Below are 72089 nucleotides of genomic sequence, written 5' to 3'. Positions count from 1 at the left end.
TTAATAGGAAATGCACCTTTTTTCAATCTAGGTGTACTGCTAGGTCCTTCAATATTAGCTCCTTTCTAACATATACCATATTGTTTATCTATTAAAGAGGAAGTAAACTCTGCCCATCAAAAGTTTCTTCTTAATAAAGACAGTACAGTAAGGCTTTAGAAACTATTCTGCATTAATGTTAAACCCTTTCATATGTCTCTTACTTGTTTTTTAGTGTTTTGTAAAATCTTCCTGTTTGTGAGAAGCCAGCGCCATGACAGCAAATGTATTCTGACTCTACTTCCGCTCTTTCTTCTTGTCCCGGCTGTAATCTCGAACATGCTCAGTAATCACTTAGTCAAGCCTCGTTTTAGTGGCAGTTACTGTGGCAACCGTGTCGGCTCTCAGCTCCTGTTTGCTGTACTGTGCGGCTGACATTTACACCCCCTGTGACGTTGCGAGTCACATGGGGTGTTTCAGGAACTTGTGAAAGGGAAATATTGCGGTATCTCAGTCCAGTGCCGTAGAGGGGAAATGTCAGAACCACGGCATATAATGAAAGGACTGATGACACGATAAACAGAGGAATATCTGCGCATGCGCCGGTGACGTCAGGAAAAGAAAAAGGACAGATTACAAGAGAAAGGAGAAGGTTAGAATGATTTTACACAATGTGATTAGTAAAGTGCTTATCAGAGATTTATATGATGGAAAGTCATCATGGAGAGTTTACAACCTCTTTAACTTGTCCATGTGGTCTCAGGGCTACTGAGCTCCATGCTACAAAGTCTGAGTAGCAAGCAGGCACAGAAGCTTTCTCCTGAATCACTGCAGCAGCGGTAGGTTAGGACCTGGGACCTGAAGCACTCACCAGGGCTTGAGGGCAGCAGCCCTGAGTGCACAGCATTAGCACAGAAAAGCCTGTAGAGGAAGTGAGCTGTGCAGAAAACTTCCTCTACTGGCTTCAGTGTTCAATGACAGGTTGGAGAGGAGAGGGCTGTCAGAGGTTCCAGAACACCGTCCCGGCAAGTTCCGGCTGAAAAAAAGCCCTGGGTGTATGTAACTTTGTATTTTTAGAAAATATATGGCATTGGATGTAATTATGTTTTTCTACTACTAAATGGCAATCACAGTTCATCCTGGGCTCCATGGCATATATGTCAAATCAATTAGCCTGTATGTGGGAAGAAAAGTTGGTTGAAAACTTACCTAATGGATATTTAGGAACTCTTGACACCTAAACTTACAACTCTACTTGAAAAATGCACTACCTTGGACTCCCCACCAGACTTCATGTCTGAAGCCCTTATTGTGTTAGTACCCAAACCCAGTAAGGATCCTGAGGATTGCACCTTGTATAGGCTAATTTCTCTGATCAATGTGGATGGCAAGTTACTGGCTAAAAATCTTGGCGCTCCGACTCTCAACATTGATCAAGGACCTCATAAATGGATCAGACTGGCTCCATGCTGGGGAAGGACACTGACATCAATATCCATCGCCTTTTTCTCAATCTCTTGGCTGTTCATGACAATGCTGGCACTAGGGTGGTGGCCTCGTTAGACATGAAAAAGGCCTTAGACTCTGTCGAGTGGCCTTTTCTTTGGAGCGTATTGAGCAGGTTTGGATTTGGTCCCAGATTTTTCCAATGGTTGGGAATGCTGTAAAAAAACTCCTAAGGCGTGAGTCCCCACCAAAGATTGGCCATCCTTGTGTGGGACTCGCGGCTTGTTGGGGGTTGGCGGATTGGCCCCTTGGAGGAGAAGATTTTGCTTTATGCAGATGACACACTGCTCTATTTGAGTGATGTGAACTCTGCCTTGCGGGCCACTCTGGCAATCTTTGACAAGTTTGGGTATTTTTCTGGTGTTAAGATAAACTGGAGCAAATCTGTCTTTTTCCATTAGAAATGAGGGCCAACAACTCGGCAGCTTCTACTCCCCTACTGTGGGTTGAAGTATTTAAGTATCTTGGCATTAGAGTGTCCAGGGATTTGAATAGTTCTTCCATTTTAATATCCACCATGTGCTGTTGCAGCTGAGGGAGAGATGTACCTCTTGGACTAACTTACCCCTAAATATCTTGGGTCGCATTAACATATTTAAAATTAGTCTCCCTAAATTCCTCTATGTATTGTGTAACAGTCCCATATGGTTAAAAAGCTCCTTTTTTTTAGAGAAATTGACTTTTTTAGAGAATTGTGTAAGTTCCTTTCTATGGGCCGGTGTTGCTAGGCATCTGGCAAGGTCTCCTCTCAGCTCCCTGTTCGTTGTAGTGAGTTGGCCTTCCCTAACTATCAAGCTTACTACTGGGATGCTGTACTCGTTGAGGTTGGAGGCCTTTGGCTGGAACTCTGGCATCATTTCCACTTTTATGGATTCAAGGAGAGCGAGCACCAATAAAGTCTATGAAAGAATATGGGCCAGGTTTGTGGAATTCACATCGTCTGATAAGGTCAAACAGGCACCCTGTAAATCAGGAAGTTCTGATTTTTCTTCAGTCAGGTCTAGATCTGGCTTTGTCAGTCAGCTCCCTTAGAGTTCAAGTGTCAGCTTTATTGGCTTTCACAGAAGTCTCATGGGCAAGTCATTCTCTTGTCTGACAATTCTTCAAGGATGCAGCTAGGCTTTAGCCTCAGAGAAAGCCAAGATTTCCTAAATGGGACCTTCCTCTTGTCCTCAATTTGCTTCCAGAATCCGAAGCTGAAGTCAAGTCTATTTCTGTTAAGGATGCCTTCATCAAGTCCACCTTTCTCATCACATCGGCCAAAAGAGTCTCGGATATCAGAGCCCTTCACAAACTAGAGCTATAAAGAGCCTTTTCTAACATTCTTCCAAAACCGAGTAGTGTTGATACCCATGCTCGACTCAAATCCCAAGGTCACATCAGTCTTTCAGGCCTCTTTCAGATGCTCGGACCGTCTATTCATCCTTTTTTGCTGGGAGAAACAAGGGAAAGCGTGCCTGATCTAAGACGATTGTGGCTTGGATTGTTTAGGCAATCCAGCAGGCTTATAGGGCAAAGGGCTTGATTCCCCCTGAGGCGGGGACATCGCATTCAACTAGGAGCATTTCTACTTTCTGGGCAGCTTCTTGACATGTGACTCCAGATGTTATCTGCAGGGTGGCCTCATGGTCTTCCATCAACACGTTCATGGCTCAGTATTGTGTGAAGCCTTTTTCCTTATCCTCTGTCAATTTTGGTTGATAAGTCCTGTCAGGTGACAGTGAAAATTAAAGCCTTTTTGTCCAGCAGTCCCACCAGTATGGTGTATGGCTAGTTATTTCCCATACGTATGCTGCCATGGAGTCTATTAGGAAAACCAAAAAACTCCTATCAAATACTTACCATAATTTTCCTTTCCTGATGGACTCCATGGCAGCAGGAGTTCCCATCCACTGTCAAGAGTTGGCTAGCTATGAAACATGGCCTCTGGCCAGGGTCCTATAGGATTGGAGAGGAGTCAGGTTAAACCCATATGAATGCTTACATGAAGTCCATCAGGTAAGGAAAATTATGGTAAGTATTTGTTGGAAATTTTCTATTTTAATTTGCGTACAGTGTTGCATGATGACGCGAGTGCCAGTTAAAGATGCACTGTGCTAAAAAAAATGGCCCGGTCAGCAAGGGGGTAAAAAACTTCCGGAGCTCAGGTATTAATACATTCATTTCCTATGATAGTCATCTCCAGCTAGTGGCCATATTGTGCTATTTTTACTGATTGAAGTTTTTCAGGAAGAATACCACATTATGGTCATTAGATGGAACTGATGTTCATAGGAAATTACTGTATTAAGCAAAATACAACCAGAATTCATCAAGATTCGGAGGGGTAGACAAGCTCATGGGGGTAGCAAATACATAAAGGAGCACCACGTCCCTAACTGGATGTCAAAGAAAAAAGATGGTTTTGGGCGTATGGTGGGACTTTTAATGTAGGGGTGCTTGGTATATATATGGTCAAAAGTAGAAAAGATAATATGTAAAAGAGAAATTTTTATTTATTGAACACACTTGAAAAAACATAAAATTGCATACTGTACTGACAGGATACAAAGGACAATATTTGAAATATTGCAGGTTAAAAACAATTGCAGTAGACATATGTAATTGGCATATATGACAGGTTTACAAAAGTTTTACAATTCCTACATGGGGTAGATGGACATATACCCAACACTCATCCAAAAGGAGGTGTACTATGCAGGATAGCGATGAGGCCCACAATGTCAACCCAACATGTTTCTCGGCCTTTAAGCCGCTTCCTCAGGGGTAATTTTTTTGGGGGGTATCGCTTTGTAAATACAACACTAAGGATAAGAAGAAAAAAACAGATAATGAGTGTCTATACTGGAAAAACACCATACATGACACATTATATAGAAATTTCCACAGCTTTATATGTATTATACAATATGCTTGATATTAGAATGTCTATAAATTCACACCTGTCTGGTACACCAACAATGGTCCAATTTCGGGAACACAAGGTAGGGGGAGAGACCCCCCGGGGGCGAACACGGGAGCTCAGACCAGAGAACCACAAGATAGTACTGCAATAGGGGAGATAGCTCTATCTGTAAATTAGAAAGCAAATACACCAAATATCAATATCGGCAAAGATATATGTATAAAAGGTGCATACACCCTTAGTTGGTGGTGCATCCGAGATGGGGTCAAAAAACATTGCAAACCTCAAGGATAAACCCTGAATGCATAACCTCAAATATATGAAATATATAGGTGTATTCTTACCCAGGTAATTAAGGACAGAGGGAATGGGCAGGGAACGGGTGTGGTGGATGTGTTAGATCAAAAGACCATATAGCATCCAATGTCCAAAGCCAGATCCTTTACACCAAGCCTAAGGGAGTATGAATGAGCGGTTAAAAAAGGTTCCCAAATATGGCTGGTTGTTTCATAGTAAAATGGATAGAAGATGTTTACCTGCGATAATGCGACTCTCAGCGTCCCGTCCCCGCAGACTGCACGGAGGGAACGCCGAGAAAGCATTATATGTAGTGGTTGAAGAGCTCCACCCAAGATGACGAACAAGCGCTACGTCTTGCCGTACATCCGGGCTGGCGTCGGAGATGCGCCTCGCAAACTGCGCAGGCGCAACAGCCGGGCCACCTCCCGCCAACTAGACGGCCGTCTCGTGCGTCGCAACCAAGCGTCGTCATAGAGCACGGCCGGAAGTGACGGTGTAAGTCCGGACATAGCATCCCCAACTCTGACAGGAGATAGGGGATGTATCCAACGACACGTGTCCGCCATAGGGGGAGGCACCCGAAGCGTTCCTTCCAAAAGGAGGAATAAATCCGTACATTGTTGTAAAAAGGAGGCTTGTACCAGAAGGGTGTGAACTAAAAGAAAAAAAGAAAAACCAACATAAATCAATATTAATCGGTAACCATATATATTGTTTCATCTACATAAATATATGGGAGAAAACAAGGAAAAGGAAAAAACAAACATATGCACCAGAGTATATAGCAAAAAATATATACATAAACAATTCTTATTTAAACATGAGAATTAAACTCATGCAAAGGGTCTGGGTGTTGCCATAGCAGCATTGGCTAAAGAATCCAACTCCCAGAGTTTAATTCAATATAAACATTATTCTAAATATATATTGGAGGCAAAGATCTATAATGAAGGGGCAGGGTGCAAATAAAGGCATGAAACACATAAAAACATAAAAGACACTGACTATGGGGAAGAAAAAAGAGAAAGGGATGGGCAAAAATAAGGAGGAAGGAGGAAAAGGGGGAAAATGGAAAGGAAGGGGAAGGAGGGAGGAAAAGGAATAAAGTAAAAAAATAATAATAGAAAATTGGGAAAACTACAGAAGAATGGAAAAAGAGACAAAGAAGTGTGACAATAAAACCAGCTGACAACATACCATCACAAAAAGGATTTATATGAGTGGGCTTCATTTAGTCCGGGAGGGATTGTGGCATTAAGTTTTTCTATCCACAAAGCCTCCCTTTGTAAGATGCGTTGGTCCCAATTTCCACCTCTAGGGTCTCGGGGTACAATCTCCAGGACCCTAAAGGAGACACATGAGTTGTTGTATCTGTGATGTAGCCCGATATGGCGGGTTACTGGGGTGAGAATTTTTCCCCCACTGGAATAATACACATGTTCACCTATTCTCTGTCCAAGCTGTCTAAAGGTTTTACCAACGTAAAACGCTGAACATTGGCATTGCATTAAGTAGATCACTCCACTCGTGGAACAGTCCGCATACCTACGAAGTATGTGGTTGTCCCCGTTTGGCAAATAAGTGACGGAAGCCTCTGCTATCCAAGGACACCGAGCACAGTTGCCACATTGGTATGTACCAAATGTTCTCTTGGGTTCAGGGGGATTGCAAGTATAGTGGCTCTTAGTGAGTAAATCCCGAATCGAAGTGGCTCTTTTAAAGACCAATTCCGGGACCTTTTTGACATATTTCGACAGTGTAGCTTCCTCACTGAGGAGATGCCAATGTCTTTGGATAAGGGCTCTCAATTGTTGATGATTTTCTGAGTACTGAGTGATTAGTTTTACAGTTAGATTAGTATCCGTCTTTTTTCTCTTTGGTAAAATGTCGTCTCTGTCCAGTGCCTTGGCTCTATTAAAGGCCTTTCTCAGAATCGTCCGAGAATAGCCTCGTTCCAATAATCTAATTTGTAATTGTTTAGCCTCCCGAAAAAAGTCTCTATCTAACGAGCAATTTCTACGTATGCGCAAGTATTGCGCATACGGAATGCTGTTTTTCAGAGATACCGGATGAGCGCTCGATGCGTGTAACAGCATATTACCGGCGGTCGGTTTCCGGTAGAGACATGTGGTTATATAACCATTAGTATCCTTTCTAATTTCCAAATCCAAGAACACGATGTGTTCGGGGTGGAAGTTGTAGGTAAATTTAAGATTGAATGAGTTAGTATTGAACGAGGATAACATATCCTCAAGTTCGAGCTTAGAGCCTGTCCATATAAGGAGTAAATCATCAATATAGCGGAACCAGTGTGTTACGTATTTGAGCTTGGAGGCAAGGGAGTCGTCAGAGAAGATATATTGCTCCCACCTTCCTAGGAACAAGTTCGCATAGGAAGGTGCGCAGCAGGTTCCCATGGCGACTCCCTGCCTCTGAAGATAGGTGGTATCCATGAAAGTAAAGAAATTATGTGTAAGGATGAACCTTAATAGGGCCACAATAAAGTTATTGTGTGCCCGTGTATGTTCATCTTGGTCCCGCAAAAAAGATTCAACCGACCGGATGCCCTCCTCGTGTGGTATGCTTGAGTACAAAGCCTCAATGTCAACCGCCACGAGGAGGGCATCCGGGGGTATTTGGATCCCCTCGATGTGTCTTAGTAGGTCAGGGGTGTCCTGTATAAATGAGGGCAGAGACTGGACAAAGGGGCGCAAAAAGAAATCGACGTACTTGCTAGCGTTTTCCGATATAGAACCTATACCCGAGACAATGGGTCTCCCCGGAGGTTTCTTGGAATTTTTATGGACTTTGGGTAAAGTATACAGTGTAGGGATACGAGGGTGTTTGATCATTATGAAATCATATATGTCTTTATCAATGGTGCCCAACCAAAGAGCTTCAAGGCATAGGTTCCTCAGTTCTTCCTGAAACTGGGTGGTAAGGTCAGGATGAATAGGGGTATACCATTGCCGGTTATTCAAAACATCTCTACACATCGTTTGGTATTGATTATGCGACATTACGACTATGTTGCCCCCCTTGTCGGAGGGCTTTATCACATAGCGAGAGTTGTTTTGAAGTGATTTGAGTGCTTGTTTCTGAGAAGGTGTTAGGTTATTCTCGATTGGTTGCCACTGCGTGCGTTTTAAATCTCTTATAGTTTGACAGACGAATGCCCATATATGTGGGCTGGTAGTCAGATCTGGGAATCGTTGCGATTTCGGCTTGAATGTTTTTCGTGGAGGGTCGGTCAAGGTCTCAGGTTCAACCAAAGGAGGAAGAGATTCGGGACCCAAAGGGTCCACAGATCCCTCCTCGTATAGGAGCATGAGATCCCTTAGAGCTCGAAATTCCTCCATAGTATAATGCTTGAGACGTTCAGTAAGTTCGATCTGTAATTTTTTCTGTTGGCGATTTTGATCAAACATAAATTTGTATGTCAGGTTACGGGCAAATAAATACACGTCTTCGATTGTATCATAGACGTCCAATTGCTGTGCTGGACAGAAACCCAGTCCTAATTGTAACACCTGTGTTTGTTCAAAAGTGAGGGGAGTGTCGGTGAGATTGATAATGTTCAATGTGTTAGGATAATCTTCTAGGGAGGTGTGGCTATGGTGGGATTTTGACTGACAAATCCTGTTAGTTTTGTTTGTTTTTTGATTTTTGGGATCGCACCTAATTGTGGATCTAAAAAAGTCCCATCCTCGTTGGACGGGGGGTGCTGAAGTGATAATGTGGAGGGAGACTGGGTGAGAATTTGGTGAAGTGCAGGGGTAAGATCACTGGTCTGAGTAGATTTGAGTGAAGGACGTCTTTTGCCAGTGGGATTATTAGGTGATCCCCCAGCATTTCGTGTGCGTTTTTGAGGTCGAGTACGCGGCCCCGACGGTTTGGTGTTAGGATGTGATAGGGTAGAGGGGGGATTGGATCTGTTGAAATCCAAATCTCCATCCGATTGGTGATATTGATCTAGATTATTGAATTTATTAGGTTGGGTAGAATTGTTTGCTATCCATCTGTATGCATAACCGCCCATAAACGCAAGCTTATCGCGGTTAAACTTAGCCTGTTTTTTGAAAAAAATTTCCTGATTCATACTTTCTAATTTTGTTTTGATGTCCAGCCATTTGGCCGGAAATTCTGAGTGTTCTGTGACATGTTTGTATTGGAGATTAAGATCATTGATCTCATCATTCAGTAACTTCATGTCAGATTTATACTGAATTATCAAAAGGTTCATAAGATTTTTAGTGCAAGCATCCAGAGCTGACTCCCAGCTTTTTTTGAAAGTGTCTGTCGGATTTTTAAGGGTAGGGAATGTATGAAGACGTAGGCCCTGCGGATTTAAGTCTTCATTAACATATTTTTGTAGAAAATCAATGTGCCAGAAAAGGTGGGATTTCCTTTTCAATAGGCCAAAGATCTTCTGGGAATATATTTTTAGTTCCTCGATGTCTTTGTGATTCGACGTGTAAGTCGACTGGATTTTGGACATAAATCCTGTCCACGCTTCACCCGAAAGATCCATGCCAACAATATAGAATAAAATAGGAGATAAATATAGTAGAAACAAATATGAAAAAAAGGGAAAAAGTATAAATAAGGTGGAGCTGTCAATGAAAACAAGAAAAACGCCCCTGGTGTGTTATCCACCTATTAATAGATTCGGAGGGGTAGACAAGCTCATGGGGGTAGCAAATACATAAAGGAGCACCACGTCCCTAACTGGATGTCAAAGAAAAAAGATGGTTTTGGGCGTATGGTGGGACTTTTAATGTAGGGGTGCTTGGTATATATATGGTCAAAAGTAGAAAAGATAATATGTAAAAGAGAAATTTTTATTTATTGAACACACTTGAAAAAACATAAAATTGCATACTGTACTGACAGGATACAAAGGACAATATTTGAAATATTGCAGGTTAAAAACAATTGCAGTAGACATATGTAATTGGCATATATGACAGGTTTACAAAAGTTTTACAATTCCTACATGGGGTAGATGGACATATACCCAACACTCATCCAAAAGGAGGTGTACTATGCAGGATAGCGATGAGGCCCACAATGTCAACCCAACATGTTTCTCGGCCTTTAAGCCGCTTCCTCAGGGGTAATTTTTTAGGGGGTATCGCTTTGTAAATACAACACTAAGGATAAGAAGAAAAAAACAGATAATGAGTGTCTATACTGGAAAAACACCATACATGACACATTATATAGAAATTTCCACAGCTGTATATGTATTATACAATATGCTTGATATTAGAATGTCTATAAATTCACACCTGTCTGGTACACCAACAATGGTCCAATTTCGGGAACACAAGGTAGGGGGAGAGACCCCCCGGGGGCGAACACGGGAGCTCAGACCAGAGAACCACAAGATAGTACTGCAATAGGGGAGATAGCTCTATCTGTAAATTAGAAAGCAAATACACCAAATATCAATATCGGCAAAGATATATGTATAAAAGGTGCATACACCCTTAGTTGGTGGTGCATCCGAGATGGGGTCAAAAAACATTGCAAACCTCAAGGATAAACACTGAATGCATAACCTCAAATATATGAAATATATAGGTGTATTCTTACCCAGGTAATTAAGGACAGAGGGAATGGGCAGGGAACGGGTGTGGTGGATGTGTTAGATCAAAAGACCATATAGCATCCAATGTCCAAAGCCAGATCCTTTACACCAAGCCTAAGGGAGTATGAATGAGCGGTTAAAAAAGGTTCCCAAATATGGCTGGTTGTTTCATAGTAAAATGGATAGAAGATGTTTACCTGCGATAATGCGACTCTCAGCGTCCCGTCCCCGCAGACTGCACGGAGGGAACGCCGAGAAAGCATTATATGTAGTGGTTGAAGAGCTCCACCCAAGATGACGAACAAGCGCTACGTCTTGCCGTACATCCGGGCTGGCGTCGGAGATGCGCCTCGCAAACTGCGCAGGCGCAACAGCCGGGCCACCTCCCGCCAACTAGACGGCCGTCTCGTGCGTCGCAACCAAGCGTCGTCATAGAGCACGGCCGGAAGTGACGGTGTAAGTCCGGACATAGCATCCCCAACTCTGACAGGAGATAGGGGATGTATCCAACGACACGTGTCCGCCGTAGGGGGAGGCACCCGAAGCGTTCCTTCCAAAAGGAGGAATAAATCCGTACATTGTTGTAAAAAGGAGGCTTGTACCAGAAGGGTGTGAACTAAAAGAAAAAAAGAAAAACCAACATAAATCAATATTAATCGGTAACCATATATATTGTTTCATCTACATAAATATATGGGAGAAAACAAGGAAAAGGAAAAAACAAACATATGCACCAGAGTATATAGCAAAAAATATATACATAAACAATTCTTGTTTAAACATGAGAATTAAACTCATGCAAAGGGTCTGGGTGTTGCCATAGCAGCATTGGCTAAAGAATCCAACTCCCAGAGTTTAATTCAATATAAACATTATTCTAAATATATATTGGAGGCAAAGATCTATAATGAAGGGGCAGGGTGCAAATAAAGGCATGAAACACATAAAAACATAAAAGACACTGACTATGGGGAAGAAAAAAGAGAAAGGGATGGGCAAAAATAAGGAGGAAGGAGGAAAAGGGGGAGAATGGAAAGGAAGGGGAAGGAGGGAGGAAAAGGAATAAAGTAAAAAAATAATAATAGAAAATTGGGAAAACTACAGAAGAATGGAAAAAGAGACAAAGAAGTGTGACAATAAAACCAGCTGACAACATACCATCACAAAAAGGATTTATATGAGTGGGCTTCATTTAGTCCGGGAGGGATTGTGGCATTAAGTTTTTCTATCCACAAAGCCTCCCTTTGTAAGATGCGTTGGTCCCAATTTCCACCTCTAGGGTCTCGGGGTACAATCTCCAGGACCCTAAAGGAGACACATGAGTTGTTGTATCTGTGATGTAGCCCGATATGGCGGGTTACTGGGGTGAGAATTTTTCCCCCACTGGAATAATACACATGTTAACCTATTCTCTGTCCAAGCTGTCTAAAGGTTTTACCAACGTAAAACGCTGAACATTGGCATTGCATTAAGTAGATCACTCCACTCGTGGAACAGTCCGCATACCTACGAAGTATGTGGTTGTCCCCGTTTGGCAAATAAGTGACGGAAGCCTCTGCTATCCAAGGACACCGAGCACAGTTGCCACATTGGTATGTACCAAATGTTCTCTTGGGTTCAGGGGGATTGCAAGTATAGTGGCTCTTAGTGAGTAAATCCCGAATCGAAGTGGCTCGTTTAAAGACCAATTCCGGGACCTTTTTGACATATTTCGACAGTGTAGCTTCCTCACTGAGGAGATGCCAATGTCTTTGGATAAGGGCTCTCAATTGTTGATGATTTTCTGAGTACTGAGTGATTAGTTTTACAGTTAGATTAGTATCCGTCTTTTTTCTCTTTGGTAAAATGTCGTCTCTGTCCAGTGCCTTGGCTCTATTAAAGGCCTTTCTCAGAATCGTCCGAGAATAGCCTCGTTCCAATAATCTAATTTGTAATTGTTTAGTCTCTCCCCCTACCTTGTGTTCCCGAAATTGGACCATTGTTGGTGTACCAGACAGGTGTGAATTTATAGACATTCTAATATCAAGCATATTGTATAATACATATAAAGCTGTGGAAATTTCTATATAATGTGTCATGTATGGTGTTTTTCCAGTATAGACACTCATTATCTGTTTTTTTCTTCTTATCCTTAGTGTTGTATTTACAAAGCGATACCCCCCAAAAAAATTACCCCTGAGGAAGCGGCTTAAAGGCCGAGAAACATGTTGGGTTGACATTGTGGGCCTCATCGCTATCCTGCATAGTACACCTCCTTTTGGATGAGTGTTGGGTATATGTCCATCTACCCCATGTAGGAATTGTAAAACTTTTGTAAACCTGTCATATATGCCAATTACATATGTCTACTGCAATTGTTTTTAACCTGCAATATTTCAAATATTGTCCTTTGTATCCTGTCAGTACAGTATGCAATTTTATGTTTTTTCAAGTGTGTTCAATAAATAAAAATTTCTCTTTTACATATTATCTTTTCTACTTTTGACCATATATATACCAAGCACCCCTACATTAAAAGTCCCACCATACGCCCAAAACCATCTTTTTTCTTTGACAGAATTCATCAAGGTTGGATGAATACAGGAACTGAAAAACCAACAGATTTACTGGCAGGATCAACAGGTAATAAAACATGTCATAACAGACTAAGTCAGTATTGTTATCTAAATAGGGGTGGGACAGCGGCATTTATATGTGGAGGGGGGGGGTTGGTGTGGGGTGTGCAGAGGTAGGCAGAGAAGGAATTACAGTTTGGGGTGCACAGGTGAGCAAGGAGGGGATATACGGAGGTAAGGAAGATGGGTGCAAAGATGAGCAGAGGAGGCATGTAGAGTTAAGGTGGGAGGGAGTTTGAAGTGGAGAGAATAGGGGAGGTACAGGGTGCAAGGTGATTTGGTATGCAAAGATGTACTGACAGGGTGGATGAAGATGTACGTTGCTTGTAAGGCAGCCCATTCATTTCAAAGGGCTGCTCTAAGTGCTAGAAATGTGGAAATAAATCTATGACCTTTTTCAAAATCACATCGAACCACACAGTGCCACTGCACCATGAATTTTGGTGCATGTGAAAATGTGCAAGTCAGCAGATGCATAAGCTTGTCATTAACACTAAATGGCACTGCTGTGTATCACTATCTGCTTAAGATCAGCACGTTTCTGTGGTGTCAGAAAAGCAAATTTGCATACAATCCTGACACACACACAAATGTGAATGTAGGCGAAATGTCTCTGTTACATTGGTGGTCAGTGTAAATGCTATCATTACATGGGGTTTGGTGAAGAATCCTTTAATTCACACTAGTGGTTAGCGTGAATGACCCCCTTACATCGGTGGTCAATTTTAATGCTTACTGTATATTACATTTGTGGCCAGTGTAAATTCCCTTTACATTGGTAGACAATGTAAAAAGTCCTCTTTGTATTGGTAGTCTGTAAAAATCCTAACTTGCATTTGTGGTCAGTGTAAAATCCTCCCTTACATTGGTGGTCCATGTAGAAGCCCCCTTCAAATTGGTGGTCAGTGTAAATTACTCATTACATTTGTGGTGAGTTTAAATCTCCTCTTACATTGGTGGTCAGTGTAGAAACCCTCTTTTATTAGTTGTTGGTGTAAAATCCCCCATTACATTGGTTGTCAGTGTAAATTTTTCATTACATTGGTGGTCAGTGCAAATTCCCCTAACATTACTGATTGATGTAAAAATGTCACCTTACATTGGTGGTCAGTACAAATCTCCTTGGCATTGTATATTCCCCCTTACTGGTGGTTGTTGTAAATGCTCCTATTACATTGGTGTTAGTGTAAAAATGCCTCTTTATATTGCTGGGTGGCGTAAAATCCCCCATTACATGGTGGTCAGTGAAAATCCCCCCTTCACATCTGTGGTCAGTGTAAATTCCCCATTGCATTGGTGATCAGTGAAGAATCCCCCACTACAAACTTGACCACCATTTTCCAGCTTTGCTCCACATGATTCAGAATTTGCCACAGTGTAATGTCTCCTATTTTTTTCCCCCAGTATCGGCAATCATGTGTTGTAGAACTTTGCAGAAAGGTCAGTTGTCAAATTATGTTTTCTAAATATTTTATGCCAAATGTGTTTGCAGATCAGTTCATGTTTATCGCTGTATTCTGTGCAAGAACTGTTGGATTGCTGCACTTTAAATAGATTGTACTGAGTAAGGCTATGTATACACATGAATATTTTTCTTGTTCAGCCCAGAATGAGAGAAATCTATTAAATGTGTGGATGGGGGAATCTCCTCCAGTGGCTATTGTATTTAGACAGCTGTAGCAGCCGTGGCTGTCTGAATACTCAAACAGTGACTGCATAATGTTTGGATAATACTGTACATCTGATAGGCTGCAGTCACTGTTCAGCTGATAATTTTCCACCTGGCTCTTTCAATTTTGAAGCTGGCTTTTGTTGAGTTGGGTAGTGCTGACAGGGTCACCCATGGCTTAAATTTTGGCTGATTAGGAGGAGCCGTGTATGGCCTGCTTAAAGGTTTTAGGTAGATAAACAAATACATAAATAATTGTTACTGATGAACGGTGCCTTCTTGGCTATGTTTCTGTCTGTTTGATAGTACTAGCACTCATCCCACCCCCCAAGCACTGCCATTGATCCCATCAACTCCCAGCACTGCCACTAATCACACCCTCCCTCCCAGCACTGCCACTGATCCCAGGAGTCCTAGGATCCCTAGGAGTTTTCTGTTTATTGGCGGGTCCCCTTACCTCCCCAGTCCATGGTGTGCAGGCAGTGAGGAGATGATGTGAATTAGTGAAACGTAACAATGTGCTGTAACCTCTAGCAACCAATTAGTGAGCTGTGATGGTGTGATGAAACCTCTAGCAACCAATTAGAAAGTGTTAATGATGCACAGTAACCTAAAGTAGCCAATCAGTGAGCGGTATTGATGTGCTGTAACCTTTAGCAAACAATTAGTGAGCAGTAATAATGTGTAGTAACCTCTAGCAACCAATCAGTGAGCAATGATGATGTGCAGTAACCTCTAGCAACCAATCAGCAAGCAGAAATCATGTGCTGTAACCTCTAGCAACCATAGAGTGAGCAGTAATGATGTGCAGTAACCTCTAGCAACCACGCAGTGAGCAGTAATATTGTGCAGTAACCTCTAGAAACTATGCAGTGAGCTGTAATAATGTTCAGTAACCTCTAGCAACCAATGAATGAGCAGCAATGAAATGCAGTAATCTCTAGCAATCAATCAGCAAGCAGAAATCATGTGCTGTAACCTCTAGCAATTAAGTGAGTGGTAATTACATGCTGTAACCTCTGGCAACGAATCACAATTACTGCCTATCCTGCTGCAGTAAACTGATTTTAAGTCTAACTGCTATTTATTGTATGTCTCAGAGCAGGTAGAGAGTGAAGTGGCATGGGGGGGGGGGGGGAGAAAATGTTTGCCCAGGGTCCTATTAGTATTAAAGACGGCCCTGCTTGTATTTAGTAATGCTTGTACTGCATTTTTTAAAGGTTCTGCATGCAATGATACTTTCAAAACTTATAGAGTAAGGTAATACAAACAGCAATAAGGATGTGCAAACTCCAATACTATTACAGTATATACAAAACATATTTACACTAAAAAAGAATTACTGATAAAAATCAGATGCTAACTAAAATACTAACTCTTGGGTAGTGTGTTAAAATTATTATTAACTCTTGGGTAGGGTATAGTTAAAAAGTAAACAACTACAAGAACTTTGGGTGTGCCAAGAAAAGAGTTTTCAAGACAGTTGTTTGTCACACCTTCTCTATAAGGGTTATATATATATATATATATAACTTGGAGTCCACAGTCAAGACAGTTGCAGAAAACAAGATGCTGGTCCTACTGCTGCTGGCTCTTGGGATAAGTTGGACTTGGGAAGCAGTTGCGGTATGTACAATGCTAAAGGGGGCTTATAATGTTTTTGGGTCAATTCAGTTTTTTTTTTTATTACAAACTTTTATTGGAATAAAAATAATTAGTAATACAAAAATACAAAGAACGTAAAGTATGATAAAAAGTTGACAAGGTTTGAAAAATAGAGTAAAACACTTCAAATAATAAGAAAAACATTATATGTACAATGTAATGTAAAAGAAAAAAAAAGCAATCTTTGTTATGGTCATATTTGTTATATCATTAGGTTATAACGAACGTATCAATTTGTTTTAGATATGCATATCAATTGTACTATATAAAACGACAATAAAAAAAAAAAAAAAAGGAGGAATTAATGGGTAAGGAGAATGCTTCATTAGACAAAGAGAACAAAACTAGGGTGTAATATATAAATGTATTGGCATGTAGTCTATGCTTTTGGTAATTTTTTGTGAATAAACCATGGATTCCATTTAAGATCAAAATGTTTTTTAGTATTATTCGTCTTGTGAAAAATATTTTCCATGAGTCTTATTTGTTCAATTGTTGATAAAATCTGTGAGAATGGTATAGAATTTTTCTTCCAATGGAAAGCAATAGTCCAAAGTGTAGCAACACATATAGTGTATAGTGTAGAAACAAATATAGAATCAATTGCATAAAGGGAGCCCTTTATTTCTGATATATTATAAAATAAAAGGCAATTGAGATGTGAAAGTGTAATGTCTGTAATGTGTAATTTATTAATAAGAGTGAATACCTCCTTCCATGTAGGAGAAAGCTTGTTGCAGCTCCAAAATATATGTAAGAGAGTACTCGGGGATGCACAACCTCTAAAGCAGTTTGGAGAGGCATCTGGAAAGAATATGTTTAATTAGGCTGGTGTATAATACCACCTAGTGAATAGTTTTACAGCTGTCTCTCTGATGAGACTTAGTGCTCCTTCTCAGTTTGGTCCACATTGTAGACCATTCAGAAGTGGATAATTGGGTATTTAAAGTGGAGTTCCGGCCACAAAAACATTTTTTCAATGAACATTCCCCCGGGACAGTCAGGGCTAGTACATTCCACAATGGCTAACCTCTGATCTGTCCCGGTTTGCACTTACCTGCAAGAAGAAATACTCACTTATAAAATTTCTTCTACAGCGTTGCCATCTCTGTTGTGGGCAGCTGAAGCCAGCGCGATCCTCTTCTGCGTCCTCTTCCGTGTCTTCTTCTCCCAGAATGCGCCTGCACCGGCCCCTCTCGTCACTTCCGGAAGTGACGAGCAGGGCCGGTGCCGTTGCATTGATTCCTGGGAGCAATGACGTGCAGCTCCCAGGAATCATTGCAAACCGGAAGTGACGGCGCGGGCCGCAGCCACAGAGGGAGGAAGTGGAAAATAGGTGAGTATTTCTTTCTACAATTACAAGGTAAGTAAAAAAAAAAAATAATCCTAATTATCAAATTCCTTTTCAGGTGAAGAAGAGCAAGCGTATGGCCACAAAATCGATTCGGTCGATTTTGTGGCCGGAACTCCGCTTTAATTCTGTTTCCCATTTTTGCATATAGGAAAGCTTATCAACATGAAGAAAGGTATTCAAGTCAACATATACAAGTGAGATAAGACCCTTTCCTCTGGGATTTTTAAAGCAAATGTGTACAAATGGGGGCATCTTAGAACTAGAGGGTTTAGGGTATTGTTTCTCATAGAAAGTTTTTATGTGGTCAAAATTTTGTTGCTCGGAAATTGGAGTGTTATGAGATGACTGTAGGGAGTTAAAAGTGATAAACTGTGTACCATTATAAAAATCTGAAAGTTTGGTGAAACTGTTGTCAATCCACCACTGAAAAGTGTTTGGATACAGATAGGTGAGATTAAATATTTGGTCACCTAAAAAGGACGAACCAGGGGAAGGGTGTGAAATGAGCTGCCAATCTTATTTACATTTGTTCCATAGTTTTATAGAATTAGAAACAATGGTGTTGCGGTATGCGATAGAGCAGATGGGTTTAGCATTGGACCATAATAGACCTGGGATGTAGAAAGGGTGAACTGAATTATTTTCAAATTGTAACCAGGGAATAGAGGGGTTAGGAATATTCCATTGGGCTAACTTGGTGAGTCTGCTGGTAAGGTAGTATAGCCAAATTTGGGGTACCCCTAGTCCACCTGATTGATGTGACTGATACATAATCATTTTAGACATGCTAGGAGTTTTATTATTCCATATAAATGTATTTATCTTAGTTTGGATTTTTGTAATGAAAGTTTTAGAGAGTATGATAGGGAGAGATCTGAATAGGTATAAAAGTTTTGGTAAAATGTTCATTTTTATAGCAGAGATTTTACTAAGGAATGATAAGTTGTATGTTGCTTCAATGTTTAGTGTATTGCAGATTTTGGTAATTCATGGAGGATAGTTTTCTTGAAAAAAGTGAGTTATATTTGTTAGAGAGATGAATACCTAAGTATAGGATTGTATTGTCTGACCAGATGAATGAAAAATTACTTTTGAGGGTATTCTGTTCTAAGGAAGAGAAATTTATGGGAAGGGCCACTGATTTGGAAATATTAATCTTAAGGCCTGAGGCATTGGCAAATTTATAAAGAATTCCTAGTAAGCTGGGGATGGAAATCAAGGGGTTTGTAATAAAAAGTAGTGCATCATCAGCGTATAAACAAGCTTTAAAACTAGATTGACCCTTCGTGTATCCTTTGATATAGGGATATTGCATAATGGCAATAGAGAGAGGTTCTAGGGCTAGGGCGAATAAAAGGGGAGAGAGGGGACAACCCTGTCTATTGCCCCTTCCGAGAGGAAAAAAAATCTGAATTACAGCCAGAGATTTTAATTTGGGTTTTAGGATTATTGTAAAGGGCTCTAAATCCATATAGAAATTCATCTTTAAAACCATTTCTAGCTAGAATTGTTTCTAAATAGTGCCATGAAGCGCTACCGAAGGCTTTGTGAATGTCTAATCCTAACGGTAACACCTTATGGTTGGATTTTTCTGCATCTTGGATAATGTTGGTTGCCAATCTAATATTGTCGGTTATTTGTTGGTTGGGGGATGAAACCATATTGATTGGGGGAACTAAGCTTTGGATGATATTGGATCCCCAGCTAAGATCTTTTTGAAGAAGAGGCTAAGCCTCGAAACGCATAAGCCTTTACAGATTCAGAGGACGTACACCCTTGGATCTCGATGCTGAGGACTGCGTACCTTTTTTTTATATGCTTTTATCAAGAACTCGTTTGTAAATATTTTAAACTTTCTTTTTAATAAACCTTCTAAAGGATAATGCACTAGGCCGGTGCGCCCTTGTGTTTGCTTGCAATTTTCACATGGGTCGACCACCTGGGATTCGAGGTCGAAATTTGAGTATCTAGAGGAGCCTGATAACCAGTCTAGACCCACTCTGAGGAGGCATGACCAGTTGTACAACCGGATATCCGGGAGATTTGCACCACCCTCATGCTTGGGTAAAAATAATTTATGGAGGGAGAAATGAGGTCGGCGTTTGCGCCATAAAAAGGAAGTAAGAGATTTGTATAGGGTGCTGGTGTCTTTGTGTTTCAGGAGAAAAGGAATAGTCTCTAGGAGGTATAGAAGTTTTGGGAAGCTGACAATTTTGAACAAATGGCATCTGCCTAGTAGGGATAGGGGGAGATTTGACCAATTTTCTCGTTGGTAATTTTGGAGAGAATGGGGAGGGGGGGGGAATTAAGGTGGTTTTCACCACTGAAAAGGGAGAAAGAGCTGTCCAGGGGGAGTGAAAGAGAGGACTTCTTTAGGGTGTGAAGTGGAATGGGCAGTATTTGTGTTGAGTTTATATATATGTGAGGGTTTGATAGACTGACTGAGTTTTCTAGTAAACACAGTGGAGGATGTATTACTATATAGTAAAAATTTTGCCTTGGAGAATCTTAATGCCTTTTCAGCGTTAGTAGAGAGAATATCATTCAACTCGGTCCTTTTTTGGTCAATAATGAGTTTAGTGTTTTGGTTATGTAAATTGTGTGGGTTTTTATATAGAGTAATTCTTTTGTTAGGGTTTGAATTTTTTTATTACGTTCCCTATTTTTGGAAGCAGCTATTTCTATAAATTTGCCTCTCATATAGACTTTGTGTGTTACCTAAGTGTTGGAGATCGAAGTGTCTTGAATAGTATTTAAAATAAAAAAATAATCTAGGGCTTTAGAGAGTTCTTGTACTATTATAGGGTCTGAGAGTATAGATTAGTTTAGTCTCCAAGAATAAGGGGTAGGGAAAAGGCCTATGACTTTGGTTACAAAGGACACAATGTGGTGGTCTGACCAGACACAATTATAAATACCTGAGGATCAAGAATTTGTCAAAATAATCTAGGAGAAAAAAATATAATCTAACCTTGCAAAAGTATTATGAGGGTTGGAATAGAAGGTGTATTCTTTAGCTCCAACATTCAGGGCTCTCCATGTATCCGTTTAGTTTAGTAAGTCTTGTAGTTTTTTAGAGAGGAATTTAGGGAAAGTTTTAGATAGAGAGGATGGGTTGCTTCTATCCAATGATGGATGAGCCACCGTATTGAAGTCTCCTCCTAGTATGATACATATGAGGGGAGTAGAATTTATCAAGAGTGTCAAAGAATGTGTGGAAAAATTATGAGAAGGACTCATTTGGGGCATAGATGTTTGCTATTGTAAGTTCACGCCCCAAAACACAGCCTTTAAGAATTAGGAATCTACTTTCTTTGTCTTTATATATATTCTAAATCTCAAATGGGAAGGAGTTGTGTATAAAAATGGCAACCCCTCTACATTTGGAGGAAAAAAAGTGTGTAATATGATTGATAAAATGCTTTGTGAAAAAATGTGGGGTGATTTGAGTCTGCAAAATGAGTTTCTTGAATTAACACAATTTTGGCACCCAAGCATTTATATTGATGGAAAGCCTTTTTCCTTTTGTTTGGAGAGTTGAAGCCCTGAACATTATGTGAGATACACCTTATACTTATTTGTAAATATGTAAAATATTATCAGGTTGAATAGGAATCATGTACAAATAAGTTGAAACGGTCAAATTTTTGTAAAGTTTTAGTATATATCGATCAATGTTATGCATAGTACCATACTGAAGTTTAAATTGACACCCATAAAACGTATCACCAAAAGGTGAGAAAAGAGAATCGTATAGGAATAAAAGCTGGGGATCAACCAATTATCGTCAAGGCTGATATATCGAGGGCTGATATGCACTTTCCCCAATATATCGGTATCAGCCCCGGAACTGGCCGATATATCGCCGATATTTATGTGACATCATTCTGCCTTCTTAGGCCGCCTCCCTCCCTTTGGACAGCCTCATCTGGAGTCGGGACTAATCTCGCAGGAGTGTATCACAGCCATACACCCACCCACAGCAGCCCGGTGCCAGCCAACCACCCACAGGCACTGTACCAGTGAGCCAGCCAGCCACCCACAGGTCCTGTACCAGCCAGCCACCCACAGGCCCTGTACCAGCCAGCCACAGGCACTGTACCAGCCAGCCAGCCACCCACAGGTCCTGTACCAGCCATGCCACCCACAGCCCCTGTGCCAGCCACCCACCCACCACAGGGTGCTATACATCCATCCACCCACCACAGGGTGCCAGACAGCCAGCCACCCACAGGCCCTGTACCAGCCAGCCTACCACCCGCAGGCCCTGTACCAGCCAGCCACAGGCCCTGTACCAGCAAGCCACCCACAGGCCCTGTACCAGCCAGCCATCCACAGCCCCTGTGCCAGCCACCCACCCTCCACAGGGTGCCAGCCACCCACCCACCACAGGGTGCCAGCAAGCCAGCCATTAAACATTCAACAAAAATTTACATTTTCAGTACCAGATTTGTGACAAAAAATGTCTTTATTTTTCAAAACCTTAAATGTACAAAATATCGGCCCATATCAGCCAATACCGATATGCGATGGCCAAAATATCGGTATCGGCAACGAAAAACTGATATTGGTCGATCCCTATTAAAAACCAAAAAAAAGAAACAAAAAATAAAATAAAAATAAAAACTCTGGATCAGAATACCAAGTGGTATCTGAATACAAACTTATTTCAACGAGAATAAATTTTCTCATAAACAGCTCACTTAACGAACTCCACCTGAGGAGTGGGAAAAAAAATGAAAATAAAAAGAGGTAAATCAAAATGGTCTATCCTTTAGCCTGAATCTAGAATCCATCAAGTGAACTGAGTGGGGTCGCACTGCACCAGCACAGGAAGAAACAGCAGACCTTATATAATGTAAACTTTTAGGTATGTCAACTGCAAGAAAGGAATTTCACAATTAAGGTGTTACTAAAGGAATTTCCCCTTTAAAGCCAACTTTGGATATATGGAGTTTTGTCAGAAAAGGGGCAAAGAGAGGTTACATCATAAATAATGTATCAATGCTATTAGGGATGCCAAGGAAAAAAAAAAAATTAGGGTAACCCTTTCCTTTGGGAAGTAATATTTCTTCAGAAGATTTTTGAGTACTGTCCAGACAACCTAATAAATAGTATAAGTGTATAAGTCACCTATCTCTTCTCTTCTTCTCTCTCTTCCGGTGGCGGCTGGTGCTCAAAATTTTTGGGGGGGGCGCAAACAGAAAAATGTAATAGGCATTGCTTCGCGGCAAAAAACGCGGTAAAAAATTGCGTGACTTTGAGGTCACACAAGTGTGAAAGAGGATCTCATTAATCAAGCTACAAAAATATGTAGCAGAAAAATTGGCCTAAAATGTTAAAAAAAAATTTGATTTTTACATTTTTTTGGGGGGGAATGTCATATAGCAAAAAGTGAAAAATATTGTTTTTTTTCAAAATTGTTGCTCTTTTTTTGTTTATAGCGCAAAAATAAAAAATCACACAGGTGATTAAATACCACTAAAAGAAAGCGATATTTGTGGGAAAAAAAGGAAGTACATTTAATTTGGGTACAGTGTTGCACAACCACGCAATTGTCTGTTAAAGTACCGTAGTGCTGAATCGCAAAATAGGGCCTGGTCAGAAACGGGGCAAATCCTTCCGGGCTTAAGGTGGTTAAAGTGTATTTAAACACTAACAATACATTTCTCTTATTTGCTCCTCTAAAAATACAATTAAAAGCATTTTATTTTGTTGGGCAAAAAAAAAAAAAAACAATTTAATAAACTGTTCATGCAGCCAGGAATCTTGTGAGCTGATAACTTTATGAGCTTTCTGGACTGTTATCAGTTAGCATTGTTTCCTGTTATCCCCATGAACTACAAAACACCTCCCCCTGTTATGAAGAAGAGAAGGAGGCCTTACCTCAACTCACAAATTTTAATCAAACAATTTTCTTTTGTAAATGAGGTCCTATTAATTGGATGCATTAAAAATCTATGTGATTTTACCTTTTACATTCTCTTTGAAATGCCTCCAAAAAGTAAAAGAAGAAGTCTGATTTATAAGGTGTTTGTTTTGTTACCCAAAACAAAAAAAGTAGAACTCCTTAAATCAGACTTCCTCTTTTACTTTTTGCAGGCATTTAAAGAGAACGTAAAAGGTAAAAATCACATACATTTTAAAAGCATCCAGTTAATAGGACCTCATTTACAAAAGAAAATTGTTTCATTAAAATCTGTGAGTGGAGGTAAGGCCTGGGGGTGGAATAAAACTTTGGTGCTCAGTTAGACAGTGAAAAACATAACAGGGGGAGGTGTTTCGTAGTTCATGGGGATTACAATGCACAGTCCAGAAATCTCATAGTCGTGTAATGGCCCATACTGGAAGGACTGAGCAGGATTGGTAACAAACTCCTGCTCAACCCTTCCAGTATGGGCCATTACATGATCCATTCCATCCCTTCCCTGGCAAGCTGGTGATGGGGAGATGCCAAGTTCCACTCACCTTTTGTTTGCGTTTGCAGAACTGGATTGACTGGGCTGAGGGCTCCCTCCAATGCTCTCTTGCTGTCTTGGCTGGCTGGCTGCCCTGGCTGGTAGGGCTGTCCTGTCCAATCGATGTGTGCGATCCATCCTCACAGCGCCGTTCTGTGTAGCGCCATAGCAGTCTAGCTAGCAGCAGTCAGAGTCAAAGATGATGAGAGAGAGAGAGAGACTATCACTGAGACAAAGACGTCTGGGCTCTGGGCAGTGCTGGGGCAAGGTCATCCAGTGCCCAGGGCGAACATGGCAAGCTGTGCCCCCTCCTGTAGATAGGGCTAATAATGGTGTAAGGTTTTTTATGCATATAATTTTGGGGACATCCACTGAAACTAACATATCCAACTTTTGAAGTTGAAATGAGGAAGATTTCAGCAAGAAAGTGGCATGTGGCGTGCATAGTGCGCTGCAGCGATTAATGGGTGTGGTTTAATTATGATGGCTGGGAAGGTGCAAGCTGACACCCCCTGGGTGCCTCAACAGCCATACCCTTTAGCTGCAGAGGGAGTGCCTGGGGATGTACACATGCTGTAGGTGTGATGGCTTGCTTCACTGCTGCAGCATAAATGGTACTCCTTGTTGAACTTTACCCATTGAAGTGAATGGTGCCCCACAACGGTGTTCAATGCACATGATCGCAGCATACTTGTGCAGGGTTGGAGGGGTTAAATCGGACAGTAAGGAGGCGACACAAGGGCTCCTTACCATCTGTCAAATGCTCTCTGAAGAGCAATCTGAATGCTGATTACTTTTCAGAGACCAAAACATGTGTGAACAAGCCCTTAAATATTCTGTTATTTATTTTTACATTTTTTCAGATAGAATTTTTTTTTTAAACTGCCTTGTTGGGGGGCTTTGATGAAATATCAGGGCTCTAAACAGACCCTAGATCTTTTATGTTTGATGTATTTTGGGTGCATGTGAAAATGCATGTGTTAGCAGATGTGTGGGGTGCCATTACGGAATAGAAAGGGTGTCAGTCAAAGGTTGGGTGGAATGGCCAGAGCTGATAGCAGAAGCTGCAGGACTGCAATGTAGATTTATGGAGGGGACAGCTGATAGAAGGTGAAGAGTTAATGTGAACATCAATCATTGATTACTTATGATTATGCAGACTGCTGGAAGTGAGATGAGAGGACAAAGTGAAGGTGACCAAATAGGAAGACTGAAGTGACCTGACCGGGAGGGAGAATGAGCCGACAGGGGGGAGGGAAGCTTGAAAGCAGAGGCGAGAAAGGGTGCAGGAGAGATAAGGCAGAGTTGAAGTTGCTGGAACGGAGGAGCGGGGGAATTGATTCCTTGTGCAGTAACAGGAGGGAGCAGCATGACACAGTCACTCCTGTTAGCAGCAGAAGCTCCCAGTGCACCCCCCTACTCAACACAGATTTGGACACTGCTCAGGGGAAAGGCTCAGTCAGAGAGAGTGACACCTGCCCAAGCCCCGCCCCTACAACATCGGACGTCCTGATTGGTCCAGGCTGGACCAATCACAGGACGCAATCATGAGGACACTCTAAAAGGCTGCCAATCAATGCAAAAGAGAGGAGGCACATAATGCCAAAGTCCCCACCCCTCCTATAGCCAGCAATGTGTCTGGCGCCCCGCTGGCATCTTAACCGCTTGCCGACCGCCGCAAGTAGATTTACTGCGGCGGTCAGCCCCGGCCAGGCAGAGTGACGTTAATTAACGTCACTAGCCTGGGAGGGTCTGGGGAGCGTGCGCGCGCCCGCGGAGGTGCGCTCCAGCTCCCGCGCGGTCACGGACCCCCCCGCGCGTGTGACTGGCGATCGTCGGGGGAGAGGGAGAAAGTCAGGCGGCTTGTGTAAACAAGCCACCTGTCATTCTCCTCGGTGTAAAAACACTGATCACACGGATCTACTATGCAGAACCGTTGATCAGTGTCCTTACACCTCAAGCCACAGCCAATCACAGTAGAAAGCACGCCCCTAGGGACACACACAGCCCCTCCCTCCCAAATAAAGTTAACCCCTTCACTACCAGTGTATTTTTACAGTAACAGTGCATATGTATAGCACTGATTACTGTAGAAATGTCACTGGTAACCCCAAAAGTGTCAAAAATGTCAGTCAAGGATCCGATCTGTCCGCCGCAATGTCGCAGTACCGCAAAAAAAATCGCAGATCGCCGCCATTACGCGTTAAAAAAAAACAACAAAAATGACAAAAATCTTTCCCTTTGTTAGTAAACGCAATAACTTTTGCGCAAACCAATAAAAATACACTTTTTGCGATTTTTTTTTTTACCAAACATAGGTAGGATAAAACAAATTGGCCGAAAATGTTAAAACATTTTGATTTTTACATTTTTTTTGGGGGGAATTTCATATAAAAAAATGTGAAAAATATTGTTATTTTTGCAAAATTTACGCTCTTTTTTTGTTTATAGCGCAAAAAGTAAAAAGCGCACAGGTGATCAAATACCACCAAAAGAAAGCTCTGTTTGTGGGAAAAAAAGGACGTCAAATTCATTTAGGTACAGCGTCGCACGACCGCGCAATTGTCCGTTAAAGTCACGCAGTGCCGAATCGCAAAATACCCCCTGGTCGTTTAGCAGCCAAATCCTCCGGGGCTTAAGTGGTTAAAGGTACACTTTTTTTTTTTGTTATGCTGAATTTTACTGTGACTAGCCTTGGGGGGGGGCGCCCCTTTTCCCCTTGCGCCCCTGCGCCCCCTATTGACATTTTCTCTCCTTCTCCCTTCCTCTGGTTGTTTGTGAGTCTCCACATTAAGGTTAGAATAAAAAAAAAAATTACCACTAGGGGTCAGTGTTGCAAAGGAAAACTTCAAAGATTATAGATTTTGACTGGCAGTATATAAAAGTGTGAAATATCTGAAAAATTAGTATAATGTGGTATGAAGGGGATTTATCCGACTTCATTGTGAATCCTGCGACGATGCCTACATGAGGCAGGTGTTTGCCAAAGAGGTGAAAGCCTTGGATTAGACGGAGGCCGGGGATGCCGATTCGGGGTTCAAGAGTCCAAGCTTGACTAAAATATCTTGACCTTCTAAGATGTTGGTAGCCATGTATGTGGAGCCATTGTGTGGAACAATCAATCTAAAGGTGAATCCCCAGCGATATCACATTCGGGCAGAATGTAGGGCTGATATAATCACCTTCATATTACGTCATCTTTCTAACGTTGCTTGAGATATATCGGGAAAGATCTGCAGTCTGTGACCGTCAAGTAATATATTTGGAGTATTTCTAACAGCTCTTAGTATTTCCTCTTTGATAAGGAAATCCTTCATCCAGAGAACAATGTCCCTGGGAGGTTTGTCAGCAGGTGGTTTTGGCCTAAGTGCTCTGTGAATGCGGTCGCAGATGAATGAGAAGTCATCCTGCTCCGGTAGTAGCAATTTGAATAAGCCATTTGCTGAGGGTATCAGATCTGTATATGATTTCCGGAATCCCTCTGAGTCTCAACTTATTTCTCCTATTTCTATTATCCAAGTCTTCAACTTGTGATTGAAGTAGGGAGACTGTAGAGCTTAAAGCCTCATGTTCTCTGCTGAGCTCATTGTATGCAAGGGTTAATTCATCATGTTTAGTTTCTAGCTTGTCTGTTTTACCGCCCAAAGCTGAGATCTCCTGAGAGAGAGTATTCTCCAGCTCTTGGAATTTAGAAGGTAATCTAGCATTCGTGGCCTCCAAGCTACTCTCCAGGTCAGATTTTGTGAGTGGGGCATTGTACTCACTGTTAGTAGGAGCAGTGAAGGGGTGGAAGGATGTAAAGTTGCTGAAGATTTCTTTGGAAGTACAGGGGGGCTGCCGGCACCATCTTGAGCCATGCTGTACTTCTCCCATGTCCTCAGAAGATAGTCTGTCAGCGAGCCTCTAGGAGAATTATTGGGTTTCTTCTTAGTTGCAGACATACACTGTGTTGGTAAGCCTTCAAGGGGGTATATAATGTACCGTTCAGAGTGGTGTTTATTGCCCCCAGGCTTATATTTTGCCATGTGCTGGGTGGAGCTCTGTAATTAAGCCGCCATCCCATCCCGCACCGTGCAGGAGCCCCCTAATTTTTTTTTTTTTTAACGAATGAATTATATCAGATAAAATCCACATAAACATTTAATGACAAAGGATTACCAGAGCAGAAATTTAGCTAAAGACGCAAAAATTCTATTTGAACGTCAGATTGCATACGATAGTAGGGCAAACCCCAAAAAATCCTTCAAATATATTAATAGTAAAAAGGCCAGGTCTGAGCATGCAGGCCCCTTACAACATAATCTAATATTTCTACAGAATAAAGGTGGATAAAGCACATGACCAGATGGCATGCACCCAATGATCCTAAAATCCTGAGCTCTGTTATTTAAAAGCTATTGTTTCTCATTTTAGGGGCTCTTTAACCCCTTCAATACAGGGCACTTTTACCCCCTTCCTGCCTAGGCCAATTTTCAGCTTTTAGCGCTGTTGCATTTTGAATGACAATTGCGCGGTCATGCAACACTGTACCTAAACCAAATTTATGTAATTTCCCCCCCACAAATAGAGCTTTCCTTTGGTGGCATTTGATCACCGCAATGTTTTTTCTTTTTTGCTAAACAAATAAAAAAAAGACCGCAAAGTTTGAAAGAAAAAAAAAGTTTTTTTGTTTATGTTATACAATTTTGTAAATAAATATGTTTTTTCCTGCACTGATGAGCACTGATGAGGCTGCACTGACAGGCACTGATGAGGAGGCACTGATGAGGAGGCACTGATGGGGTGGCACTGATGGGGTGGCACCGATATGCGGCACTGATAGGCGGCACTGATAGGTAGCACTGATATGCACTGATAGGCAGCACTGCTGGGCACTGATAGGTGGCATTGATGGGCACTGATGGGCACTGATAGGCGGCACTGATGGGCACTAATGGGCACTGATAGGCGGCACTGGTGGGCACTGACGGGCGGCACTGATAGGCGGCACTGGTGGGCAATAATGGGCACTGGTGAGCAGCACTGATAGATGGCAATGATGGGCACTGGTTGGGCAGCACTGATGGGGAGGGCACTGATGGGAAGCACTGATGGGGGGGGCACTGGTGGGCTCCCTGAGCCCTGATTGCCATCCCTGGTGGCCATAGTGGGCATCCCTGGGGTCATGGGTGGGCATCCCTGGGGTCATGGGTGGGCATCCCTGGTGGTTCTAGTGGCACCCCCCCCCCCCCCAACGGCTCTTCCTGTGTACAATGTGACCAGCCGTGATTGGACACAGCTGGTAACATAGTAAAGAGCCTACGACAGTAGGCTCTTTACCAAGATCAGAGATGCGGTGTGTCAGTGTGACACGCTGCATCACCGATCGCCGCTCTGCGTGCCGCCCCATATGACGTCCGGTCAGGATAATGCAACCACTTTCCCGCCGTCAATCGCCTATAGGCCGGGCGGGAAGTGGTTAATGACTGGCATAGTACCACTGGATTTGCGTAAAGCCAATGTAGTGCCTATATTTAAAACGGATCAAAGTCTTTACCAAGCAACTATAGACCTGTTAGTTTAACATCCATAGTTGGGAAGATACTGGAGAGTTTATTAAAAGATCATGTATCTGGGTTCTTGCTGGAAAAAAAAATATTTTAAGCAACAGACAGCATGGATTCATGAAAGACAGAAGTTGTCAGACAAATCTGATTTCTTTTTATGTGGAGGTAAGTAAAACCTTGGACAGAGGGGTGGCTGTGGGTGTGGTATACTTGATTTTTGCAAAAGTGTTTGACACATTTCCCTACACTTTCTCTGAATGTGGTCTAAGGTTATCAGTGGTGTACCCCAAGGTTCAGTGTTGGGATCCTTACTTTATAGTATGTTTTTATGACTTAGGGTCTGGGAATAAAAGTACCATTTCATTGTTTGCAGATGACACCAAGTTATGCAGTGGAATAACCTCTTTACAGGATGTCTCCAACTTACAAGCTGACCTCAATGCATTGTTTAATTGGGCAACTATGTGGCAAATGAGGTTTAATGTTTATAAATGTAAAGTTATGCACTTTGGGCAAAGAATATGCATGCATCATACATACTAGGGGGAGTAGAACTGGGGGAATCAATGGTGGAGAAGGATCTGGGGGTTTTGGTAGATCATAAGCATAATAATAGCATGCAATGCCAAGTTGCAGTTTCCAAAGTGAGCAAAATCCTTTCTTGTATTAGGAGAGGCATGGACTGCAGAGAGAGAGAGATATAATTTTGCCCCTGTACAGATCATTAGTAAGACCTCATCTGGAATATGCAGTTCAGTTTTGGGCACTAGTTCCAGAAGGGATATTGGGGAACTTAGATAGTGCAGAAGGGCAACCAAACTGATAAGAGGCATGGAGGAGCCCAGCTATTAGGAAAGATTAGAGGAACTGAATTTATTCTCTCTTGAGAAGAGGAGATTAAGGGAGGATATGATCAACATGTACAAATATATAAGCAGTCCATATAGTGAATTTGGTGTAGAGTTATTCATGGTAAGAACATCACAGAGGACAAGGGGGATAAATTCCTTTATGTCTAGAGGAAAAGAGATTTAATCTCCAAAGACAGAAAGGTTTCTTTACAGTAAGAGCAGTGAAAATGTGGAATAGACTCCCTCAAGAGCTGGTTCTGGCTTGCTCAGTAGATTGTTTAAAAATGGTCTGGATTCTTTCCAATATGTACATAATATAACTGGATACTAATATTTATAGGTAGTTGATCCAGGGCATATCCAATTGCCTCTCGGGGGATCAGAAAGACATTTTTTCCCCTTCTGGAGCAAATTGGATCATGCTTTGCTGTTTTTTTTTTCAATATAAAGCTTTATTGAGAATAAAAAAACAAACATAGGCTTCAAAACATGGTATAAACTGAAGCAAAATGAAAACAGGAATATGCATAACATAGTCTTGCGTAGTTACATCAAGTAATCAAAAGAGTCAAAAGGGCCACACTGTAGTGTAACTGAATTTCACATTATGACTAAGGGTTTAAGCATAGTCCAGGTGTTGCGGTTCTAAGCTCGCAACTACGGCTAGAGGGCCGTCAAAATTAAAAATATTGAGAGAAAGGTGAAGTAAGGTAAAGTGAAAGATTGAACAAGAGGAAGGAGGTGGGAAGGACGGGGAGGTGTGGGGGGGGGGGGGGGGGAGACCACTGAGAACTGTCAGTATATTGTCACTTTGGGATCTTCTGTCAGCTCTAAAAAAAAAAAATTTTTGTAAGAAGAATGAAATGTTAACCAGTTTAGTGAGAGATAAGATTTTTATACGTATTGGATAAGGTAAATTCTGTCCAGGGGCACCACGTTTTGTGAAAGAAAGTATCGTTTTCTTTCTTAATTGCTAAGATCTCTTCCATTTCGTAATTTTTTTTTATTCTATCCAGCCACTCTTTAATAGAGGGGTTTGACTTTGAGTTCCAGTGTATGGGTATAACCACTTTGGCTGCGTTAAGCATGTGTCTAGAGAGGGCTTGTTTATAACTCTTATATGACAGATTGTGTAAATGTAGGAGACAACAAGCAGCATCCATGGTCAAAGTAGTGTTGGTAATGAATCTTATAAGGTGAATCACCTTATTCCAGAATTTTTGTATTAAAGGGCAAGACCACCATAAATGCAAGAATGTTCCTCTATCTTTTAGGCACCTCCAACACCTATCGGAGACCCGCGGTGACCAAGATTTAAGTTGTACTGGGGTAATATACCACTGCGTCAAAATTTTAAACGAGGTCTCCTGAACTTTTGTGCTCAGTGAGCATTTGTGTGTGAAAAAACAAGCCTTCTCCCACATCCTGTCAGATATGGTGCAGTTTAGGTCTTTTTCCCAGATTGATTTATGTTTGTCAGGTATGGTGTTCAAGGTCTGAGATAGCCATTTATATGCCATCGACGTAGTTTTGGAGCATGGTATTTGGTTGACGCAGATCTCTTCTAGGGGAGTCGGAGGTGAGTTTAATTGGAATTTGTCTTTAGAGTTTCTGATGAAATCATGCAATTGTATATAATTCCAATGAGAAATGTTGTAACCTTTAGGTTTTAGTTTGTTAAGTTCGTCCAGAGATAAAAATCTAGAGCAGTTTAAGCAGTCTTTGACACGTAATTGAACCCCTATCTGTGTTGAGTCCGCGGCCTGCATCCTGAAATCCAGACCAGGGACAAAGTCAGGGTTGTTGGAAATGGAGGTCATAGTCCCGTATCTAGTTATTAGGTGGTGACCCGGTGCAATTCGATTGAAAATATTAAGTGTGGTGGAGATTAGTGGATGTTAATTTCTATCGGGTAGTTACAAGGGTTAGACCAGATTAGATTGTGGGCATGGAATCTCGAACAGCCTTTTTCTAGCTCCACCCAATCTTTTTGTTGCGAGCGGCAATGCCAATCTATGACTCTAGTAATGTGAGTCGCTTGGTAGTACCTGTAAAAATTCGGTAGACCTATACTTCCTTGAGGTTTTGGTCTCTTCATTGCCCATAAAAAGTGCCTTTTGATAGTACTTAATTTTCAAAAAAAGCTGTTCGGTACTTTGATCGGGAGCGCGTGAAAAAGATATAATAATCGTGGAAGAATTACCATTTTTAGGATCGCGGCCCTTCCGAACCAAGAAAAGTTCTTGGAGTTCCAGTTCCTAAGATCCTTATTTATAGTTGATAGTAGTGGTGTGAAGTTGGTTTCATATATCGTCTCAATTTTAGAAGTAAGATGTATACCTAAATACTTCAGTGACCTCGATTCCCATTTATATGGACAATTTTCTCGTGTGAGTGATCTAATATTGTCTGGTAGTGAGACATCTAAGGCTTCAGATTTAGAATGATTTACCTTAAAATTGGATAGGAATCTAAATTTTTGAAATTGGAGATTTAGGTTAGGTATAGAGATGTGGGGCTGAGTAATATAGAATAGTAGATCATCTGCATAAGCAGAGATCTTAAATTCCCTTTCTTTAACCATAAAACCATGAATAGCTGGATTGGCATTTATGTGTCTGATCAATGGTTCCAAGGCCAAAATGAATAAGATCGGTGACAAGGGGCAGCCCTGTCTCGTCCCGTTTTTGAGATGAAGGGGAGTAGAAAATGTATTATTTACCTTGACCTTGGCGGTTGGGTTCGTGTATAGAGCCCCGATCCAACCCATCATGTTGTCGCCGAGGCCTAGATGTCGACAGGTGGCAAGGAGATAATCCCATGCCACTCTGTCAAAAGCCTTTTCGGCATCAGTGGATAGGATCATTCCCTGTAAGTTGTTACTTTTAGCTTCATGCAGTAAGTTGAGAGATTTAATAATATTGTCGCGAGCCTCCCGACCTGGCATAAAGCCTACTTGTTCGGGTCCTATTATATGATGCAGGAGAGGTCTAAGTCTGTTTGCTAATACCTTGGCCATAAGCTTAACATCAAGGTTGAGCAAAGAGATAGGCCTATAATTGGCGCACAGCGTCGGATCTTTATCCTTTTTTGGGATGACCGTTATATGAGCTGATAAGAATTCGGTAGAAGGCTTAGTCTTTTTAGAAAGGGCGTTCAAAGCCTCAGTCAGGGGAATGGCCAATATCTGATGTAATGTTTTATAGTATTGGGATGTTAGACCATCCGGGCCCGGGCTTTTACCACATTTTAGGGAAGAGATTGCTTGTTGAATCTCCTCAAGAGATATGTCTTCCTCCATTTTAGCAATGTCTGACTTTGAAAGACGTGGAAGTCCACTGTCTTCCAAGTACTGAGAAATTAGTGTATCTCTCGGCCCAGATAAGCCGGAGGGACGAGTTTGTGGCGGGAGATTGTATAAGCTTTCGTAAAAAGAACGGAAAGATTCCGCAATGAATCTCGGGTCATGGATCCTGTTATTTTGCTTATCTCTCATGAAGGGAATGTGTGAAGCTGCTTGAAGGTCTTTAAGGGCACGAGCGAGGAATTTACTACTTTTGTCACCGTGTTCGTAGTAGATTGCTCTGTTGAAATAAATTGATCTCTTTGTTTTATTATTGAGTAAGTCTGTCAGGGTTTTCCTAGTTTCAGATAGTTCTTCAAATAGAGAGTGGGCCAGTGAGATTTTATGTTGTGCTTCTAGTTTAGAGATTTTGGAGACCAAATCGCCCACCAACTCCTCTTTTTCTTTGTTTTTTTCTCGCGCCAAATTTGATAAACTCTCCCCTTACGACACTCTTGTGTGCTATTTTTTTTTTTTTTTGCCTTCCTGTGGATCAACTGTGGGTAAAGGATTGTGTATACAGGATTATATGTTTTTTTTTCCCTTGTTTGAACTAGATGGACTTGTGTCTTTTTTCAACCAGACTAACTTTGTAACTATGTAACAATGTAAAGAGATAGCACAAAAGTCGTATTTTAACCTTTCCAGCTGATTCGCTTGTTTGAAACTTTAAACTGAATAACTTGTTTGATGACAACTTCATGGTTACAAGAAATTGTACAGTAGTTAGAAGAAAATATTATATATATATATATATATATATATATATATATATATATATATTTATTTAACTTTAGCATCTGTTTTTTTTTCTTTTTTATTCTTTTCATGTTTTTAGCAAAGAAGAAGAAAACACGGGTAGAGGGTTTACACATGTGGGACCGATGTACATCCAATGTATAATGACTCATTGCTTTACACATCACAATTTGGTTCCAGAAAACATTTTGTTTAACATGGATAAAGCACTATAATCGCTCTAGACTAGGGAAGCCCCTTTGCCTCCCCTTCGGCGGGAAGTAGAGGAAATGCAAAATTCAAAATCCTGACCCACAACCAAAAAAGAGTGACTAAAAATCAGATAACCCAATAAGCAAACCAGGTTGAAGCAGGGATTTAGAATGGGACCCCAGTTTGACTCAAGAAAACATGTCCTAGTCCCAATTTCTAGAAAATTGAGAACTTTAGGTCTGCTTTAAAAGGGAAATGCTTGCACATTTATGAAAATACCCCTTAATTAATTTAGGTATTCCTATTTTTTTAATTCAAAGAATGTTCTCTAACAGTCCAAGAAGCAGGTAGGAGGTAAGGCAGTAGCACAGCTGTGAAATGCAGACATTTTTACCATTGTTGCTTAATTCTTTTTCTGATTCCCTAGGATCTTCCGGTGGCTGGGCAGCTGGATAATGCAGGCATCTGTTACTGCTCTGTCAATGTTTCAGACACCATCTTCCCAGCAGATAGAATGGAAATCCTTGAAAAGTCCAACTATAACCTAAGTCTCAGCTTACAACAGGAGATCACAAAGGTACGTATATGTATAGTATATATATATATATATATATATATATATATATATATAGATATATATATTTGCTTGAACTTACACAGCACTTTTGCATACTATAATTTCACATCAGTCCCTGCCCTTCAGAAGCTTACAATCTAAATTCTATATTTGGAAACATAAATCTTGTTTTATTAAACTATATATCAGCCTTTCTCAACCTTTTTACCCTAGAGGAACACTTAAAACAATTTTCAGGTCCCTGAGAACCTTTGCTAAAATTTATTTCTACAGCTTGCAGTATTTTACTGATCAATATTGGTAAGTCAGGCCTAATAATAAAAAACAAATAATGACTAAATCCTACCTAGTGTATGTGTATTGTTGAATCATTTTTTCACACTAAAATGCTCTAAATTAAAATGTAACTTTCAGTAATATAAAGCTTCCATGAAACCATGTTTGAGAATGGCTGTTTTGTACTGTTTGGCACCTTGGAAGTTCCATTCTGGTATTTAGTTTCTAAGTCATAGGTGTAGCACCCTCAAAGGTAGGTGCTAGTGAGAGAGTATAGTTTTTGGCTCTGTCTGCCTATCAGAGGAGCAGCAGGCAAATCTATATTGCTCTCTACTAAGAAAGAGGATACTAGGAAGAGTTTCTGGAAGATAAACTAGTTCATGAAGTCATCTGGAAAAGAGACATAAAACTAAATTCACCTCAGTGGCAAGGTGGACCAACAGCTTGGCTGTACCAAGAGATAGAAGTCCTCAAATCTTGTGCATAGTTAATTCAGAGCATCTCACTATTCCCTTCTCCCATCCCTAATTCATCAATTAACACAAAAACAACTACATACCCCTAGACTGTTTATTGAATGAGCCAAGAAGGAAAGTGGGAGACTGTTAATGTCAAGGTTGCTAATGGTAACCCAGGGGGACCCGTAAGTGTGAGATCCAGCAGTCCTCAAGGGGGCAGTGGCAGTTGGGAAATGACCTTTTCTTTATTACCCATACTTCATTACATAGGGCAGAAGGGTCACTTTAGCATACTTTGTCACTTTTTTTCCGAATTAGCATTAAAATAGAACTATAGGCAAAACCTCTTTTTAAATTTTGGATAGCGTAAGGGAGGGTTATATCCCGTCAGTTTTTTGTGAGGTTAATGTTGCCGTCTGTGTCATACTGGGGAGATTTACCTTCACTTCCTGCTCCATAGCCAAAACAGGAAGTAAAAGGAAATTCCTGTAAATGTTGGGATTCTCTTGGGGCCCCCCATGTCACCAGAGCTAGGGTCCCCATTGGAAGATTTCCCCTCTATTACTGTTTAGGGGACAACCCAAAATGTAGGAATTTCTTTTACTTTCACTTTCAATGATAATGGTAAACAGGACAAATAGGGAAGGTCATGTTAGTAAAAAAAAACATGACAGGTGTTCTAATTCCTCTCCACTGTGTCCAAATATAAAAAAAAATGCCTTTAGTTATATTTTAAAGAGAAAGAAGTAATACACAAAATAGTGACAGGACTCAATCCTCATCTCCTCCTCCTGATTCAGATACCAGACTCACATAAGGATCACAGAGCAATCACATAATTAACATTTCACCCAGGATCACAGTTACATCTGATCTGATAAAATGTATTAAATTCATATAGATACATACATGATTAATTTATAATTTAGGAGCCAAGTGTCACATTAAGCACAATGGCAACATTTTGTGGCATTTGGATTTTCAGCATTAGCTAACTTTGGTTAATTTGTAGATTGGTAAGGATAAGTTTGCTCATATTCTTGTACCGTAAGAGCAAAAAAAATATTTCCAGTTAACAAGAGTACTTTTTTTGGCATAGTAACATAAAGTGCAATTAAACCCTCCCATAAATGTATCCTTGTCTACAAAACAGTAGTCACCAGTAGGCATGTGGATTTTTTTCCCCCCAATACTTATCCCTTTGTCCTCTTTGTGACTTCTGCTTTGTGGTCCTGCGCTATAAACAAAGTACACATCTCCCTGTGATGATGTGGACATCTCATGATGCCTTGCTGTTCCTGTAGATTCTAAACTGTACATGATGGCATCTTTTGCATTGGCACTTCAGCTTTGAGTCCAAAGGAAGCACAAATCCTGGGGTAACGACATTGCTGTTGCTTATGGTCACCGTAGGACCAGAATACAAGATACTGGCAGGATCACTAGGTAAATAAAAATGAGGATCATAAAAAATAAGGACCAAAGAATGGTGCCACTGAAACGAGAGGAAGCTAAGCTACTAATTAATTTTGTTTTTATTTCAATGTTTCAATACGAGTGTAACTAAAAAACATTTTTTTTTTACATTTTGGATAGAGTGGAGAGGGATTAGAACACTTGTCAGTTTTTATGTCTATCTGTGCCCCCCGTTAGGGAGGTTTACCCTCCCGTTTGTCCTGTTTACCAGTGTAGCACCCTGGTCCTAAACTAGGACTACTATGTATATTTAGTTTCTGGCTGGGCTGTAGACAGCTCAGATTGATTGTACATTTTATATCTGGTCTTTCCCTAAGCTCAATAAAGTTGTGCATTTCTCACTGCCGCTAGTAGGTGCTACTGGTACCACAGACCAGTATGAGATAGTACAACTAGGTTGACTTATGAATATTTATTTTTCTTTCAGCCAGCCCAACATGGTGTTCTTGAACACTGGTGCATTCTGGGATAGGATATATATTTGGGTGGGGCACGTGCTGCTGAAGTGAGCTCTGCAAGTAGGCCCAGTAGCCTGTTTGGGGCCTACTAGCCCTGAGATGGTCCTTAGGCTGTCTTGCCCGGAGTGGAAGGAGCCAATCCAAATAGAGAAGATCAAGGGGAGGACCCTTGCTGGAGAGAGCCAAGATGAATGCTGGTCTCTCAGGAGGGCCTGGTGACTCGTTTGGAGGACACACCTACATCTAATATGTGCTTACAGCATTGCCGTGTTGGGTTAAAGGTTCTGACATTGTGAAGCTGAATCTTGTTCTACATCTGAAAATGTGTTTGCAGTATCTCCGGGTCTGCTTAATGGTTCAGGTACTGTGAAGCTGTACTTTTGCTGGATCCAATGAGTCCATGCTACTGGTATCCGAGACCCCTAACTCTCTCTCATACTACCTTCTTTCGAGTTCCACATTAAAGCTTTGAAAAGATCAAAAAAATGACTGGTGCCCAATTTCTGTTCAAAACTCCCCATTATAGCTATTGACTCAGTCCTGGGGTAAATGCTAGCGGCCACCTCCTCTGGAGGTCAGGGGGGAGCTACATTTTTGGTGCCTGCTACATTTTTGCCGCCCAACATGGGGCCTGGTGGAATGTATTTGCCATTGCCCTAGCAACCAACTGCAACTAAGTAATTTCGCCATAGCACCATGGGGATTGTGAACTGTGACATCAAGTAAAGCCCTAGAGACTGTTTCCAAAATGCTACACCATTATCATCTAAAGTGGAAGTAAAAGAAAATCCCAAATTTTGGGTTGACTACAAAACAATAATAGTAGGGAAACCTTATAAAGGGGACACTTGTTCTGGTGACACTGTGGGATTCCCTCACTTTGGAGGGGTATTCTCTAATTTCATGTTTTGAGTATGGGACAGGAAGTGAAGAGAATTCTCCATTATGGGACACAGATCCCCCCAAAAAACCTGGCAAGGGTTATAACTCTCATCCCAAATGAAAAAAAATGCCTTTAGTTACCCTTTAACCACTTGCTGCACAATCAGGTACATGTACTGGCTGCAGCTGTCAGCCATAACACTGTTATTATTTTTTTAGAGCCAGTGTAGCTCTGCAATGTAAAAGCAATCCTAGCAGCCAATTACCTGCTGGATTGCTTTTACAGGTGGTAGAATTTTTAAAGTGTGGCCTATGGAGATTTGGAAGTATTGTAGTTTGTGTCCATTCCACGAGACTGCGCAATTTTAAATGTGAAATGTTAGGTATCAAATTCAATTATGTGTAATGTGTAATTTTTTTTTTTTTTTTAAATGTGTTTGAAATGACCACCATTTTTTCTTTAGGGCCTCTGCTAATATATATATATATATATATATATATATATATATATATAATGTTTGGGGGTTCTAAGAACTTTCTAGCAAAAAATACTAGTTTATACATGTATACAAAAAGTGTCAGAATAGGTCTGGTCTTCAAGTGGTTAAGGAACTTTTATGGGAAGAAATATCTTTAATAGTTAAAAGAGTAATACGAACGAGTATATGTGAAAAATAATTGCATATGAGGTCCCACCACTGTCTACCACTGTCTACCACTGTCTACCTACTGCAGCCATTTCGAGAGGGTCTCTTGCTTACCTTTGGATTCTCATTTCATTTACTTTACACTACAGAGGGTACAAAAAGAAAAGTGAGATTCTATCACTTGGCTATATAATAGTGGCAGCTGAGCCAACTGGAGAAACTCTGGTAAATCTTGAAGCCACTTACCAAATATAAGAATTTGGTGTTAATTAAGCTCAATAATGTGTTTATGTGCAACATAACAGGACGTAGTTCAGAATTAATACCACACTTTGGTTTCTCTTCCATAATTCATCCTGCATTGGCCAGCTTCAATCCTACCAAAGAAAAATAGATGTGCACATTGAAATGATGAGGAACTTGACAAGAAGAGTGCAAATCATGGAAATGGGAGGAATAGCCTACACTGAACTGGATTTTGAACTTATAAAGGCAGAGATCACACAAATGGAGGCCATAGTGGTGGAGCTCCGAACTTCACTTAATGGGTCTAATGAGAAAGTTGAAGCACTCTATGCTGAGGTAGGTGATATTTGCTCTATACCCAGTTTAATGAGCCCCTGATGTAAAAGTGTTCAGTTCAAATGTCATATATTTACTTCAATCGTGTTGGCAACGCCTTATAGTACTTTATAGAGACTTGTGGCTACTATAATGGATCTACAGTATATTTCTGAGCACCAATTAAAAGTTGGACAGCAATTTATAACATATCCAAAATAATTTGATACATTGCAGATATAGTGGCTGCATTTTTCAGTTTTCTGACAAATTTTCTCAGTTGTTGATTATGTGCAGTATGACGTGACTTCCTGTGAGATGAAAAAAAAGCACATGAACCTTACCTTGATTGTGAAACTTCAAGTCTCATAATTCCACCATGAAATGGAGATGAACTAAGAATGACATGTTGGGAGTCCAATGTGAATGACACCCCTATTTTTTACCTCTTCCATGGTTGGTGCAGAAAACGGAACTACTACTACATAATACATGCAGGGAACTCAAAGGAATAATTGATGCTTTCAACAGGTCAGATGGAGGAACAACCCATACACTATGGTTGCCAATATTTAAAACAAAAAATTCCAGGGACACCTTTTTTGCTGAGTATCTAGCAAGGCACTGTAGGCAGATAATGTACTTTAGTTAGGAGCTGGGTATTAATTTAACATTTTCATGGTTCTACAAAATAATTTTGTCAGCCTATTGCTAAATTATGGCAACCCAACAGCTCTTCCAGAGAATACGTTTTGGCATTAAAATATTTTAAAAAACATTTTAGGCATTCACAATTCTGCAGAGTAATGTGACACCTGCTGTGTCTGCTGATGGGTTGAAGATTTTTGTAGGTGTCTTGTGTAATAAAACTAGTTAGAAGGCATTACACTGTGGCAAATTGCCCTTGCAGTCCTCAGTTGCCTGTGCACTCCAGTTTGCTGCAAGGTCCTCTGAAGCACCATTTTTTTCCAATGGCTGACACAGGTTTACTTCTACTCAGTTCAAGAGCTGGCTCAGACTTACCATGCATGTACAGTAACCCTCAGCAAACCTGATGCTGTGATCCTGGGACACAGTCTGAAACAGAGCTGTTGACTAAAAACTAAGACTGTCTCGGAAAATCAAGGACAGCTGGTATGTACTGGATGCTTATAGTCACCACATTACCACCCCCACCCTTTGCAGCCTTATAGTTACCACATCTGTCCCTCCCCCACCCTCCCTCAGCAGCCATTTAGTAACCACATCACCCTCTGCACCCTTATAGTTATCACATGAACCCTCTTAGTCACCCCATCATACATCATCATCACACCCTCAGTGGCCATACTGTGATCACCTCCCGCCCTCAGAAGCCACATAGTCACCACAGCCCCCCACACTCTTAGCAGTCATATAGCCACCACCCCCCCCTCCCCTCCTTATGAACATTATAGTTACCACACTTGGCTTATAGACAACTTATAGACATCATAGACATCATATCACCACTAGGGATGATCGAACTTTTGAAAAGTTCGGTTCGACCAGAACACCCGAATTTCCCGAAAGTTCAGTTCGGATTCCAGAACCCGATTGAAATCAATGGGACCCGAACTTCGGGAATCAAAAAACACAATTTTGAAGCCCTAAAACCTAATAAATGCCCCTAAAAAGTGCCTAGGGTTCTGGGTCATGCCCCAGGGACTATGAATCAGGCAAAAAAAAGTTCTTAAAAATTTTCGTTTTTGATAGAGAGCCAATTATTGAAAAAAAAAAAAAAAAAAAAGAAGATATTTCTTTGGATTTAGTGTCGGGGGGGGGTCTAAAAAGTGTACCTGTGAAGTGTCAGCTCTGTAGCATGTCCAGAACCAGAATTATAGCAACTGTGCAATGTGAAAATCGCCTGCAAGACGCACACTGCTATGCGACCCAAAGTTGTCGCTAAATAAAGCAGATGTGTGTGACACAGAGTAGCAAAGACTTTTGCAGTGGACTTAATGCTCACAACAAGAACAGCCGTTAACTTGTCACTGAGGCTTTATCAATTGTGCGATGTGAAAATCACCTGCAAGATGCACACTGCGTCCCAAAGTTGCAGGTCTTGCAGGTGATTTTCACATTGCACAGTTGATAAAGCCTCAGTGACAAGTTAACGCTTGTTCTTGTTGTAAGCGTTAAGTCCACTGCAAAAGGCTTTGCTACTCTGTGTCACACATATCTGCTTTATTTAGCGACAACTTGGGTCGCATAGCAGTGTGCGTCTTATAAAGCAGATGTGTGTGACGCAGAGTAGCAAAGCCTTTTGCAGTGGACTTAATGCTTACAACAAGAACAGGCGTTAACTTGTCACTGAGGCTTTATCAACTGTGCGATGTGAAAATCACCTGCAAGACGCACACTGCTATGCGACCCAAAGTTGTCGCTAAATAAAGCAGATGTGTGTGACGCAGAGTAGCAAAGCCTTTTGCAGTGGACTTAATGCTTACAACAAGAACAGGCGTTAACTTGTCACTGAGGCTTTATCAACTGTGCAATGTGAAAATCGCCTGCAAGACGCACACTGCTATGCGACCCAAAGTTGTCGCTAAATAAAGCAGATGTGTGTGACACAGAGTAGCAAAGCCTTTTGCAGTGGACTTAACACTCACAACAAGAACAGGCGTTAATTTGTCACTGAGGCTTTATCAACTGTGCGATGTGAAAATCACCTGCAAGACGCACACTGCTATGCGACCCAAAGTTTCAGGTCTTGCAGGTGATTTTCACATCGCACAGTTGATAAAGCCTCAGTGACAAGTTAACGCCTGTTCTTGTTGTAAGCGTTCAGTCCACTGCAAAAGGCTTTGCTACTCTGCATCACACATATCTGCTTTATTTAGCGACAACTTTGGGTCGCATAGCAGTGTGCGTCTTATAAAGCAGATGTGTGTGACGCAGAGTAGCAAAGCCTTTTGCAGTGGACTTAATGCTTACAACAAGAACAGGCGTTAACTTGTCACTGAGGCTTTATCAACTGTGCGATGTGAAAATCACCTGAAAGACGCACACTGCTATGCGACCCAAAGTTGTCGCTAAATACAGCAGATGTGTGTATCGCTGAAATGTATTTTGCACAATAGCTGACTAGCAAGCACGTATACCTGCTGTAGATATATCAGCAGTGCAACGTGCTCACTAGACGGAACCCTGACACTTAAAACTCTACCTACAAAAACTAGATTATTGAATCTAACTATAGTGGTATATAGTACCCTAACTACACTGCATATCCCTTTCCTCACGCTAAAAGAACAGCTCCATACAGCAGAAGATAATTTCTAACTGACACTGTCCCTTTAATTTTTTTTTTTTTCTAACTCAAACAGCACAATCGCTGTATTTCTACCTACACTGACAATCTTTCTGTAAGCTGACTGCTCTTCTGCTGATCTGGAGCTTTACAAGCAATCGGCTATGCAGCAAACGTTGTTTAACACAGCAGAAGAAACACAAATGCTTCCAGTCTCTTCCAAAGCCTCTGTATTACAGTGCTAGAGGTTAGGTGGGGCTATGTTATATACTGGGGGGCGTATTCACTCCTGATTGGCCTCTGGTCCCCGTAGTCACTCCAATCACGTTCCTAGCAGACTCCTGCCCCCTCATTGGCTTTTACTGACGTTTCTGGGCCAATCACGGGCTTTTAAAGCCCACTTCCTGTCCCATTGCATTTTGGGCGGTTCGGGTGACCCGAATTCCGAACTTTTACCGCAAAAAGTTCGAAATTCGGCCGAATTTCGAACACCCAATGTTCGGGTCAAACAGATGGTCAACCCGAACCGTTCGATCATCCCTAATCACCACCACCTACCCTTAGCAGTTTTATAGTGCAGTTGAGCTGCATTTATACCCACACACCCAAATGCCCCTTCTTAGCCTGCAAAGGCAGCGGGGCAGGAATGTGCAAGTGTCAATTAGAAAAATAAAAATGATTCCTTTGTGGGGAGTGTAAAAAGTTTAGAATGTTGTCAATCTTTTATTATACTAACTAATAAAAAGACGCAGAGTCCATTCAAACCCTCCAAATAAGGGGAATGGTTTTACTAATAAAGCATGTCACCGCTCCGTCCAGTGGGACCGGGTACCTCAACAACAAATAAACTACCAAATAGCAGAAATTGAGATCTCCAATGGAGAATACTCTAAAGAATAGTTGTAAATGAGGACCATCAACGATGTAAAATGCAGAAATGTAATAAATTGCTGGCATAAAGTGAAATTTACAAAAAGTGGTGGTAAAAAACACCCCAGACAACCAATGGACAACACAAAACAACCTTGTCTAGACAAGCACATAAAACGGGCCCCTGACGCACACGAATACATTCCAATCAAAAATTCTCATTGAGCATATCAAAAAATTATGAGTTCATGGCTGCATGGAAAATTTTCCGAAGGGGGCTTCCCAGTGTATTAAACACATGGATTAATACTGACATGGACACAGTACATATGCAAAGTGAGATAAAGCCGCCTCTACAGCCAGGGCAGGAGCGGGTATCCAGAGAATGGTTTTCAAAATGACTGGTGTATTGGAACTGAATTCCACTTAAAGGTCATGGCTGAAACAGCAGTAGGTAGGACCATATACAGAGAATAGATATCTCATTGTTTCCTCAGCAATATCAGTCCTATCACCAGATTTAAACGAACAAGTATCCTTGATGGTAGATAGAAGCCCCAGTTCAGGGTAGAATTCTCAACAGGACTAGAAGGGAATAGACCAGTCTCAGTGTAGTCACAAGGAATCAGTCTTAGCCAACAAGGGATACCATCGAGTAAGCGTGTTGCATCAGGGAACTCATGGAGTGACTCATCCGTCTTGCGAGCCCGACCGCTCTACTCATTGGAGGTAGTAAGTCCCCGTTCGGTGTCACCAGAAGTCCATCCTAGAGGGCAATTGGGCCGATTTGTCCAGAGGGCCGGTAGCCAGGTACTGGGAGTTGCTCACTGCCATAGGCATTGTAATCCAGCATCCGGAGGTCCGGAAGCTGTTGGCGTGGAACGTAGTGTGGAACGCAGGGTCCGTTCGCGCTGATTACGTCAACGCATTTCGCATACGTCAAATACGCTTCGTCAGGACTTACAGACGTTGTTTACTTCCTTTTTTTTTATAGTGAGAACAGGCACACCTGATTTCAATTGAATGTAGTAACATCATTGTATAGCGGCATCTTGTGGTGAAGGCCATGAACTGTTTTTACATCTTGAGGACTAGATGCCAAATCTAACAGTCACAATGCTTATAGCATATTTTGTTATTTTCATTCCTCATCATAGTAGTTCAAAAATGAAGTTAAGAAAGGAAAATGGCATTTGTGGGGGAGAAAAGTGGATTGTTTAGCATCAAAGTGGGGGGAAAAAAATGAAAAATTGGTTATACTCAGAAAAGACACAGACCAGAGACAGAGTCAATAATAATAGTCAGAGACTAGTCAACACACATTCCCATAAATCCTCCGACTATCCATTTGGGAAGGAGCCCAGAGCAGAGTGAGAGAGAACAAGGAGAGCCCAAGAAATCATGGTTCCAAAAATATTTTCAGGTTCATCTCTGTGTTTAACCCTCTAGGTGTAAGAGTATTAAGCCTGAAAATCCATAACTTTTCTTTCTTCAATAGAACTTTGTCGAAGTCTCCTCTCCTGGGAGGCAATTGGAGGGTCAGGAAGCCTTTAATTCTCAGGCCCTTAGGATTACCTCCATGGGTCTCTGCAAAGTGTAGGGCCAGGGGGGGTTCCTCCCTGAGTCTAATACTTTTTAGATGTTCCCCAAATCTCACTCTCAGCCGGCGTTTGGTTTTCCCCATGTCTAACTTTTTACACACGACCATTCAGCAATGTATAAGGTCCTGGTAGTGGCACAGTTTATAAACTGTCTAATCTCGTAGTTATTTAAGCCACTTGAGTGAGAGAAAGTATTAGTTTTATCAGCATAGCTATACATGTTACAATGACCACATGCATACATTCCTTTAAGGGTGGGGAGGTCAGTCAACCAATTTCTATTAGTTTTTTTGGAACTCTGAATGTACCAACAGGTCATTCAGGTTTGTTGATCATTCGGCCACCATCAGTGGTTTTGGCCCCACAATTTCCTTGTTTCTCGGATCTAGTCAAGATATGCCAGTGGTCATTGAACATTTCTGATGTCTTCCCATTGTACCCCATATTTGGTGATGATTCTCAAGGGGGCATTTTGTTTAGCGACCTCTATTTGTTTAGGGGTAAGAAGATCCTTCCTAGTTCTCCTGCCAGCTAGACTCCTAGCCCTTCTCAAAGTTCTATGGGAATATTCCCTCTCTCTAAAACGTCTATATAAATTATCTGCCTCACGCTGATAGTCCTCATGGCTAGTGCAGTTTCTTTTAATTCTCAAAAACTGCCCCACGGGTATACCCCTGATCAGGGATTTTGGGTGATGACTATCGGCGTGAAACAGAGTGTTCGCCGCTGCTTTTTTAGTCTACTATATAGGTGAGATGGAAATTCCGGTTATTTTGATTGAGTTCATTTATGAACACCTCAAGTTTTGTAACCATGTCGTCCCATACCATGAGTATGTTGTTAATGTACCTCAGCCATGCCAAGGTATGGCTGAGGTACATCAAGGAAGCATACACCACTTCCTCCTCCCACCACCCTAGGTGTAAACAGGCATATGACGCCCATGGCAGTGCCCCTTATTTGTTGGTAGTAGGTACCCAGAAACTGGAAGTAGTTGTTTCTAAGTGCCAGTTCCAAGAATTCCATTAGCAATTCATTTTGTGGCCCCAATAAAGGAAACTTGGTCTCCTCTTTTATTATAGCCTGTTTCCCTGTTGAAACAGAGATTTCCCCATGCTTACTGTCCCAATAAATGCAGAGGAAGAGATTGGAAATTTCCTCTGCGTGAAAACAATGAAAACCTGATATATGTTTTATTCAAAACTAGAAAAATTATCTGAAGTTCCATTTTAACTGTGAATGTAAAAGTATATCCTTTAGGATAAATTATCTAGTTATAAAGTGCAGCATAAAAAATCTTCCAGAAATCCAGACACCACCATTTATAAATGCAAATGATAAATCTCATTGGTTTCTTTCATTCCATGATTGGAGGGCAATTCAGGAGCCCAAAGGACTAATTATAAGCCTACAGAACTGGAGGGAACTTTGTGATTTTTTTTTATCCAGCCTATTGTACATCTTGTAAATCAGCTTATCCTTTACTATAATCTTAGGTTCACAACATCTCTGTCATCGTTAACCAACTGGAAAAGTATGATAAGAACAATGTCTTGGCAGTGCGAAGGGATATTGTTTCCTTACAAAAACGTTTAGAGGAATGTAAGCATAATCAGACAAAGCAGACACAGCAGTCACCTTTTCAAGTAGAGTACGGTAAGTTTGGCATTTACTTGGTGCTGTCCAGGCAGACAGCTAAATACAAGGATGAAATACATATACGGGAGATGTTTTATCTGTCAAAAAATTTGTATTTCTGTCTATTTTTTCCATCCAGAATATAAAACCAGGCTAAAGACCTGACTTTTCTCTACTGCAGATAAGTTAAACATGTCTTGCCCCCCACCCCACCCGCAGGCTGTGATTGGACAGTGAACGAGAAGCAGTAGACCAACAAACGCAATTCATTGTCATTCTGATCCCTCCTGTTATCAACAAGCACCTTCTTAGCACATGATCATACCCAGTTGGCTCATTGTGATGTTTCTCCAATTCCTAATTTGAACATATTTTTGTAAGGCTCCAAGTCACCCTCCCAGTCCTTTACTTACCTCTTTATTAAAATGATATTAAAGCCTTGCTTTTTCTGTTTTAAACAAACATGTTATACTTACTTGCTCTGTGCAGTGGTTTTGCAAAGAAAAGCCATAACCCTCCTCTTCTTAGGCCCTCATCTGTGCTCCAGGCCCCTCCCTCTGGCCAAGTGCTACCACAGCAAAGAAGCTTGCTATGGGGGCACCCGAGCAGGCTTGCTCCTGAGCCGCTGCTCCATGTGTCCATTCACACACAGAGCGCTCCTTCCTCATTGGCTCACTGGCTGTGATTTGCGCTAGCCAACGGATGGACGATCTTAGATCTTCTATCGAAAAGGTCTCAAGACCTGAGGTTGATCTGAGGTTTGAAATGCAGAAACTGGGGATGATCTGAGATCTAAAGGCACACATTTTATAACTGTTCTGAGATCTTTATGTGACACTGTGGTCCTCACTAGAGCTCCAGGCTGGAGAGGGGCAGGAGCAGCTGGCTTCATCTCCCAACCACACGCTGAGAGTCAGAGCCAGCTCTCAATCGGTGGATTCGGACAATGTAGTTGGGCTCTATAACGTCAGCTGATAGCAACAATAGTCCGATGTTAGCCAATTCTGGATCACAGGAGTGCAAAAGTAAGTTCACTCCTGTGACTCAGAAGAGAAGTATGGCCCTACTATCTTTTAACTTTGCATATTAGAGCCTCTTGTATTTCAGGGTTCCCAGGGAACACAATATGTGTTTGAAGGAATGTACAGGTTCCTTTCACTTGCAACAGTTATATAACATTTTATAAAAACAACACCTTTATTTAAGCATTTAATATTTTAAAAGCATTAGACACCTTTGTTTTAACACATTCATGCTTACTCCAGAAAAAGTTAATTTCCTCCCTTGCAGAGAGACTGCCCCACACTGCAAGGGATAAATGCTTGTTTAGGTCTAGGGGATGGGAAAAGCACTTTTATTTACCAAATCCACAGCTCCCCAGCAGCTGGCACTCTCCTATGCTCTGGCAGCGGACTGTTTCTCACTATCGTTATTTCCATTGTCAGGCTATAGGCCATGCATTAGTTTTCATGACATCATGGGCATCTGCCCTAGAGCATAGGAGAGTGGAAAATGGAGTACCTAAAACTGCTTTTCCTGCTCCCCTAGATGTAAATAAGCATTTAATCCTTGCAGTGCAGGGGAAGCCTACTGCAAAGGGAGATTTTTACTTTCCCTGAAGTTCAGTTTTAAATAAAAGTGTTTTTTTTTTATTATGTATACAATACAATCATACATTATATTATTTGTTCTTCTGTATATCCTTAGTGCTTATTACCAGTGTTTAGTATCAGAAGGGACTCAGTATTGAGTCCTTGATGTCATGGTAAGGGCTTTATGTCTTTTAAAATCTGTAATTAAGGTAGGAAAACCATTTTTAACATCTTTGGAAAACCTATGGCAACACAATAAACAACATGTGCACAGCTAATATTGTGATGTTCCAACTTGCAGGCTCCTGTGAACATGGTGGGATCGTTAACATTAGCAAACCACTTGTGGTCCAGCTGAACTGGAGAGGATCCAACTACAAAGCTGGTGGATGGGGCAAAGACTCATTTTTTAGATCAACTGAAAAGGGATACTGGGTGTCTATGCTTGATGCACCGCATTACTTCAGTAGTGTACGGCTATACAACTCCTATGATGACCTTCTGCTATACAAAAACTACCAAGATAAAACTGTATCCGGTTATGGCACTGGAGCTGGAATGATATTGTATAACAATTCATTGTATTATAATTGCCACAATAGTAAAGAAATTTGCAAGCTTAACATGAGCACAAACAAGTTAGAGCGTAAGACCCTCCCAAATGCAGCCAACAATAATAGATTCCCCTATTCTTCTTCTTCGTATCAAGACATAGACATGGCTGCTGATGAAAATGGCCTTTGGGTTCTTTACTCAACAGAAGAAGCTCATGGAAATACAGTCATTGGAAAGCTAAATTCCATTACTCTTGAACTGATAAAAACATGGACCACCACAATCTACAAACCTAGTATGTCCAATGCTTTTATGGTGTGTGGGATCATGTATGCCACACGAGTAGTCAACACTCGACAGGAAGAGATATTTTACATGTATGACACCAACACTGAAAAAGAGGCTAGACTAAGCATTCTGATGGACAAGATGACTGAAAACATTCAAAGTTTATCCTACAACCCCAATGATCACAAGCTGTATGTAATGAGTGAAGCCTATGAAACCGAGTATAAGGTGTTCTTTAAATCTCTCTCAAAGCAGAAACTCTTTTAAAAAAAAGCGATCAAATCCCTGCCTGAAAAAGATACATTTGTAAAGCACAGAGGTATGCTTTATAAATGTGGCCATATCTTTGCTGGCTGTGGAGTGCCAAAGTCATTGGAGCACTATTAAAATGAATGAGTAAAAAATCAAAAGGGGTGAGCCTGGTCATGTCACTGGACAGGATCTCCTTCCATCACATAGATTTTCTGCAGGCTGCGGTATGGATTAACCTTGTAGTGCATACCATAGTGCAGATAGAGATAAACACTTTTCATTATAAATGAACCTGAAGAGCTTTGTGCCTAGATATGTTACACACTCTCTCACCTTCACTAGTAATTTTAAATGTTTAATTTGCCTAATGGTATGCATTGATCAAATGTATTTTTTTAGAAGGGCACCACTCCTTGAGAGTGGAAGGGTCCTCAGTAATGTCCATCCAAGCATGCTGCTTACTCTTCCTTGTCCAGTCAAAGGTTAGGTAGGGTCCTGGATTAGAATTTAGTTTAGTCTTCAGGACGTTCCAGGACAGACTGTAATTTTTGGCAGGGGTGTCAGGATTCTAAAACTATAAAAATCTCTCTTATCAAAAGTCTTTCTTAAGTAACACAGTCCACCTTGAGTTCAACATTATTTTATAGTTTAAAATGTATCTAAATACTAGACTTGAGTATCACATGCATACTATTTATTTTAGATGGAATCATTACCTAATTTCTGTTTGATTTTGGCTAATGTAAATGTTTATATATGACTGTAAAGCAAAATAATCATTAAATTCTTATCTCATTCAATTGTCTAGTCGTGTTCCTCATCCATTAGTGTCATTCATTTTGTATAGGAGTTCTTACATTTTATTTCTTGGTAGGATAATAGGAATTCCTGCAGCTGGGACTCTAAGTCATGTTTCCATGTTCCAGGAATTTCTGAAGGAATTTCTGAAGGATTCCTTTTCACCAGAAATTATTTTGTATCAGACAATTAGCAGTCCCACCCAAAACAGATCATAACATACATTTTATCAATTGCCCAGCTTTTCTATCATTATAATATTGTGTAATGATCCCTTAGAGCCCATCCACTCCACTTCTCTGTAGTAACATACTACATGCCTTGGTGTGCTGTGTTGCCATTCAGTGTAAATGGCATACCAATGCTCTCTTGTTGCTGCACAGTAACACACTATCATGTGCTGATGTTGTAGTGTTTTTCCCATGCATCCATTTAACTAGACTGCCTTAACACAACATGTGTTTTTTTTTTTTTTTATTATTATGGCAAAGCATCTTCGATACAAGTCAAGTAGTCTCAACAAATTTACCAAACTTATCAGGGATACAATAAGACAACAAATAGTCGGCATATACCAATTACCAAAGACCAGGAACGGATGAGACCAATGAATATGTTTGTAGACTGCATGTATACAGCTCTGCATATACTACAGGTTCTAAATCAGTAAATTCAGGGGACCTTAAGGCCCAAGAGTAAACATATCAAAGTTATCAGTGAAATGATAACTATTAAAACTAATATTAATAATATTAGTAATATTATAAGTAAATACAGAAATAAAAGAAAACAGATATGCTGGCATATTTAACACTAATTCATCATTCGTTTCATCATCGACCAGTATTATCATTTAACTCATAACTTCCAAGGAGTCTACCGATTTTCATATTTACAGCAAAAAATGCTAGGTAGCAAGAGTAAGGTAGGTAAAAAGGAAAGAATGTGGGGGGGGGGGGGGGGAGAAAAGCAAATGGGTCACACTTCCGAAAGGTAAACAGAAGTCCCAACATGAAAATCTGGGCTTCTACCTAGTTTAACTCAGTGAGCAGGCAATATCCTGCAAATACTCTTCTGTATATGGTGAAGTATCTCCAGGGCCACCACTTGTCTCTGCATTATGAAGTGTAACTGTCAGTTCCTCCATACGGTGGATATCATTGATTTTAGAGTACCACAGGACTCTGGTTGGCAGTCAGGACTGCCTCTACAATGCAGGGACACAGGCCCTTGCTTCATTGAGTAACTGCATAGTAAGAGTTTTTTTTAAGGTTTGAAGGGGTCTTTCTATCAGGTGGAGTAGACATGCAGCCAGGTTTCTGTTCAAATCAATGAAGGTCAAATGTTTTATGGTGGTCGTCACCTCCTCCCAAAAAGATCTCAAAGCGGAGCAGGGCCAAAAAACGTGGAATATTGTGCCAACCTCGGCATTGCACTGCCAACACGTGTCAGGGATAGCACTATCCATCTTGTGGAGTACATAAGGTACTCTGCAGGGCTTTTTTTCAGCGGGAACGCGGGGGAACGCAGTTCCGGCACCTCCAGCACTAAATGTATGTAATAGCAAGGGGTGCTTGGGTGTGCTACAGGATCTATTGATGCTGGCTGCTGGGGATCTTTTTTCATTGGAGGGGGGATATTTTTTTGCCTGAGGGGGAAGTCTGTTTTTGCTGTGGGGAATCTATTGTTGCTGGAGGTGGCTCTTCTGTTGCTGGAAGTCAGTTGTTGCTGGGAGGGATCTGGAGAGTCTATTGATGCTGGCTGCGGGTCGGATCTGTTTTTGCTCCCGGGGGTCTATTGTTGCTGGGGGGGGGGTATTTTGTTGAAGGTGGTCCATTGTTGCTGGGGGAATCCATTGTTCCTGGCTGCAGGGAATCTATTTTACTGCTTTTCTTGTTATTGTTAACAAATTCCATGCAAATTACTTTATACCACAAATGTTACTTGGTTCTATATTCTCTGAAAGGGGCAGTACTGGGAGGTGGGTGGGGGTTGGAACCAGGGAACGATGTTGAAGGTTGATAGGGGCGGAGACAAGGGGATACCCAGAAAGGAGGAGTTCCTGCACCTATTCTCTGAGGAAAAAAAGCCCTGGTACTCTGTACCATCATGATAGAATTTTATACCCACCTTCCTGATATTGGTTTGCTATGGAAGATATTTGAGCCAGGAGGAGAATTTTTTCAACTTTTCGTGGTGTAAACTGAGTGTCTAGATCAGCTTCCCAATAGCGAACAAATGTCGGGTCGGTTCACCAGCATGGTCTGTCAGGTAGCTATACAACAAAGACAGTGTATGCCTAGAGTGTTCTGCCTTACTACATAAGGACTACATAAGGATTCAAAATTACACGGGGCGTAGTGCGCTTTCTGAAAAGTCTTCGGAAAATGTCTAAGTTGGTTAGTGCTCAAGTTATCCAAAGGTGGTACTGAAAGCCTGGAGATAGCTGTGAGGGAGGGGAGCTGGAGATGGCTGCGAGGGAGGGGAGCCCACCCTGTGGCCACATGTCCACAAGATGAGATTTCCCTAGCTGGTCCAGCCTCCTCACTCTTCTACTGGTAAGTCTGTGAATGAAGTCAGGGTTTCCTATAATGTCAGAGGGGAGGGTAACGGTGACAAGTCTGTAGTGCGGAAGGTCGACCTGACCACTTCAGGAGTGGCACCAATCAGAGGGTGGTCCCTCATGTCCTGTTGGGGGCAGAAAAGTAAGCCATGGCCACCCACTGCTTTACAATGTCAGTCCACAACCCTTAAAAAGTTCCCCTTTCCACCTTTGGCAGAGATAACAGGTGCAATTTTATCCTCTGGGACTTATGGGACCAAATGAAGTCCCTGAATTTCGAACAAAGCTGTTTGAAAGAAAATATCAAAGGGACGCGGATTGGCATAGCTTGGAGTATATTCAGTATCCTCTGGAGAATAGTAATTTTTAAGCCATTTCACCGCCCAAACCATGTCAAAGTCAGGGTATGCCAATGTTGGAGTTCAGTTTTCAGTCCGTGAAGCATGGGCAGCACGTTTGTGGTGTACAAATTTGTGAGGTCAGGAGTAGTAATGATACCTAAGTACCGTATAGATTTATCCACCCATTGAAACTAAAAGAAAGAACGCAGGCTTCACACATCGGAATCTGGGACCCATATGTTCAGTGCCACGGACTTAACAATGTTAATCTTAAAGTTCAAAAGTTCCCCATAGACACGTAGGGCCTCTAGAATATTGGGAAGGGATACACGCAGGTTGGAAGCAAAAAAGATTAGGTCATCTGCATAAGCCACATTTTTTTGGTGCCCTGAGGACTTCTGTACACCCATAACATTGGGGTTGCCTCTGATAGAACAAAGAAAGGGCTCCAATGTCAAGATAAAAATAATCAGCGAGAGGGGACAGCCCTGTCTCATCCCATTCGCTATGTTGAAAAATTCAGAGCGCCATTCATTTACCCGTATTGCCGCCGAAGGGGTGGAATAGAGGGAAAGAATCCATCGGAGCATATTGGGGCCCAGACTGATGTGAGACAGAGTGGCCCGTACGAAGTGCCAGTCCACCCTGTCAAAGGATTTTTCTGCGTCTGTGGAGAGTAAAAGGAAAGTTCTCAGTGAGGAACGGGCCGTCTGAATAAGGTTAAAAACCCTAGCTGTGTTATCTCTCTCCTCCCGAGATGGCACAAAACCTGCCCGATCTAGATTTATCAACTTCGGGATGTGTGGTAAGAGTCGGTTCGCCAAGATTTTTGAAAATAGCTTATAGTCTATCCAATCCGCAACAGTCTCGGGGGTCAAGGTGGGGTGCAAGATATATAATTCCTGATACAAATCACAACGTTTATCTTGATTCCCTGTTTGGTGGTAATATGTGGAATAAGGTACGTTTCCTTGGTCCACGTAGGACTCTTAAATTGTGTATGTGTCACCGGCGCAAAAAAATTTCTATTAAAATAAAAATGTAAATTAAACTAATTTGTACTGGTTTGCTGAAGCTAAAATGACACCCACTGGGAGTGTGTGATAATAAAAGTCTGTAAGTAGCTGTGCTAACCTCTAGATGAATAATTCAATTATCCTTCATACTTTACTACATCACTAGTGATATACAACCAATAAGCGATAACATAAAATAAACTATACTGTAAACAATATAACAAATAACGTTGCGAAATGTGTTAAACATGTCTAAATCCACCACCTTTCAAAATGCACACTCACCAGAAGGTAGTGCAATATAGGCCAGATCAGTATATACATTTTATGATTCCTTGTGCGGGTCTCTCCTATAAACCTGGATACAATCCCAGCTTCCTGATGATGCACGTTTACTTGCGAAACGTGTTGAGGCCAGTGGAGCGAGGGTGACACAACTTCCAGTTCCAACGAAATTGAGGCTTGGAATGCATGCTGACTCCATTGAGCGGAGCGGTGATTGCGCAGCCTTAGTGATTACTCGATAGACTTAGTGCCGGTCTAAAGGCACCCTCGCATGTGAGTGTAATTTTTTATGATATTTAAATAAACATTTTTACACAAATGTTGGGCAATGATGGCTATCATTTAACCCCATAAACAAACGAGAGGGAACCTAGGTGGAATAAATTGGGAACCAGTGGACCATTGTCATCTGTATCTGGGATTATAGGAGACCCTCACAAGGGATCATAAGACGTATATACTGATCAGGCATATATTACACTACCTTCTGGTGAGTGTGCATTTTGGAAGGTGGTGGATTTAGACACAATTAAGTTGGGTGAACCAATATATGAGCAAGATATCACTATTGGCACGGAACAAACTCATGGACACTATATTTTGGATTGAAATCTTTCTGTTTTGGAATTGCATAGTTCACATATATGTTTTTATTTGATAATATCACATTTTGCAACTTTATTTGTATACCACTAGTGGTGTGGTAAATGTGAAGGATAATTGAGTTATTCACCTAGAGGTTAGCGCAGCTACCCACGAGAGACTCTTGCTATCGTAGATCCCGGTTTATTTGATAATACAAATAAAGAATGTCTAGCCCGGGCCAGTCGTCGTGTGGTCTTTTGGTAAAGCAGATCATTCAATTCTTTCCTGACCTTCAAAAGGGTCGTGAGTAATGATGGGCTTCGTGTTCGAGTTGAACCTAAGTTTGACTTGAACACTCTCCGTTAGCCCATTCCCCGAATGGCAAACAAATGGGCTTCTTTGTGGGAATTTTGAGTTCCCATATCCATAATGCACTGTGCGCTGGCTGTGCATTATGTGATTGGCCAAAGCATGGACTCTGACCTCCATGCTTTGGCCACTCAAATCATCTGTGCCATGATTGGCCAAAGGCAGGTGCCTTTAGCCAATCATGGCTCAGGTGCTTAGTACACGCCCAACACTATATAAGGCTGCCGCGCACTGTGTGTAGGGCGAGATAGAAGTTGGTTAGGCAGGGAGAGTGTATTGAAGTAAGCAGGCTTGACGGTGGCTTGGGGGTAAAATACCGGGCTTGCAATTCAGAGGTTGTGGGTTTGAATCTCTTTGCCGATGGGTGATTTATAGGTGGAATTCCTTCGGGGAGAGCGTGGTGAGTTTATCAGATAGTGCAGTGCAGTGTAGGATAGTTAATAACTTGCTGGCAGTCAATTAGGAGATAGAGAGATTTGTGCTTTTTACAGTTTGTTGAGATCAGATAGTGCAGTATATTAAGTACTGCAGCATATACCACAAAGTTATATCTATCTATCTAATCTATCTATCTATCTATCTATCTATCTATCTATCTATCTATCTATCTATCTATCTATCTATCTATCTATCTATCTATCTATCTATCTATCTATCTATCTATCTATCTATCTATCTATCTATCTATCTATCTAGGCACTTCAGTTTATTTCAGGCAATTGAGTATCTATCGGTCAGTTCCGTGTATAGCAGCAGGGCAGTATATACCATAATTATATATATATATATATTTATTTATAGGCCACTTGAGTATACTGTATATTAGGCAATTAGGTATCTAATTTGGTCAGTTCCGTATATAGCAGCAGGGCGGCATACACCATAAACGTATATAATATTTACGGTATATATATATATATATATATATATATATATATATATATATCAGTATATATCAGGCCATTCAGTATTTATTGGTTGGTTCAGTATAGACCATACATTGCTGTCAATATATATATATATATATATATATATATATATATATAGACCACCTGAGTATATATGAGTAGGGTTGAGCGAACCCGGACTGTATTGTTCGTGTTCGTACCGGACTTTTGGGTATTTGGTACCCGGACCCGAACCAGGACATTTCACTGTATGTTCGGGTACTGTCCATTGTTCGGTAACGTTATTTTAATGTTTTGCCGCGGTTTTAATGGCACGCTTTCAACAGCCAATCAGCAAGCTTTTAACTAGTCTGCCCTAGAAGCCATCACAGCCATGTCTAGTAATGGCATGGCTGTGATAGGCCAGTGCAGCATGTGACCCAGACTCTATATAAGCTGGAGTCACATAGCGCCGTGCATCACTCTGCTAATACTACTGTAGGGAGAGGTTCCTGACTGCTGCTGCTGAGGGACAGATAGGACTTTACTATAGGGCGAGGCTGGAGAGATTGCTTGTAGGGAAAGCATAGGAGGAACAATCTGCTTTATCATACAGCGATCTACATTCATTTGATTTTGTGGGGTGCACTGAACGATGTTTTTGCCAGGAGGGAGAGATAGCAGTTTACTGTAGGGCCAGGCTGGAGAGATTGCTTTTAGGGAAAGCATAGATAGGAACAATCTGCTTTAATCAGACAGCGATCTACATTGATTGTATTGTGTGTGGGGGTGCAGTAGAAAGATCTTTATGCCCTGACCTGAGCCAAGTGAGGAGGAGAAGGGAGAAACAAAACATTTTTATCAGTCTGTTAGGCGTGCGGTGCTGCACATTTAATGCAACCTCAGTGCATATGTGTGTGCTTAATCTGCATTGAAAAAAGAAAAAAACATTTTTTCCTTCATATTTAACTTTAAAGACTGTGGGGGGGATTTACTAAAGCTGGTGCAGACAGAATCTGGTGCAGCCGTGCATGGTAGCCAATCGGCTTCTAACTGTTCAAGTAAGCTTTGACAATAAAACCTGGAAGCTGATTGGCTACCATGCATAGCAGTACCAGATTTTGCACTCACCAGTTTTAGTAAATCTCCCCCTGTATGTCAGACAGACATTGCTTTTCTAACCTCCTCTTCAAAAAGCACAAATGTGAGGGGAAAAAATAATCTTTTACAGTATTTAGGGTAAAAAAAATTATTTTTCAGTTTTTCATTCAAATGGGTTTTTTTATTTTTTTTTATTCAATAGCGGAAAATAACAACAGTATTCGACATGGCTGTTAGGCATGCGGCGCTGCACATTTCATGCAACCTCAGTGCATATGTGTGTGCTTAATCTGCATTTAAAAAAGAAAAAACATTTTTTTTTCCTTCATATTTAACTCTAAAGACAGTATGTCAGACAGACAGTGCTTTTCTAACCTGCTCTTCAAAAAGCACCAATGTGAGGGGAAAATAATTATTTTACAGTATTTAGGGTAAAAAACATTATTTTTCAGTTTTATATTCATACATTACAGTGAGATACACCCATTGCATACTGTTGTATTGCGCCGTGCAAAAAAAAAAAACTATTTAGGGGACAAAAGAGTTTATTGCTGCCCTGTCCGCATATGTTACAGTGACATACACCCATTGCATACTGTTCTATTGCGCCGTGCAATAAAAAAAAATATTTAGGGGACAAAAGAGTTTATTGCTGCCCTGTCCGCATATGTTACAGTGACATACACCCATTGCATACTGTTCTATTGCGCCGTGCTAAAAAAAAAACTATTTAGGGGACAAAAGAGTTTATTGCTGCCCTGTCCGCATATGTTACAGTGACATACACCCATTGCATACTGTTCTATTGCGCCGTGCAATAAAAAAAACTATTTAGGGGACAAAAGAGTTTATTGCTGCCCTGTCAGCATATGTTACAGTAACATACACCCATTGCATACTGTTCTATTGCGCCTTGCAATAAAAAAAACTATTTAGGTGACAAAAAAAGTTGATTGCGGCCCTGTCTGCATATGTTACAGTGAGATACACCCATTGCGTACTGTAGAATTGCGCCTTGCAATAAATAAAACTATTTAGGGGACAAAAGAGTTTATTGCTGCCCTGTCCGCATATGTTACAGTGACATACACCCATTGCATACTGTTGTATTGCGCCGTGCAATAAAAAAAACTATTTAGGGGACAAAAGAGTTTATTGCTGCCCTGTCCGCATACAGTATGTTACAGTGACATACACCCATTGCATACTGTTCTATTGCGCCGTGCAATAAAAAAAACTATTTAGGGGACAAAAGAGTTTATTACTGCCCTGTCCGCATATGTTACAGTGACATTGTCAGGGGGTGATGTGGCAGAGCCTGACGTAAGAGGAGTGGCTTACCGGGTAACTGGCGTGGCACAGGTTCACCAGAGGCGCGGAGTCTAAGTGTTAGCCGGTTTTCACCAGGGCCCCAGGTGGTGGGGATGGATTTGGCTGCTTGCTAACACCAGGTCGCGGTCCCCCGGATTCCCTGGTGAAGCCAAGATCAGGTCCAGGACCAATAGCCGGTGGCGGATAAACAGATCAGGATCAGGCAGGAGAATAGTCAGGACAAGCCAAGGTCAAAGGCGGGCAGCAGGTAATCAGAATCCAAAGACAAGCCGGGTCAGGTAAACAGGAACAGCAGACTACAAACAGGCACAGGAAACAGGAGAGCTGAAGATAACACAGCAACTTCCTGTAGTGACAGCTGTGTTTAAATAGGCCAATTTGGTAGCCTCGAGCTATACTGAGGTAGCCTCTAACTATTCCAAGGTAGCCTCTGACTATTCCAAGGTAGCCTCTGACTTTTCCAAAGTAGCCTCGAACTACTGCAAGGTAGCCTCGAACTACTGCAAGGTAGCCTTGAGCTATTGTAAGGTAGCCTCTAGCTATTCAAGGTGCCTCTTCGTACGCGCAAGCGCATAGGCATTCGCCGGTTGGCAGCGCCAGTGCGCCTGGGCAGGGTATTGATTCCCTGACATTGCCCCCCCCCCCTAAGGGCAACCTCCGGGTGCCCAAAAGATTCCTTTTGTGGGGATGGTTGTGGAAAAAATTTCGGATTAATTCTTGGGCATGAAAATTCTGTACCAGTTCCCAGGAGTTCTCTTCGGGGCCGTAGCCCCTCCATTTAACCAAGTATTGTAACTGTTTCCTCCGTCTTCTGCAGTCTAGGATGGCCTCCACCTCAAATTCTTCGTCCCCGTTGATGGTGACAGGAGCAGGTGGTTCCGAACTTCTACCTGGAAAGGAATCAGGTACTGCAGGTTTCAAAAGTGATACATGGAAGACCGGATGGATCTTGAGGGAATCGGGTAGAGTTAGTTCGTATGATACCTCATTTAATCTCCTCTTCACCGGGAACAGGCCAATAAACTTGGGTGCCAGTTTCTTGGAAGGGCATGTCAAACAGAGGTTGGTAGTGGCTAACCATACCAGGTTGAAGAACCAACTCACCTCTCCTCCTTTTGTCAAAGGCCTCTTTATTGGCGGTCTGAGCCCTGGTCATGGCATCCTGTAACAATTTGTTGTTCTCTTTAAAGAACTCCATGATATCCCGGACTGCTGGCACTGTAGGTTCAGGAACAAAGCAGGGCAAGAAGGATGGGTGAAACCCATAGTTAGCATAGAATGGGGACTGACCTGTAGCCAAGTGTTTGGCATTATTGTATGCGAACTCCGCTCACGGTAGTAACGAGACCCAGTCATCTTGAACAAAGGTGGTAAAACATTGGATATATTGCTCGAGGGTCTGGTTGGTCCTCTCAGTCTGGCCGTTAGTCTGGGGATGGTATGCGGAGGACATTGACAACTTGATCTTCAATGAGTCACATAAAGCTCTCCAGAAGCGAGAAGTAAATTGAACACCTCTATCCGACACAATGTCCATTGGAACCCCGTGGAGTCTTACAATCTCTTTGATGAAGACCTGCGCCGTCTCGAGCGCGGAGGGTGTGCCCTTCAGTGGTATGAAATTAGCCATTTTCGACAGACGGTCCACTACCACAAAGATTGCAGAATAACCGTCTGAAGGAGGAAGTTCCACAATGAAATCCATGGCAATCATCTTCCATGGTCTGTCAGGGACTGGTAGTGGTCTGAGCAGGCCCCATGCCTTGTTTCGGGTTGTCTTGCTTCGTGTGCAGATAGTACAGGAGGATACAGGAGGAGACATACTGTTTACAACATTTCTCTAAGTTGGGCCACCAGAACGTTGAACCAGATCTAGGGTCTTGTGGATCCCAAAATGGCCAGCCATCGGGTGGTCATGACAAAGTCCCAGGATGGACACCCGGGCACTTTCTGGAACAAAAATTTGATCTCCTCTCCATAGTAATCCATTTCTGGATACCAGTACAGTTCCAGGAGGATGGGAAGCATTTATTGTGGCTTGTCTCAGAGAGGTAAGAAGGTCAGACTGTAATAGCAGGAAATTACCTTTGGTCAAGATGGTGTCAGGTACAAGGATTCCTTTAGAACTGTCGTACATTCGGGAGAGAGCATCGGGTTTCGTATTCTTGGAACCGGGTCGGTACGTTATATGGAATAAAAACCTGGAAAAAAAAAGTGCCCATCGTGCTTGGCGAGGTCTCAAGCGTTTGGCCGTCCTCAAATACTCCAGGTTCTTATGATCAGTGTAGATAAATATGGGATGTGCCGCCCCTTCCAACAGGTACCTCCACTCCTCCAAGGCGGTCTTGATGGCAAGGAGTTCCCGGTCCCCTACATCATAGTTCCTCTCCGGAGGAGAAAGTTTACGGGAGAAAAAAGCCACCGGATGGATCAGGTCCTTGAGGCCTTGACGCTGGGAGATGACTGCTCCTACTGTGATCTCCGAGGCGTCAACTTCGAGGATGTAAGGTAGGGCAGGATCCAGGTGGCTGAGGATAGGGGCCGAAGTGAACAGCTCCTTTAGAGTTGTAAATGCGACTTGAGCCTCGGGAGACCAGTGGAAACTGGTACCCTGTTTGGTGAGCAGGGTAATAGAGGCGATGATAGAGGAAAACCCCTTAATAAATTTCCTGTAGAAATTTGCGAATCCTATGAAACGCTGAATCCCCTTCTTATCCACAGGTGCGGGCCAATCCAGGATGGCGGAGACCTTCTGAGGGTCCATTTTGACCCCTTCAGAGGAGATTACTAGACCGAGGAACTGGATACTCTGCTGTTCAAACTCGCATTTTTCAGGTTTTGCGTAGAGCCTGTGTAGCCGGAGTCGGTTGAGTACTCTTTTAACGTGTTCTCGGTGCTGGGCCAGGGAGGAAGAAAAGACCAGGATATCGTCCAAGTAGACAATCACAAAGATGTCCAGATAGTCTCTGAGGACATCGTTGATGAAGTGCTGGAAGGTGGCCGGGGCATTGCAGAGCCCGAAAGGCATTACCAAGTACTCATAATGACCGAATCGGGTGCGGAATGCTGTCTTCCATTCATCCCCCTCCCTGATACGGACCAAATTGTAGGCTCCCCGCAGGTCCAATTTGGTAAATATAGCGGTGGTTCTTAATCTCTGGAAGAGTTCAGGAATCAAGGGTAGGGGGTACCGATTCTTGACAGTAATTTTATTTAATTTGCGGTAGTCCACACATGGCCGAAGTGAATGGTCTTTTTTCTCTACAAAAAAGATCCCAGCTCCTGCCGGAGAAGTAGAGGGTCGGATGAATCCCTTCTCAAGATTCTCCATTACATAGTCCTTTAGGGTACCCAAGTCCCGTTCAGACAAAGGAAAGATACGTCCGAAAGGGATCTCGGCCCCCGGGAGTAACTCAATCGGACAATCATAGGGGCGGTGGGGGGGTAGAGTCTCGGCCCCTTGTTTACTGAAGACATCCAGATATTCATGATAGGGTAATGGGACAGAGGAATGTATCTCCTTATCAGTGTCCATACAAAGTAGAGTGCTAGGAGCACTATAGCGTACTGGCAGGCAATGATTCTGGCAGTAAGGGGACTGGAACTTGACGTCTCCAGAAGTCCAATTTATTTGCGGGTTGTGCGCTTGTAACCAGGGTAACCCCAGAATAACGGGGAACAAGGGAGAAGAGATGGCATCCAGGCACAACAACTCCTTGTGACCTTCGAGGGTGACCACAGGCAATGGAGGGGTTTCTTGAGTTACTGGCCCAGACTTGATGTGGGACCCATCTGCTAGAAAAATGGAAAGTCCTTGTGACTTGGGTCGAAGTGGGATGCGGTGTTGTGCAGCAAAGGTGAGGTCAATGAAGCAGCTGCATGCCCCGGAATCAATTATAGCGGTGACCGGGATCAGGCCTTCTGGAAGCTGGAATGAGATAGAGAGAGCCAGGTGAGTGGTATTGTTGCCAGAAACTGGGTAACTTGAGGGAGATATAGAAAGACACTTACGCATCTTCGCTGGGCATGTGAGTACAAAGTGTCCGGCTTCTCCGCAATACAGACACAGATTGTTCTGACGTCGCCGTAAGCGTTCTTCTGCCGATAAGGAGGGACGCATGAGCCCAAGTTGCATCGGCTCTGAAGTATCCGATTCAGGAGGAACCTGAGCTGTGCTGCTGGGACGGGAACCAGAGGAGAAGGTGTGGACGGGATTAGGGACCCGTGGCATCATCCAGACCGGGCGGGTCTGCTGCGTGGACCTCTCTGCTCTGCGTTCACGGAGCCGGCGGTCTATCTGTATGGCCAAGGCGATTAATGCCTCCAGGGTTTCAGGTATGCCCACTCGGGCCAGCTCATCCTTCAAACTTTCTGACAGACCCAGGCGGAACTGATGTCGCAAGGCTGCGTCGTCCAGTGAGTGTCCGTACTCCAACGCCTAAAGTCAGTGACGTAATCTTCCACGGCTCTACGGCCTTGTTTAAGTGCGGTGAGCGCGGTTTCTGCGGTAGCAGTACGCTGCGGATCTTCATACAACTGCGCCATTGCATTAAAAAAACCGACATGGTATCCAGCTTGTTACTGCGCTCTTCAAGCAGGCGGTGAGCCCAGGACTGAGGTTCACCTTGAAGCAGGGATATGATGAACCCCACCTTGGTTGCTTCCAGGGAGAAGGTTTGGGGTTGCAGGGAGAAGTATAGCTCGCAGGCATTGCGGAAGGCTCTGAACTTGCTCCGATCCCCAGAAAACCTTTCCGGCGTAGGGACCCTTGGCTCAGGAGGCAGCATCACCACCGTTGGACCCGAGGGATGCCCAGAGGAAGCCATGGAAGCAGCAGAAACTGCAGGATCCATGGAGGAGGTTAGGGACTGAACACGACCCTCCAACTGGGTATAGCCCTCTTGCAGGGACTTAACAGCTTGGGTAAGGGCCGCGAGATTCTGGCAGATGTCATCCATAGGAGAGGCTCCTCTAGCAGGCTCAGTCATGGCTGTGTTATACTGTCAGGGGGTGATGTGGCAGAGCCTGACGTAAGAGGAGTGGCTTACCGGGTAACTGGCATGGCACAGGTTCTAAGTGTTAGCCGGTTTTCACCAGGGCCCCAGGTGGTGGGGATGGATTTGGATGCTTGCTAACACCAGGTCGCGGTCCCCTGGATTCCCTGGTGAAGCCAGGATCAGGTCCAGGACCAATAGCCGGTGGCGGATAAACAGATCAGGATCAGGCAGGAGAATAGTCAGGACAAGCCAAGGTCAAAGGCGGGCAGCAGGTAATAAGAATCCAAAGACAAGCCGGGTCAGGTAAACAGGAACACAGCAACTTCCTGTAGTGACAGCTGTGTTTAAATAGGCCAATTTGGTAGCCTCGAGCTATACTGAGGTAGCCTCTAACTATTCCAAGGTAGCCTCTGACTATTCCAAGGTAGCCTCTGACTTTTCCAAAGTAGCCTCGAACTACTGCAAGGTAGCCTTGAGCTATTGTAAGGTAGCCTCTAGCTATTCAAGGTGCCTCTTCGTACGCGCAAGCGCATAGGCATTCGCCGGTTGGCAGCGCCAGTGCGCCTAGGCAGGGTATTGATTCCCTGACAGACATACACCCATTGCGTACTGTTCTATTGCGCCTTGCAATAAAAAAAACTGTTTAGGGGACAAAAGAGTTTATTGCTGCTCTGTCCGCATATGTTACAGTGACATACAACAATTGCATACTGTTCTATTGCGCCTTGCAATAAAAAAAACTATTTAGGGGACAAAAGAGTTTATTGCTGCCCTGTCCGCATATGTTACAGTGACATACACCCATTGCATACTGTTCTATTGCGCCGTGCACTAAAAAAACTATTTAGGGGACAAAAACTATTTAGGGGACCAAAAAAGTTGATTGTGGCCCTGTCTGCATATGTTACAGTGAGATACACCCATTGCGTACTGTTGAATTGTGCCTTGCAATAAAAAAAACTATTTAGGGGACAAAAGAGTTTATTGCTGCCCTGTCCGCATATGTTACAGTGACATACACCCATTGCGTACTGTTCTATTGCGCCTTGCAATAAAAAAAACTATTTAGGGGACAAAAGAGTTTATTGCTGCCCTGTCCGCATATGTTACAGTGACATACACCCATTGCATACTGTTCTATTGCGCCGTGCAATAAAAAAACTATTTAGGGGACCAAAAAAGTTGATTGCGGCCCTGTCTGCATATGTTCCAGTGAGATACACCCGTTGCGTACTGTTGAATTGCGCCTTGCAATAAAAAAAACTATTTAGGGGACAAAAGAGTTTATTGCTGCCCTGTCCGCATATGTTACAGTGACATACACCCATTGCATACTGTTCTATTGCGCCGTGCAATAAAAAAAACTATTTAGGGGACAGAAAGATATTAAATTGCGGCTTAGTCTGTATCTGTACGTGTGAGATACACTCGTTGGATACTGTTGTTCTAGTCCGCTATACAATAAACACCCATTTAGGTAAAAAAAATTACATTGCGGCAGAGTCTGCAAATTTTACTGTGAGATACACTCGTTGTATACTGTTGTTCTAGTCCGCTATTTAATAAACACCCATTTAGGGGAAAAATATTTCAATTGCGGCCTAGTCTGTATCTGTACGTGTGAGATATACCCGTTGCATACTGTTGTTCTACTCCGCTATTCAATAAACACTCATTTAGGGAAAAAATATTAAATTGCGGCCTAGTCTGTATCTGTACGTGTGAGATACACCCGTTGTATACTGTTGAATTGCGCCTTGCAATAAAAAAAACTATTTAGGGGACCAAAAAAGTTGGTTGCGGCCCTGTCTGCATATGTTCCAGTGAGATACACCCATTGCGTACTGTTGAATTGCGCCTTGCAATAAAAAAAACTATTTAGGGGACAAAAGAGTTTATTGCTGCCCTGTCCACATATGTTACAGTGACATACACCCATTGCATACTGTTCTATTGCGCCGTGCAATAAAAAAAACTATTTAGGGGACAGAAAGATATTAAATTGCGGCTTAGTCTGTATCTGTACGTGTGAGATACACTCGTTGGATACTGTTGTTCTAGTCCGCTATACAATAAACACCCATTTAGGGGAAAAAAATTACATTGCGGCTTAATCTGCAAATTTTACTGTGAGATACACTCGTTGTATACCGTTGTTCTAGTCCGCTATTCAATAAACACCCATTTAGGGAAAAAATATTAAATTGCGGCCTAGTCTGTATCTGTACGTGTGAGATACACCCGTTGTATACTGTTGTATTGCGCCTTGCAATAAAAAACAATTTCGGGGAAGATCCAAAATTCGATAAATATGAGAAGAAGGTCAAATAAGGGACGTGGCCTGGGTCGTGGTGTTGCCTCCAGTTCCTTCACATCATCTCCCACCCAGTCTTCTGCTGAAAGGTCAGAGTTGGCACCTGCAGCCGATGTCCAGCAATCGTTCACCGCACCCCCTTGCAAATCAGCCAAGCAGTCTGAGCCCTAAGTCATGCAGCAGTCTCTTCTTCTCTTTGATGACTCTGTTAGCATGGTTTCCCAGTGCCATCCACCTAGCCCTGCCCCAGAAGTGGAAGAGATTGAGTGCACCGATGCCCAACCAATTATGTCTCCAGATGAGTACATGGGAGGACCATCGCAGCACGTCTCGGATGATGACGAAACACAGGTGCCAACTTCTGCGGATTTCCGAATTGTGGAGACCGACAAGGGTTGCAGGGGTGAAGACTGGGTGGAAGACGATGTGGAGGACGATGAGGTCCTCGACCCCACATGGAATGAACGTCATGCAGGTGACCTGAGTAGTTTGGAGGAAGAGACGATGGTCGCACAGAGCCACCAGCACAGCAGAAGAGGGAGCAGGGTGCAAAAGCAGAGCGGCAGTGCCCTAGACACTACGACTGCTACTGCCCAACGCAGCAAGGGACCGAGCACACCAAAGCCAGCTCACAGGAGTTCCTTAGCATGGCAGTTCTTCAGACAATGTGACGATGACAGGACACGAGTGGTTTGCACGCTGTGCAATCAGAGCCTGAAGCGAGGCATAAACCTTCTCAACCTGAACACAACCTGCATGATCAGGCATCTAAGTGCAAAGCACGAGCTGCAGTGGAGTGCACACCTCAAAAACCAAGAAAGGTCTCTGGCTCCTCCTGCTTTCTCTTCTGCTGCTGCAGTCTCGGCCTCTTCATCCACCTCTGTAGTGACAGTGGCACCTGCCACCCCGCAAACAGAGGATCCACCAGCAACACCACCACCTTGGTCATCAACAACCATCTCCACAATGTCCCGTGGAAGCGTTCAGCTTTCTATCTCCCAAACAATGGAGCAGAAGAGGAAGTACCCACCTAACCACCCGCGATCCCTTGCCCTGAATGCCAGCATTTCAAAATTCCTGGCCTTTGAAATGCTGTCATTCCGGCTGGTGGAGACACAGAGTTTTAAGAGCCTTATGGCGGTGGCTGTCCCACAGTATGTCGTGCCCAGCCGCCACTACTTTTCCAGGCAAGCCATCCCTTCCCTGCACAACCAAATGGGTGACAAAATCAGGTGTGCACTGCGCAACGCCATCTGGGGCAAGGTCCACCTAACTACGGATACGTGGACCAGTAAGCACGGTCAGGGACGTTATATCTCCCTAACAGCACACTGGATAAATGCAGTGGCGGCTGGACCTGAGGCGGATAGCAGTTTGGCGCATGTCCTTCCACCACCGAGGATTGCAGGGCACTTCAGTTTGCCTCCTGTTCCTAACTCCTCCTACTCCACTTCCTCATCCTCTACCGCCTCCTCTTCCGGTCAGCGTAACACCTTCACCACCAACTTCAGCACAGCAAGGGGTAAAAGACAGCAGGCAGTTTTAAAACTTGCCTGTTTGGGTGAAAAACCACACACCGCGCAGGAGTTGTGGAGGGGCATTGAACTGCAGACCGATGAGTGGTTGCTGCCAGTGAGCTTCAAGCCCGGCCTGGTGGTGTGCGTTAACGGGTGAAATCTCATAGCAGCTCTGGGCCTAGCCGGTTTGAACTCATCCCTTGCTTGGCGCATGTGCTGAATTTGGTGGTGCAGAGGTTCCTTAGAATTTACCCCGATATGTCAGAGCTGCTGCAGAAAGTGCGGGCCGTCTGTGCGCACTTTCGGCGTTCTCACCCTGCTGCTGCTCGCCTGTCAGCGCTGCTGCGTAACTTCGGCCTTCCTGCTCACTGCCTCATATGTAACGTGCCCACAAGGTGGAACTCCACCTTGCATATGCTGGCCAGACTGTGCGAGCAGCAGCAGGCCATAGTGGAGTTTCAGCTGCAGCACGCACGCGTGAGTCACTCTGCGGAACAGCACCACTTCACCACCAATAACTGGGCCACCATGCGAGACCTGTGTGCCTTGTTGCACTGTTTCGAGTACTCCACCAACATGGCCAGTGCCGATGACGCTGTTCTCAGCTTAACTATCCCACTTCTTTGCCTTCTTGAAAAAACACTTCGGGCGATGATGGAAGAGGATGTGGCACAGGATGAGGAGGAGGAGGAGGAGGATGAAGAGGTAACATTTCCAAGGCTTTCAGGGAAGTCATTCGCAAGAGGCTCCGAGGGTGGGTTCCTGCACACACAAACGCCAGGGACACAATTGTCCAGCAGGGGCACAGTTCTGGAGGATGACGAGGATGAGGAGGAGGAGATGGAGGAGGATATGGAACCATGTTCACAGCAGGGGGGCACCCAGGCCAGCTCATAGCCATCACTGGTGCGTGGCTGGGGGGATACGGAGGACACAGAGGATACACCTCCCACAGAGGACAGTTTTTCCTTGCCTCTGAGCAGCCTGGCACACATGAGCGATTACATGCTGCAGTGTCTCCGCAACGACCGCCGAGTTTCCCACATAGTAAGTTGTGCTGATTACTGGGTGGCCACCCTGCTGCATCCCCGTTACAAGGACAATGTACCTTCCTTAATTCCCTCACTGGAGCGTGATCGCAAGATGCGCGAGTACAAGCGCACGCTGGTAGACGCGATGCTGATGACATTCCCACCCGACAGCGGGGGCAGAGTGGAAGCACAAGGCCAAGGCAGGGGAGGAGGAGGAAGAGGTCGTCAATGCTGCCAGGGCACCACCAGCACCTCAGAAGGCAGGGTTAGCATGGCCGACATGTGGAAAAGCTTTGTCAGCACGCCACAACAAGCAGCAGCACCAGTAGCTGATATGGAACGTCTTAGCAGGAGGCAGCATTTCACTAACATGGTGGAGCAGTATGTGTGCACACACCTAGACGTACTGAATGACGGGTCTGCCCCCTTCAACTTCTGGGTCTCCAAGTTGGGCAAATGGCCTGAGCTTTCCCTTTACGCCTTGGAGATGCTGGCCTGCCCTGCAGCCAGTATGTTATCTGAACAGGTATTTAGCACGGCTGGGGGCGTTATCACAGACAAGCGCAGCCGCCTGTCCAGAGCCAATGTGGACAAGCTCACGTTCATTAAAATGAACCAGGCCCACCTGTCCAGAGCCAATGTGGACAAGCTCACGTTCATTAAAATGAACCAGGCATAGATCCCACAGGACTTGTCCGTACCTTGTGCAGAATAGTCATGTGTACCGGCCTTACCCAGCCATTGCTGGATTTGATCTTTCTTACTCTTTTAGGGTGTACCCTAATTTAAAATTTTTTTTTATTAAAAACCAAAACCAGCGTTGGCTACCTCGTCCTCCTCCTCCACTGCCGCCGCCGCTTCCACCTACACCGCCATATCCTCCGCCACCTCAACCTCCTACGGCATATGGGCCTCGTCCTCCTCCTACATCATTCAAGAAGATGATTATTTTTTATTTTTCTGTTTTTTATGTTCTTTCCCTATCCACATTTGTTTGCAGAGCACTTGCCATGCTCTTAAAATGATTTTGCTGCCATTTCCAAGTTCGGGTCTCCATTGACTCAATGGGGTTCAGGATCAGGACAAAGCTCGGGTTAAGTCCGGGTCACAAACCCGGACTCCTTTTTTCAAGTACGGTCGAACCCGCCAAACCCGAACATCCAGGTGTTCATTCAACTCTATATATGAGGCCATTCAGTATCTATCGGTCAGTTCAGTATATACCATACATTGCTATCAAATATAGGCCACTTGAGTATATATCAGGATATTCAGTATCTATCGGTCAGTTCAGTATATACAAATCAACATAAAACAGTGATAAGATCTGTAGAAATATACGTGTTACGTCAATGCCTTCACAGCGGTGACTTCCTCGGTAGGGGTGGAGTCTGCACACGATACCTCTCCTTAAGAGGCCAGACGGCCTCAAAGACTAAATGCTGATTGGACAATTAGACCGGCACCCGCCTTAGATAACTACTTAGACGCGGGACACCAGAAACTAAATCTACTAGCTGTATCAACAGTGACACAGCGAGATTATAAATATATGGGGACAAATAAATATCAAATCCATGCTAACTTGAAATAACATATCCAAGCCCACTGTGAATATATCTCGGAGACTGCATACCGGACTTTGCATCTTCACAATATCTCATAGCATAAAAATATAAATATTACATGATATTAAAAACATTTTAAAATGATATTAAACTAATAGCAGCTAATACCTAAAATTGTATTCATAAAATATTACTTATAAAATATTATTCATACTAAACACAATATATAAAAATATCAAATACGTATAAAAATATTAAAATGATCAACACTTATGTTTAAATACAAAAATCCATGGATCTAAATGAAGGTATTATTATTATCTATCACTAATAAAACAATTTAAATCAAAATCTATGTTTAACCCTCTTGGCGATAAAACTTTAATTTCATAGATCCAGAAGGACTCTATCATATTTAATTGTCGTATATAATTACTGCCCCTCCAGTGTTTGTGAACTTGCTCAATAGCCCAGAACTTCAAAGTATCAGGTTTTTTGTCATGTACTTCTTTAAAGTGTCTAGAAACATTGTGTGAGGTCTCACCTTTTTTAATATTTTTTACATGTTCTGCTACCCTCACAGTAAGGGGTCTAGAAGTACGGCCCACATATTGGAGCCCACATCCACACTCCATATATAGACCACCCCTATTGTGGAGCAAGTAATCAAATCTTTAATTTTATATTCTTTACCGGTACTATTGGACCTAAACTTTTTCCTCTTTTTAAGACTATTTTTGGTTTGGCAACACACACCACATCTCCCACATGCGTGGAAGCCTGACAAGAAATCAAAAAGCATATTTTTTCTTGTAACTGGGGGGTCAATGACACCCGGTGCCAAACGATCTTTGAGGATAGGTGCTCTTATATATATAAACCCTGGTTTCCCTGTGAGGTGAGGCCCCAAAACTTTATCCTTTTTTAAAACATCCCAATGCTTCCTAAAAATTTGTTCCACTTGTCTATGTTGGACATTAAAATCAAAAATAAGTCTAATCAGGTGCAGGTCTTATATTGTCAGTCAAGAGTGTATTCCTATCAAGTGTTAAAACCTGTTCTTGATCTGAAGTGACTTTATCCATATTATATCCTTTAGCACGAAAGCGATCAATCAATACCTTGGACTGGGTAATATAATCTTCCTAGTTGGAACAATTCCTCTTAATCCGGCCCAGATGTCCTCTGGGAATATTAAAAAGCCAATTTTTATGATGGCAACAATCCATTGGTAAGTAGGAATTTCGA

General features: G+C 42.4%; 1 protein-coding gene across 1 annotated transcript; it reads left to right on the top strand.

The window, feature by feature from the left end:
• Positions 1-16136: 16136 nt before the first annotated feature.
• LOC309559628 (olfactomedin-4-like) lies at positions 16137-50531 on the top strand (the record flags this gene model as incomplete). The annotated part of the gene is made up of 6 exons (XM_082262965.1): positions 16137-16193; positions 35163-35312; positions 39879-40091; positions 47309-47468; positions 49344-50253; positions 50450-50531. The coding sequence occupies 5 exons, from the start codon at positions 16137-16139 to the stop codon at positions 50150-50152; spliced, it is 1389 nt and encodes a 462-aa protein (XP_082119091.1). The 3' UTR covers positions 50153-50253; positions 50450-50531.
• Positions 50532-72089: the final 21558 nt, after the last annotated feature.

Source organism: Pelophylax lessonae, assembly GCF_965119305.1.
Source record: "Pelophylax lessonae genome assembly, chromosome: 7".
NCBI lineage: Eukaryota > Metazoa > Chordata > Amphibia > Anura > Ranidae > Pelophylax > Pelophylax lessonae.
Note: the sequence above shows the minus strand (reverse complement) of the source record. Positions and strands in the feature narration are given on the sequence as shown.